This window comes from Nicotiana sylvestris, chromosome 1 (genome assembly GCF_000393655.2).
Source record: "Nicotiana sylvestris chromosome 1, ASM39365v2, whole genome shotgun sequence".
Classification (NCBI taxonomy): domain Eukaryota; kingdom Viridiplantae; phylum Streptophyta; class Magnoliopsida; order Solanales; family Solanaceae; genus Nicotiana; species Nicotiana sylvestris.
The window spans coordinates 90,987,390-91,059,478 of NC_091057.1; the positions used below are offsets into that span (position 1 = coordinate 90,987,390).

Here is a 72,089-nt window from a genome sequence, read left to right on the forward strand (position 1 = left end):
AATAAGAGGCACGAGCTTATAAACATATAACTAATTAGGACTTCTTATCTTTTATTTTAGAGACGAGCTTAATAGAAAAATGTAGTCACTTTAGGATTGTCCTTTTAAAATAAGCGAGATGAGCCTCGCCTAGTAAAATGCATAGATTGCGAGGCCCTCACAAATGTATGTATTAATTACTTAGAACTCGGGATCGACCGCTTAGCGAACTTCACGGCCTTTTTCCCAAAATAACCACACGTTAATATCTTTAGGCGTGTACTTTAAATAACATTACCTTCTCAAATTCGGGTGCACATTTATTTGACCCAAATCCAAATCCCAACGGAGTCGAAATGTGTCGACAACCACGGGTACAGTGATGTGACGTGGTTCGAGATACGTCTTCACAACGTTGCAATTCTTTGTTAAAATAATAATGATAATAATAAAAGCGGTAAAGAGTTAAAACTTGCATATAAGCTCATAATTGTTAAAGTCAGATAAATAAGCCGAATGTGACAGTTGAGCGACCGTGCTAGAACCACGGAACTCGGGAATGCCTAACACCTTCTCCCAGGTTAACAGAATTCCTTGTCCAGATTTCTGGTTCGTGGACTGTAATACAGAGTTAATCTTTTCCTCGATTCGGGATTCAACCGGTGACTTGGAACACCATAAATCTCCCAAGTGGCGACTCTGAATTAAATAATAAATCCCGTTTCGATTGTCCTTTAATTGGAAAAACTCCCTTTACGCCCCTTTGCGGGGTGTAGGTAAAAAGGAGGTGTGACAGCTCTGGCGACTCTGCTGGGGATGGAACCCAGAATCTCTGGTTCAGGGTTCAAGAATTCGAGCCTGGAATAATTGTTATTATTTGGCTTCATTTATTATCTGATCTTTATTACATGTTTTGGCATAACGTGCTAAATGTTGTCTTTTACCGCTTTGATATTATCTGAACTGTATATAAACTGTGCCGAAACCCTTCTCTTCTTACCTCCGGGGAGAAGCTCGCTGGTCGAGACTCCCTATTCTGTTAGTGTCAATACCTGAAATAAGAAAGAGGCCGGACAAGTTACAAAGCCGGACGATCTCGCGGGTCCCCGGTACGTAGCCCCCTCCTCGACTCGAGTTGTCCGCTCGGGTACACAGTCTAGAACAAATACCCAGGTTACGAACCTAGAATAACTCAGCTTCATGCCGGATCCCTAGTAGGAACGTTTGTTTGCATCATGTGCATTTGACTTTGGAGGCTCAACACAGGGGTTGGGTCTGTCTAGGACAGGTGTACCAAAACGACAAAAGACCATCCTGATGCATCCAACTTGCTACCTGTGCATTTGTTTGCTTCGGACTTGCATGGTGACCGACTTTTGAATACTTTGAGGAAAGAGAGATAGAGGTAGTTAATCGCCTGTTTTGAAAAAAAATCAATGTCCAAATAGCGTCGAAACTCTGTCGAATTTTGAGAATATGAAAAAAAAGGGTTTTGTTTATGAAAAATGGTTTTATTTGCCATTGAAAAGAGTCTTGTTTTCAAAAGAAGTTTGTTTTATCTACCCGAACTACGCCGGTTTGATTCTCATAGGGTGCGGGATACGTAGTCAACCCTCATCGGGTCCAACCTCCCCTTTACAAAAATGTCAAAATTTTAATTTTCGTTATAAATAAGTCGGGTGACGCCGTTTTTGTCAAAATAGCCGAATGTTCCCAAAAGGGACGCCGGAAGGCTGACTTTGCATAAACAACCACTTGTAGTCATTTTTTGGATTTTTGACTGGTTGACTCACCCAACCTCAAAATCTTCGTTCTCGAAGTGCTGAAAGGCCGTGTTCGGAACCAGATCTTTTTTTAATCTGTGAAAAATTAAAAATAGCCAATTGGTTGAGTCAAATAAATTTTATTTTTTGCTTAATCACCTTAATAAATGTGCAGGATGAGAACGATGCAAAATGAACCTTTTTCAATAATGACTAAAATCCCTTTCACGTTGTGGCTATGGTGGGATGATTTAGGTGGTGAAGGGCAATATAAGGTCAAGAAATATCTAAAAGGTCTTACGGGTTTATTGGAAATCCAGCCTCGGGGGGATATGATAAGAGCTTTGGTCACCTGCTGGGACCCGACACACAATGTCTTCCACTTCTCCGATTTTGAACTCACCCTGACTTTGGAGGAAATAGCCAGGTACATCGGAAATGCTGAAGTTCCGTTGAGGCAAAAATACCTGGTTTATCCAAGAGCTGTCACTGTGCATCGATTTTTAGATTCGTTAAAGATACCCAGGATGGTCCATAACCTAGATTTGGCCGCAGGTTTTTCTAATCTGCGCTTCATATATGACAGATACGGTCATGTCGGAGGATTCAACAACCCGGGTAAAAAGTTATGCAGGAAAAGTAACCGTTAAAAATGGGACGAGCATAGACGAGTGGCTTTTATGATAACCTTTTTGGGCCTTTTGGTATTTCCAAGGAAAGACAGAAACATTGATTTGAGAATAGTCGGGGTCGTCAGTACCTTGCTCACTCAAGATGAAAGCACTCTTGCGCCTATGATAGTATCTGATATCTTCCGAGCTCTCACAACCTGCAAAGCCAGAGGGAACTTTTTCGAGGGGTGTAACTTGTTGCTACAAATATGGATGACTGAGCATCTCTGCCACCGTTCCCAGCTCTTGAGTTATGGTTCCTCGAAGAAAACTTGCATAGAAGAGTTATACACAAGAATCAAGGGGGTCAGTCTACCCGAGGGAGTTACGGCATGGACATCATTCTTTCGGACCCTCACCGCTAGCCAAATATAGTGGACACTAGGATGGTTTCCCGTTGACGAGGTCATCCATATGCCGGCAGCTAGGACCCACTTTCTATTGATGGGGCTCAAGAGCATTCAGCCTTACGCGCCATATCGGATTTTGAGACAACTCGGGAGATGCCAAACAGTGCCACAGGAGGAAGATCTTAGTGCTCAAGTAATTGAGATTAGCCCTGACGGACAGTTCCCTGAAGCAAGAGTCCGTCAGATCTGGAGTGAATGCCAATATTTAAAAGTAGATACTTGCGTGCAGGATCAGGCTAAAGGCGAAGTGGCACCAGGATACCTTGCTTGGTACATGAGAGAACATGAGCACAAAAGGCCAGCTAAAAGACCCCATCTCCAGGAATTCATCAAGGCGTCGCAAGAACAGTGGGATTGGTTGGCTAAAGAGCACGAGTACAGGGTTACAATAGGCAAGTTGGAGAAGCAAGTTATAGATTTGAAATTTGAGAAAGATTTGCATATCGCTGCAGATGAGGGAGAAAAGAGAAAACTAGCTCAGGAAAACGAGGTCCTCAAAGCTCAAATCCAGGAAATGAAAATAGCTACCAGAAACCCGAAGAGAAGCCGGGTTGATGAAAGGCTCATAAACGGTCTAAAGAAGAAAGTCCTCGAGTATCAAGAAGACCTGGAAAAATCTAAAGCTGGTCTAGCGAGAATCCAGGTGAAATGGATAAAGAAGGCAGAAGAGCAAGCACGGTCTATGCAACAAATGAAGAGGGACTACGAAAGGAATATCGCTATATTGAGAGAAACAATATCCACTCTCAAAGAGCGGATCTTCAGACAAGCCCGAGATGCCAGAGAAGATAGGAAATGCTACTATGATCTAATGGCCCGAATGGAGAAACAGATAAATGAGTTTCAGGATCAACTCCTTTACAACGCTCAAATGCTGGGGACGCGGAATCAACAAATATAGCGATTGCTTATGGAAAGGGACAGAATCAAGGGAAGAATCGATGATATCGGGCACTACATCACCATAAAGTGCCTAGCTTGTGAGGATATGTCCCGTATCACCTTCTTTGCTTCAATAATGATTTATGTCCACCAAATCATGGAATATTTGAAAGATCTGCAAAGGGGCCTTGCACCAAAGCCCGCGGCGAGGCCGAGGCGCCAAAATTCAAAACTCTGAAACATTCATAGTTTGAGTCTGTATTTTCCTTGTCTTCAGAGTCTGTTGTCCGTCGGAGTTTGTATTTCCCTTTTTGGCATAAAGTCTGTAGTCTGTATCAAGTCTGTCAATTTTCTTTCAAAAATGTTTTGCCTTGTAATAAAACGTTTTGCTAGTAAAGGTTGAAAAATCCAAAAATGGTGTCTTTATTTTCCGCACTTGTGGCAGAACTACGCGCGGTCTGATTCATGCGGGGACATGATACGTAGCCAATCCACATAAGATTCGACCACCACTAAAAAGAAAAAGAGAAAAGGCAAAGTGAATAAAAGAAAGGAAAAGAAAGAAATAAAAAGAGATATAAAGAAAGTTTCAGAAACACTTAAACGAGGCACAAACAAAGTAAGCCGGAATGACGCATGCAGTCGAAGCAAAGACATGTTAGAAATGGTTAAACTACCTAGGAACATTGCATCCCCCAACGTGAAATTGCAATATGTGTTAAACTCTAACGCTAACAAGTTTGTTTTTTCTCCAGAGATTTCGAACCAGTTAGTTTGTTAGAACGTTCTGGCAGATTACCATTACCAAACAAGATCCAAAGGGCCCATACTAAAAAGCATGACTAGTTCAGACCAAAGTGTCTAAGATGAAAGGACAGAGAATCAAATGCTGAAGGAGGAAATGGATAAGATGAGACAGGAGATGAAAGAAATGCAGCTGGCCTTAGCTAGGGTACAAAAAGTGCCTGACCCTCCCGTTACTCCCACTCTCCCACCAGGACACACGCCAGAATACCCTCCCCCCGACCCTTCGACAAGCTTCCCTAGTCACCAATACTATCAGGGAAGAAATGCCTATGATCCCCAAGCTTCACAACCCAATCAGAACCCTCCTCCACCAAATGTTCCTGTTTTCGTGGCACCCCCACCAGCCACGCTGCAAAGATCATCCAGCGAGCCGTTGTTTCAGGCTCACGATAACCAATATTACCCCCTAAACCAACCTTCAAAGCACCCGAGCCTCATACTTATAATACTCACTTCGAGATCCCGGTAGAGACTGAAAAGGCGGCTAAGAGCCCAGAGCAAGACGAAGTGTTTCGAAAGTTTAAAAGCCTGGAGTAGTCCTTCAGGAATATCCATGGGTTAGGCAACCAAGTCAGTGTGGCCTACAAAGATCTGTGCCCTTTCCCCGACATTCAATTGCCGGCAGGGTTCAAGATGCCATAGTTTGATCTATACGAGGGGCACAGTGATCCAATGGCACATTTGCGAGGTTTTTGCAGTAAGATGAGAGGGGCCGGGGGAAAAGACGAGCTGTTGATAACTCATTTTGGTCAAAGTCTAAGCGGGTCTGCACTTAATGGTACACAAGACAGGATCCTAGCAGGTGGTACACCTGGGACAATCTGGCACAAGCCTTTGCAGGCCACTTCTAGTACAACCTTGAGATCGTCCCTGACCATCTCACATTGCTGAAACTTTAGAAGAAGCCCGGGGAAAGCTTCCGAGAATTTGGGTTCCGCTAGAGAGAGCAGGCGGCAAGAGTTGATCCTCCGATGAGAGAAGGGGAAATGGTGGACTACTTTCTGCAGACTCTGGACCCAACTTACTTCGGTCACCTGGTGACGTCAGTTGGCAAATCTTTCAATGATGTAGTAAAAATGGGCGGTATGATTGAAGAGGGACTTAAGTCCAACAAAATCCTGAGCTATTTGGCGATTAAAGCAACCACTCAGGCCATCCAGAGCGGCACGGGAGGTGCGCTCGGAAAGAAGAAAAGGGAAGATGTCACAACAGCCAAGGCAGGTACTTGGTCCAGATCCAGTGGTACCCCCCTCACTACCAACCTAGACCCCATCACTCAAATTACCCACACATTCCATACGGCCCTCCACAGCCCTACTACCCACTACAAGAGCCACATTTCTCTATCCATCATGCCCAAACTTACACCCAGCCTCCGGCTTGCCCGCAATGGCGTGCGCTGGCTCCCTAGAATACATATCCACCTCCACGAAACACATATCCACCACCAAGGGCCTAAAGGAATCCTTCTGGAATAGGTTTCCGTAGGAATCAGACTTTCAGGAATGAAAGGGTGCAGAGGCAGAGAACATTCACTCCGCTGGGAGAAACCTATACTACTCTGTTCCACAAATTGAGGCAGTTAGGCCTATTGAGTCCTATGGAGCCCAAATTGCCAAATCCCCTTCCCAAAAATCTGGACCACTCGGTAAGTTGTGAATATTGTTCGGGGGCTCCCGAGCATGATACTGAGAAGTGTTGGAAGTTGAAGACTGCCGTACAAGATTTTATTAACACAAATAGAATCGAGGTCCAGGAGCCAGAGGCACCTAACATCAATCATAACTCGTTGCCGGCACACCATGAAGCCCACATGATCGAACTAGTGCACGAAGGAGGGAAGCTCAAGAAGCCCTCACAAACGGTAATGATGATCCGTGCCAGTCCGAAAGAAAAGTCGATCAGTGGAAAAACGGTAGTACAGTCGGAAAGGGTAGAAGGCAAGCCAGTGGTGGTGATGGGGAAGAGTTCGTCTAGTGTTGCCAAGAATCTAGAGCCGGTCAAAGTAACGGTGCAAGGGATATCAAGCAAGCCAGTAGCCGTGAAGGGGGCATGCATAGGACCAGTTGTTATCAGGCCAGTAATGCAGTTGCCGATAATCAGCGAGAAAGCTGTGCCATGGAGCTACAGTCAAGTAATGGTAATGCATAAGGGGAAGGAAGTTGTGGAGGAAATATGTGAGGCATAGGGGTTAACTCGTTCGAGAAGGTGTTTTGCTCCCGCAGAGTTAAGAAGGGCCAATCCAGTAGCGACAAAGAATCCAGTTACCGAGGAAGAGGCGGAAGAATTTTTAAAGAAAATGAAGGTGCAAGATTACTCCATTGTGGAGCAGTTGAGGAAGACCCCGACACATATCTCATTGTTATCATTGATCCATTCAGACGAGCACCGCCGGGTATTGATGAAAATATTGAACGAAGCCCATGTTCCGGATAAGATGTCTGTGAACCATCTGGAGAAAATAGCAAACAAGATTTTCGAGGTCAACATGGTCACTTTTTCAGACGACGAGTTGCCCATGGAGGATACAGAACATAATAGATCCCTTTATTTGACCGTGAAGTGCAAAGACTCGGTAGTCACTCGAGTACTGATTGATAATGGGTCCAGTGCCAATATCTGTCCTTTGACCACATTGAACAAACTGAAGGTCGATGGTGACAGGATTCACAAGAACAACATCTATGTTCGAGGGTTTGATGGTGGTGGTACAGACACAGTGGGTGACATCATACTTGAATTAACAATTGGTCCAGTCGAGTTCACCATGGAGTTTCAAGTGTTAGATGTGGCAGTGTCATATAATCTTCTGTTGGGGCGACCCTGGATCCACGCCGCCAAAGCAGTGACTTCTACATTACATTAGATGGTCAAATTCGAGTGGGATAGGCAAGAGATCGTAGAACATGGGGAAGACAATGCAAGCGTCGTAAGTGATGCCATCGTACCATTCATAGAGACTGATGATGATAAGGGACCGTGGGTTTACCAGGTTTTCGATACGGTTTTAGTGGACAAAGTTCCCGAAGGTGAAAGCGTCCCACTCCCAAAATAGCAGCTGCAACTGTCATGGTAGCCTCGGAGATGTTGAAGAACGGGTTTGTGCCAGGCAAAGGTTTAGGGGCTGATCTTCAGGTTATTGTTCAGCCGGTTTCTTTGCCCAAAAATCTGGATACCTTTGGGTTGGGGTTCAAGCCTACAGCAGCGGATGTGAGACGGGCCTGCAAGTTGAAGAAAAGAGTCTGGGTCCTTCCCAAGCCAATCCCGCGCCTATCCAGATCATTTGTCAGAGCAGGTATCAGAAAGTTGTTGGTCCCGAAAGTTCTCGGACCACTGATTGGGCCAGATGGAGATTTGAATGAGGGCTTTGAAAGGTTGTTCGCCGATGTCAACATGATAAAAGCTGGAGAAGGGTCCAGTAGGTTAGATGTACAGTTTGTGGGGCCTGGGGCAAATATCAACAATAGGATGACTACTCCTCTTCCTACCCGGAGGGAGTCTTGGTAGTGGGCTCTAATTTTTCTTTCTTGTTTTTTTGGATTATTACAGGGTTGTAATCCAGTTTTGTTTTGTATTCGGCAAAGTGTGAAACTCTGTTATCCCGTATTTTAATAAAGCGAAAGCTTTTCTCTTCTTATTTTGTTTTTATTTTGTTTTCTTCTTTTCTCTTTCTGAACAGTTCTATTTATATTGGTTCTAATGACATGGAATGCACAACGGATCTTCAACCTAGTCTAAAAAATCAATCTGATTCCGAACTAATTGTACAAGAGGTCGATTATAATGATGAATCGGAATACGATGAGGATGAAGCCTTCGAAGAGATAAATAGAGAGTTAAGCCAGTTTGAAGAGAAATCCAAGCCCAACTTAAATGACACAGAAGCCATCAATTTAGGGGATGCAGATGATATCAGGGAAATTAAAATAAGCATCCACATTGCACCGAATATCAGAGAAGAACTAATCAAAGCACTTATTGAGTTCAAAGACATTTTTGCATGGTTGTATGATGACATGCCGGGGTTAAGCACGTATTTAGTGGTTCACAAATTGCCCATTAACCCGACATGCCCTCCCGTCAAACAAAAATTGAGGAAGTTCAAAACAGACATGAGTGTGAAGATTAAAGAAGAAGTAACCAAGCAGCTGCAAGCAAAGGTTATTCGGGTCACTTGATATCCTGATTGGTTGACTAATGTGGTGCTAGTGTCAAAGAAAGATGGGAAGATCAGGGTGTGTGTCGATTACTGCAATCTGAATAGGGCAAGCCCAAAGGATAACTTTCCATTACCCAACATCCATATCTTGATCGATAATTGTGTCGGACGTGAGATCGGGTCTTTTGTGGATTGCTATGCTGGGTATCATCAGATTCTGATGGATGAAGAAGATGTGGAAAAGACAGCTTTCATTACGCCGTGGGGGACTTATTGCTACCGGGTAATGCCATTTGGTTTGAAGAATGCTGGGGCAACATACATGAGAGCAATGACTACTGTGTTTCATGACATGATACACAAAGATATTGAGGTATACATGGACGATATGATCATAAATTCCAAGCATCAGGAAGACCACGTAGCAGACCTAAGGAAGTTTTTCCAAAGACTTCGAAGGTACAATATTAAGCTCAACCCGACCAAATGTGCATTTGGTGTTCCATCTGGAAAGCTGTTGGGATTCATCGTCAGTCGGCAAGGCATTGAGTTGGACCCATCAAAGATCAAATCCATCCAAGATTTGCCACCGCCGAAGAACAAGACAGAAGTAATGAGTCTGTTGGGAAGGTTGAATTATATCAGCAGGTTTATTGCTCAACTCACAGCAACTTGTGAACCCATTTTTCGGCTATTGAAGAAAGATGTTGCGGTAGAATGGACGGAAGAATGTCAGGAAGCATTTGACCAAATCAAAGAATATTTATCAAATTCACCTGTGTTGGTTCCACCTGAGCCGGGAAGACCGTTAATTCTTTATCTAACGATCTTGGAGAATTTGTTTGGCTGCGTACTGGGGCAACACGACATTACAGGAAGGAAGGAGCAAGCCATCTATTATCTCAGCAAGAAGTTTACAGGCTATGAGGTTAAGTACACTCAACTCGAGAAGACATGTTGCGCCCTAACTTGGGTGGCCCAGAAATTGAAGCATTATCTGTCATCATATACTACTTATCTCATTTCACGCTTGGATCCACTGAAGTATATTTTCCAGAAGCCTATGCCCACAGGGAGATTGGCGAAATGACAGATATTACTCACAAAATTCGACATCGTCTATGTGACGAGGACGGCCATGAAGGCCCAAGCATTGGCTAATCACTTGACTGAGAATCCTGTTGATGAAGAATACGAGCCCTTGAGGACGTATTTTCCTGATGAAGAAGTGATGCATATAGATGAGTTGGAAATGACCAAGGAACCAGGATGGAAGCTTTTTTCGATGGAGCCGCAAATGCAAAGGGAGTTGGAATAGGAGCGGTACTTATTTCTGAAACAGGGCATCATTATCCTGTTACGGCTCAACTGCATTTCTATTGTACCAATAACATGGATGAGTATGAGGCATGCATTTTGGGTCTACGGCTAGCTGTAGACATGGATGTCCAGGATGTCTTGGTCTTGGGAGACTCGGACCTCCTGGTGCATTAGATTCAGGGTAAATGGGAAATAAGGGATTTGAAGCTCATACCATATAGACAATGTTTGCACGATTTTAGCAAGCGATTTCGGTCAGTGGAGTTCAGACACATCCCAAGAGTTCATAATGAGATTGCCGATGCTTTGGCCACCTTAGCATCAATGTTGCACCACGCAGACAAAATTCATGTTGACCCATTGCATATTCAGGTTCGTGATCATCATGCTTATTGCAACATGTTAGAGGAAGAACTGGATGGCGAACCATGGTTCTATGATGTCAAGGAATACTTCAGGATGGGGATATACCCGGAGCAGGCCACCGGATATCAAAAGAGAGCCATTCAGCGACTGGCAAATGGATTTCCTCAGTGGAGAAGTGTTGTACAAAAAAACACCAGATTTGGGATTGCTGAGATGTATAGATGCTAGTCAAGCCATGACAGTTATGACAAAGGTACATGCTGGAGTTTGTGAGCCAAATATGAGCGGATATGTATTGGCGAAGAAGATTCTTCGAGCAGGGTACTATTGGCTCACTATAGAGCGTGATTGTATTCAGTTTCGTGCGGATATACCATCAGTGTCAAATACACGGAGATCTGATTCAATCTCCGCCGACAGAATTGCATACAATGTCAGCACCATGGCCATTTGTTGCCTGGGGAATGGATGTCATTGGACCTATTAAGCCGACAGCTACCAACGGTCATAGGTTCATTCTGGTGACCATCGATTATTTTACTAAGTGGGTTGAAGCTAAAACTTTCAAGTCGGTAACCAAGAAGGCAGTGGTAGATTTTGTTCATTCCCATATCATCTGTAGATTTAGGATCCCAAAAGTGATCATCACGGACAATGGTGCTAATCTTAACAGTGGTTTGATGAAAGAAGTATGTCAACAGTTCAAGATTACACACCGTAATTCCATACCATATCGTCCCAAGGCGAATGGAGCGGTCGAGGCGGCCAACAAGAACATAAAGAAGATACCGAGGAAGATGGTAGAAGGGTCCAGACAATGACATGAGAAGTTACCATTGGCATTGTTGGGTTATCGCACTACTGTTCGTATTTCAGTAGGTGAAACTCCTTATTTGTTGGTATACGGAACTGAAGTAGTGATACCGACAGAAGTTGAAATTCCATCCCTTCGGATTGTCGTTGAGGCTGAGATTGATGATGACGAGTGGGTCAAAACCCGTTTGGAGCTGTTGAACTTGATTGATGAAAAGAGATTGGCAGTTGTGTGTCATGGCCAGTTATATCAAAAGAGAATGGCAAGAGCATACAACAAAAAGGTGCGTCCCCGAAAGTTTGAAGTGGGCCAGCAAGTGCTGAAACGCATCCTCCCACATCAGGCTGAGGCAAAAGGCAAGTTCGCCCCGAATTGGCAAGGGCCATTCATTGTAACCAGAGTGTTGTCCAATGGCGCTTTATGTTTAACATATATCGAAGGGAAATGCATCGACATGGCTATCAATTCTGACGTAGTTAAGAGATATTATGTATGATTTCTTTTAATTGTAATTGTTATTTGTTTGCATTTGGCATGGTATCAGAGAATGAAATGACAGAGGCAATTTGTTCTTCCATCCAAACACTTCAACCTTTGCTTCCCCTTTTGAGCCTTATTTATTCTTTTATACCCCTTTTTTGGAATCAGTAATGAAAATGAAAGAAAAAGAGAAGATAAAAATAATGATAATAAAGACAAAAGAAAAGTCACAAGAAAAACAAAAGAATTGGGAACTACGTTTGACCTGATTCCTCAAAAAGGATACGTAGGCGCCTCACGGCTCGGTCATAGTGTAATAAAAATAAAAATCCCCAAGCAAGAAACTGGGGCAGAAGTTGTGTTTGTAATTTTGGGAAGGAAGTTTGATTTCAAGAGTTGTAATGTTTTACCCATCAAAATTATTTTGAACCTTTTGATACCACTTTTCTTTTAGCCATACACAAAAACCCATATTGATGTCCAAAAAGACCTCCCGATCAGTATCCGAGAAGTGGCAAGTCATGAAAATGGAAGTCGGGAATAACACTCTGATCCCCCGCAGAGAAGAGGATCATAAGCTGGAAATGAATTGATAGCCGAAAGAATCCCCAGCAGAGAGAGTAATATCGGTAACACTTCAATCCCCAGCTGAAAAAAATAAAATAAAATGAGAGAGTTTTATCGATGAAAACCTCCACAGGCACCATAAGACGACGAAAGTTAAGAGAAATAAAACGAGAGAGTCTTATCGGTGAAAACCTTCACAGGCACCATAAGGCGACGAAAGTTGAGGGAAATGAGAGAGTCTTATTAGTGAAAACCCCTCGAAGGGCACTATGAGGTGATAAAGGGTCAAAAGAGGCAAACAAGATAAGATTGACGGAAAGGATCCGTCGAGGCATCAAGCAGTGCAAAGATGTTGAGTTGACAAAAGAATTGGGCGCCTACATATCCCCAACAAAGTAAGGCCATCAGAAAGATTGATTGATATAAATAGACTAGGTTGGTTAATCCAAAATGCACGACATGATCATTGGGATCGGTTGTACCATTCAGACAAGTTCTTTTCCTTTTTTTTCCTTTTTTTTTCTTCTCCCCAACATTTTTCAGAAAACTATTCTTCTCTTATTTTCTTAAATTCATCATTTTTTATTTTTAAAGACTTTATCTCCCCAGTAGTTTGTTTTTGAAAAGGATTTTCAGAGCTTATTACCAGTTGCCAAGATGGTGCAAAAACACAATGTGGATAGGACGGGCCAAAGATAATGCAATGGAACGAGAAAGACGTTCGTTGCAAGACCAAATGATGGATTGGTCTAGGATTTCGGGGAGAGTACAGAGAAAAGTGGGAAGCAACAATTGGTGAATAAAGAATCGTCAAGAAACAAGAGCAACCCTGGCAGATTATCGACCAAGTTCCAAGAGGGTCGGACAACACGGAGCAGGGAAAGAAGAGAGGGAAAACCATCCCCAGTAGGAATATGATCGCCAGTAGGAATATCATCCCCAACAAATAATCTCATCCCCAACAAGATTTGGTAATGTAATGGAACACAAAGCTGGGAAAGGAGAAAGAGAAAATCATCCCCAGCAGGAGTGGCATGACCATTCACCACGTTTTAAACTAACAAAATTTTTTCTTTGATTTGAAGCAGGGACAGGAAATTTATAGATGATGAAAAGACATCATGATACAAGAAAGATTGTCAAACTGGGGCAGAAAATTTTCTTTCATTTTGAAAATTTTCTGGAAGTCCGGTACCCACTTGGGAAAGAAGCAAGATAACACAAGTTTGGGGAAAAATTGTATCCCCAGTAGTTTTCGGAAGAAGGCCAAACAAGTTTTAAAGGAAGCAATTTCGGAAGGAAGATAACACAAGTCTTAAGGGAAGTAGTTCCAGTGGAAGGAAAGCACCAGCTTTAAGGGAAGTAGTCTTTGAAGGAGGAAAATAACATATTTTTGAATAAAACACTGGTGTTATCCCCAACAGTTTTCAGAGGAATGAAACACCAGTTTTGAGGGAAGAAGTTCTAAAAGAAGATAATTTCAAGTTAGAAGGAAAATGGTTCAGGAGGCAGGAAGGAGCAACAACAATAAAACGCATTTCTTAGAAGTCATTGAAGGCAAGAGCCCGCCTGGAGAATGGAGGTGCTATATTATAAGAAGTAGTTGAAGTCAGGAGCCTGCCTAGAGAATGGAGGTATTACATTTTGAGTTGTAGCTGAAGTCAGGAGCTCGCCTGAAGAATGGAGGTTGTTGTCATTTCAAGTTGAAGTTGAAGTCAGGAGCCCGCCTGGAGAATGGAGGTTGTTGTCATTTCAAGTTGAAGTTGAAGTCAGGAACCCGCCTGGAGAATGGAGGTGTTATATTTTTGAGTTGTAGTCGAAGTCAGGAGCCCGCCTGAAAAATGGAGGTGTTATATTTTTTAAGTTGTAGTCGAAGTCAGGAGCCCGCCTGGAGAATAGAGGTGTTATATTTTTAAGGAGTTGTTGAAGTCAGGAGCCCGCCTGGAGAATAGAGGTGTTATGTTTTTAAGAAATTGTTGAGGTCAGGAACCCGCCTGGAGAATGGAGGTGTTATATTTTTTTAGTTGTAGTCGAAGTCAGGAGCCCGCCTGAAAAATGGAGGTGTTATATTTTTTGAGTTGTAGTCAAAGTCAGGAGCCCGCTTGGAGAATAGAGGTGTTATATTTTTAGGAAGTTGTTGAAGTTAGGAGCCCGTCTGGAGAATGAAGGTGTTTATTTTTAAGAAGTTGTTGAAGTCAGAAGCCCGCCTAGAGAATGGAGGTGTTATGTTTTTAAGAAATTTTTGAGGTCAGGAGCCCGCCCGGAGAATGAAAGTATTATATTCTGGAGAAATAGTTGCTGTTGAAGTCAGGAGCCCGCCTGGAGAATGGAGGCTGCATTATCTTTAAATTGCTGTTGAAGTCAGGAGCCCGCCTGGAGAATGGAGGCCGTATTATCTTTTAAAGTCAAGTTGGAGTCAGGAGCCCGCCTGTAGAACAGAGGAGTAAATTTCAAAACGAAGTCAGGAGCCCGCCTGTAGAACAAAGGAATAAATTTCAAGTTTGAAGTCAGGAGCCCGCCTGTAGCACAGAGGACTACACTCAATTTCAAGTCAAGAGTCAGTAAAGCGGAGGGTTACAACAAAATATCCCCAACATAAATTCCGCTGCAGAAATCAGAAGGAAGGCTACAAGAGCAAGTTTGAAGATAGATAAGATGTTGTAATCCCTAGTTTAGTCTAGCTTCTTGTCTTCTTTTAGCACGGTATAATAAGGAGGTCAGAAAGCAGTAGTAACAACATGCAGCAGTAGTAACAGCAAAATTACAGCTTCATGGTAGTCCCAGCTACCGAAACTTCCCGAACTACATTGACCTGATTCCCCTTTAGCGAGGGATATGTAGGAAACCTTTGAAGCAGAGGTTCGGTCAAATCTTTCAAAAATGTTTCACACGGAGTAGCCGAACGGGCAAAAATCGCTCGTATACGCTCACTTTATCTTTGCACGAAAACTCTTCGTGTTTCCGGACAAAGAGGGGCAGCTGTGAGCACGTGATTTTTGCCCTACGAGAACTACTCCCAAAAATTCAAAATAAAATAGTTTTGTGTTGTTTGTGATTTATTTGTATTTTTGTCCGTGCGTGTTTATTTCTACTTTAATTAAGAAAGATACAAAAATAGGTGTTGCATGTGCATTTAGGATTTAATTTTACAATCAGGAATTAATGAAAATCACAAAAATGTGTATTTTTTTGCATTTTTAGCATTTAATGTCCGATTATGTGATTGTGTTTTAATTAGTGTTTGATTTTAGATTTTACTTATTATTAAGAGTCAATTAGTATTTTTTTTAGCTAATTTTGGTTTTTGATTTAATCTAGGATTTTGTTTGTAAAATAGAAATTAAAAAGGAAAATAAAAGAAAATTAAGAAATGAAGAATAAAGAATAAATTCGGAACTGGGCCGACTTTTTAAAATCAAAATCAGGCCCAAACAGATGCCCAGACCGGTCCAAATCTCACCGACGTTCGAACGATGTCGTTTCAACGACAATCAATCACAGCCGTTGATCCTTCATGATCCAACGGCTCAAAAGCCGTCTCCCTTACCCATTCCTTGGCCCGACCCATTACCCGATTCAAACCGACCCCTACTTAAACCAAACGACGTCGTATTGGTTAATCTCCTTGATCCTAGCCGTTGATCTTAATTGATCTAACGGCCGGGATTAAATTCCCCACATGGTATATATTTCTAAATCCTACCCTGCCCCCTAAACCAAACCCCCCCTCGCCCCATCGTCTCTCTTAGACCTCTCAGAGACGACCCCTCGAAACCCTAGAGCAGCCACCCCGCCCCTTCGCCGTAAACCCGGCGGCTCCGGCTCCGATGGCCATGTAAATAACACCCCTTGACCACCTGACCCTCCCCTCCACAAATCCACACTCGGCTTGCTTCGAATCATCCCCGAGCTTCTCAAATCTTCAATCGGAGAATCAGCCTAAAACCTCACCTCCTCCGATGACTACCAAATTCACACCCCTGAACCTTCTAACCACCCTCACACAAATCCCTACCCCTTTAACCTCGAATCATCCCGGTTCGTTTCGAATCTTCAGTTGAAGATTCGAGAAAAACCCTAAACTACCCAACCAACCCCAAGTTCACACCCCAGCTCTACCTGACCTCTTTCGTTCCCAAACAACCCCTACCGTGGCTCGAATCTTACTAGAACTGGTCGGATTTTAAATCGATTAAAGACCCCTAGGAGGATCAAACCTAGAGCCGGTCCGAGTGAAGGGGAAATTTGAGGTTCCTAATCTACTTCAGTCGAGTGTTTTCAGTCGTGAACACTACGGACCTCAAAAATTCGAGTCAAAGTGAAAGGGGAACTGTTTGGAGTTTCAGCCTGTAATTTTGAGGTATTTGTCTTCTTTTTCTTTTCCATTTTTGTTGTTTATCCGTTTGAGCCTCGTTGTATTTCATCATCCCTTTAATTTATTTCTCTCCTCTTTCAGACCTTTTTTTTTCGGTCCAATTTTCTTCTGATTGATTAACATACGTTATAAATAGTTTCGTTGATTAATCCGTTCATGTTTGTAGTTTAGTAGTTCTCGTCAATTTGTTTTGGTTTGGTAATTGGTGTTGACTCGTTAATTTCAGTCACTTGTTGAAGTTAGTCAGGTTGTCGATTTGTTTTTAAACATTTCTGATTTTCGCATTCATTAAAATTAAGTTTGTCCGGTCGCTAAAATTAAGGATTAGTTCATCACAATGTTTGAATCACTTAGTCGTTCGTCACATTGTTTTTAATTGCTTGGTCATTTGAAATGTTTTGAATTGCTTGGTCAGTTGAACTGCTTCGTCACAACTGTTGTTTTGGTTGTCACCTGAACCTACTGTGTCATGCCCTGTAAGGGTGTTCTGATTCATTAAAAGCCTTGGCCTTTATTTTGTTGCTATTTGATTCAAGCCTAAGCAATTGATGAATCGAATCATACTGTTTAGGGTCTAAAATGAATCTGACATTGGTTTGAATTCAGTATTGGTATGATAATGTCAACTAGATAGTAGTGAGTCATAAGGTTGCATTCAGAACTTATGAGAATTGGTTATAGCTGCAATTTCAGGGACTCTAGGAGGGTATTTTGGGATTTAAAAGGTTTGAGAATGGCCTAAATTTAGTGGTCTGACAGTAGGGTACTAAAGTACCAATAAACTAATGAATTGTTTAGTAATAGTGAGGAACAAGGCTTAATGGCATGAGATGTTGATTAAATAAGTTAAGTCACCCATAACCTTGGATTAAAAAAAGAGAAAAACATGTAGTAGTGGCTGTCAGGGAATATCATGGGCAGAAACACTCTCTTAATTAGCTGAATGCTCCTAAGAGCTAAAGGGTTAAAAAAGTTTGGCTATAAAGGAGAGGAGCTGGACACAATTAAAAAAGGAGAGAGAACATTCTGGAAATCTTAAGGGTGTTGAACATTCTGAAAAACTAGAAGAGAGTTTTAAGAGTTAGTCTAGTTAAACTAGTGCTATCCCATTGAAACTGAAAAGAGCTTCAGCTTTAACTGTGGAGTTGTATTTTCGAGTTTTTCTTGATTACTGAATTCTAGGGGTGTTTCTGCTTGTGTTTTGATTGATATTTGGTTGCTATCAAGCTGTTTTGGGGTCAGTTACTGGGTGTTTGTGTTGCTGTTGGTATTGCTGGGAATTTTAACTGGTTTCCTGAGTCGCTGCTGGTTATCTTTTGTTGCATTGCTGTTGCAACTGATGTTTGCTACTGCTGCTGCTGACCTTCCTCTCTTCTTCTTCCCCATTGTATTCCTTCCAGGTACACATTTGTACACTCTTGGCTTGAAGCGAAATGAAGTGTTGACCAGGCTTTGTTCCTGTTGAATTCCTCCTGTTTAGATTTGTGCTCGAATAGAGTTTTCCTTTCTTTGTCTAAATATGTAGTTGACTGATTAATGAGTCATAGGGTTGCATATGTATAATGTTTAGTTTTCTGTAATAAGACTGGTTCGTGTAAATGTACCTAACTGGACTGTATCTAGACCATGTGAGCTACCGTTTTTCCAAGTTTTTTTTGGATTCAAATGAATTGAAGGTATCATCATATAGGTTCAAAGCTAACGAAATGGTTACTTGAATAATGTTAGCCTAACGTCAATTTTCAAATACTGAGGTATTTTCGACAGTTGTAAAAAGAGTTCAAAAATGGCTTGGTATTACATTTGGTTCTTCTAATAACCCATTCATCTAATAATGTTAGTTTAAATTAATCAAAGAATAGTTAGTTTGTTTTGATATTACTGTGTGTCAATCTCGTGTTCAATTCATAATCTCAACTTTAGTATTATTAACTAATAGAACAAGGAACGATACAATCTCCCTTTGAGCAAGCTCGGTTGCAATTTTTCGTTTGCATTTGTCTTAATCTAATAACTAATAAGAGGCACGAGCTTATAAAACATGTAACTAATTAGGACTTCTTCTCTTTTATTTTAGAGACGAACTTAATAGAAAAATGTAGTCACTTTAGGATTGTCCTTTTAAAATAAACGAGATGAGCCTCGCCTAGTAAAACGCATAGATTGCGGGGCCCTCACAAATGTATGTATTAATTACTTAGAACTCGGGATCGGCCGCTTAGCGAACTTCACGGCCTTTTCCCCAAAATAACCACGCGTTAATCTCTTTAGGCGCGTACTTTAAATAACATTACCTTCTCAAATTCGGGTGCACATTTATGTGACCCAAATCCAAATCCCAACGGAGTCGAAATGTGTTGACAACCACGGGTACATTGATGTGACGTGGTTCGAGATACGTCTTCACAACGTTGCAATTCTCCGTTAAAATAATAATGATAATAATAAAAGCGATAAAGAGTTAAAACTTGCATATAAGCTCATAATTGTTAAAGTCAGATAAATAAGCCGAATGTGATAGTTGAGCGACCGTGCTAGAACCACGGAACTCGGGAATGTCTAACACCTTCTCTCGGGTTAACAGAATTCCTTGTCCGGATTTCTGGTTCACGGACTGTAATACAAAGTTAATTTTTCCTCGATTCGGGATTCAACCGGTGACTTGGGACACCATAAATCTCCCAAGTGGCGACTATGAATTAAATAATAAATACCGTTTCGATTGTCCTTTAATTGGAAAAACTCCCTTTACGCCCCTTTGCGGGGTGTAGGTAAAAAGGAGGTGTGACAGGATGTTTCCAGCAGATGTGTACTTCTCTACCTCCTTCTTTAGCAGCTCCACTGAATCTTTTGAGGCCTGAGTCTTCTTCATCTTCTTCACTTGCTTGCCCAGATCCTTAATAACCTTTCCATGTGTATCCAAAGTTACCAGGATCTTCTTCTGGTTGTCCAAATGATCCTTCAATAAATCCTCCATTGATGGAGGTACCTGAAACTGTATTGGGGCTGACTGTTCTGCTACTGTACTGGATAAGACAAACAACTTTGATGTAGCTGCCTACATCCAGTTGTTGATGCTGAATAATGTCTAAGAGACCTGTAGTGTAGTCTGAGGATAAGTGGAAGACGAGGGCACAGATAATGGTACAATGATGGATGCCCTGGATGAAGGAGGAGGCATGGCAGCTGAAGATCCTGCTGCTGTGGAAGGCTATGAATCGGTGATCACTACCCTTGGCTCTTCAGACTGGCCAGTGGAGGTAATGGCTTTACCCTTTTCTTTAGGGTCATCTGTTCCTTAGAGGCTATACCAGGAAAAAGGCTTTTTAGGCTTTACCTTTGTGTCATAGTGCTTCTTCTCAACCCCTTGGTCCTCGAAATACATAGTGAGGAAGTTGAGGTAGGGATAAGATCTTTCCTCTTTTCCAACTGCCTTGGATATATGGTAGTACATGAGGTTCCCCACATTGATTGGATACCCCGCCATGATGGAAGCTATCAAGATTTCCTGGGTGAGTAGGAGGACATTATCATGCTGACACGGGTCCAGATGGTTGCATACAAATGTGGACCACCCTTTGGCTTCAAAGCTGAGGGTGTTTCTGGCTATTGGGACTCCAGCTGTGAGCCATGCCGATGTCGTCCCTGGAATAGCTAATATCTTGGCTAGCAATGGATGGGATGCTTCATCTAGGGCTAGCTTCTCCAAGTATTGCACGCTTCCACATCCTCAAAACTGGCATATTCGTTCAAAGTACGGCCATCAAACCGGATCCTCAAGTTCTTGACCTTTGTCACAGTGGTGCCCTTTTTTATGTGGGCAACACTGGCGTATGACTCTTTGACAAGGTACTCATTCGCATCCGACACTTTACTGGTGAAGAACTTCCACCCTTTTCTCTCCTTAAACTACCTATCGACATTTAGATTATGGGGAAGTAGGTCTCTCTCTATGAACTGTCACTCAAGGGTGAGCGACCTTTGGGACCAACATTCCTGGAACTTCAGATATGCTTTCTCGCTCACAAATCTATCAGCCCACACCTCGGGCTTTTTGGACCTGTCCAACCCTCCCACATTGGTATCACCCCCTCTCCCGTCATCCTTATCAACATTAATAGGGGCAGCTGGTGAGGCTGATGTTGTAGTAGGTGGGGAAGATGGTGCCGAAGCCTCACTACCTCCCTCTGAGCCATCAGACGACTCAGAAGAGGAGGTAGGTTCATCAACTAAATGAAGTCTCTCCGGGAATTATGTGGGGACATGTGTTGGCACGGAGTCTCCTTTTGAAGCTTCCCGGGAAGGGACATACTCACTGGTGTCTGAATGGTCCGTGACTTTATCTGCAGCTTTGATGGAGGCTCTTAACTTGCCGATAGTTTTTTGCACTGATAGGGGTAACTTAGTCTTGCCTTAACCCCTGCCTCGGGAGGGTTCTGCCCTCCCTTTGGATGTATCACCTCTACCTCTGGAACGAACCATTGTCTGCAACACACAAGCAGTGAAATATATTCAGAAAAAAGGCTTCAAGCATGTGTTAAAACAATACAAATGAAATGCAATACTGCTTCTCAGCATAGGGCCCCGTGGACCGCGTAAAAGTGAGTGAGGCGGCGAAATGCCCATCGCGGACCGCATAAAAGTGAACGCGGCCGCGAAGAGGTCAGGCTCAAACTACTGACTCTCTGTATTTGCTCAACCACGGACCGCAAAAAATGGAACACAGCTGTAAATGACCCATTGCAGATTGCGTAAAAGTAAACGCGGCTGCAGAGGCAAATTATAAGCTCTCTGATGTTTAGAAGTGCAGACTACAAAAACATGGATGCAGCCGTGAAGGACTAACCATGCACCGCAGAAAATTGATCATGACAGCGAAGGCTAAACAACCCCCAATGCTTCTATGGTAGGGTATCGTGGACCGCGAAGTTTTGGATGCGGCTGCATACCCTATCGCGGACCGCGAAAAAAGGACCGCGGCCACGAATTTTAAGTGAGATTGGCACTGAAGAACACTGATAACTAGGGTTTCACTAATTGTGAAAAAATTAGAGCAATTATACATGCAATGTTACTAACCCCATCCTCCATTAGTCATACAAACACTACCCACATGTATTTAGGCAACATTGAGGCATTAATTAGACATTATGGCATGAATTTAACCCTAACTAAAAAGAAAAATTGAAATAAAGAGAAAAGAAAAAGAAAAAGATAAAATCAAATCATTGAAATGAGCATACCAGTTGTATAATGTGGTAGGAAATCTACACTTTATGAGAATAAGATGAGAATGAGAGCAAGGAGAGATGAACAATTGTTTTAGGTGAGTTTGAACAGTCAGAGTTTATAAAGTGTAAAATAAGGTAAGAAGTCCTATTTATACTTAGGCCCAGGGGATCCACCGCCTTACCTGAGTGAGGCCACGAAATTTTATCGCGGTCCGCACTCGTTACCTTTTTGAAGAGCTGCTTCAAACACAATGACGCGGTCCGCGAAATATTGACTGCGGCCGCCAAATTTCTGCGGTCCGTGCAAATGTGAACGCGGCCGCAACAAATAAAGGGATTTTGATAGGCCAACTTTAGAGAGTTAGCATTTTGCTCAATTCAACTACGCCACCGCATTCAGAATAGTGCGACCGCAAAGTGTTCACGCGGTCCGCGAAATTTTGGGCGCGGTCTGCGAAATTTTGGGCGCGGTCTGCGAACTCTTGTCACTTAGCCAACTTTCTCCATTGTCAATTTTCCACACTACACAACCAATTCCTACACACACTTCACAACCAGTTAGTCCAAAACAATGCGTAATCTAAGAAGAAAAGAAAAACACATGGGTTGCCTCCCAAGAAGCGCCTAATTTAACATCGCGACATGACGCATGTTACCATTTTTCACTTGAACTGGATCAATGCCACAACGTGGCCATTATCAACCTTACCAGGGTAGTGCTTCACTCGGTGCCCATTGACTCTAAAGATTATTTTTTAAATCTAGAGCACCAAAAGGAGTTACATGCACCACTTCAAAGGGACCACTCCACTTTGACTTCAGCTTTTCCGTAAACATCCGTAACCGAGAGTTGAATAAGATAACAAGGTAACCTTTTTTGAATTCTTTGTTCCAGATATACTTATCATGTAAGTATTTCATCTTGTCCTTATATAAGGACGAACTGGAGTAAGCATGGAACCATAACTCATCAAGTCCATTCAATTGCTCCACCCGAAGATTGGGAGCCACATCCCACTCTAGGTTCAACTTCTTCAACACCAACATGGCCTAATGCTCTAATTCCACTGGGAGGTGACATGCTTTCCCAAATGCCAACCGATACGGAGACATACCAATTGGAGTCTTGTAAGCTGTTCTATAGGCCCATAAACCATCGTCAACTTTCCTTGACCAATCAGTTCGGTTTGCATTGACAATCTTAGATAGAATACTCTTGATCTCCCTGTTGGAGACCTCAACCTGTCCACTTGCCTGGGTGTGATAGGGAGTTGACACCTTGTGAGTGACACCATACTTGGAGAGTAAAGTGTCAAAGGCTTTGTTACAAAAATGAGAACCCCCATCACTAATAATGGCCCTTGGGGTACCGAACCTTGTGAATATATTTTTCTTCAAGAAAGCCACCACACTCTGTGCTTTATTATTGGGCAAAGCCACAGATTCAACCCTTTTGGAAACGTATACCACGATAACAAGAATATAGGTGTTCCCATATGAACTCACAAATGGACCCATAAATTCGATGCCTCATACATCAAAAATATCAATCTCAAGGATGGTGGTGAGAGGCATCTCATTCTTCTTGGAAATTCCACCAGCTCTTTGGCAATCATTACACCTCTTAACAAGCTTGCTAGCATCTTTGTACAAGGTAGGCCAATAGAATCAACAGCTTAGGACCTTTGTAGAAGTTCTCGCCCCACGATGGTGACCACCATAAGGTGAGGAATGACAAGCCTCAAGACTACCTCATTGCTCTTTTTCTGGAACACATCTCTAGATTACACCATGGGTGCAAATTTTGAAAAGATATGGCTCATCCCAATAATAATCCAAGCAGTCCCGTTTGAGCTTCTTCCTTTGGTTTGAAGAGAACTCATTCGGGATAATTCCGCTCACAATATAGTTAGCCACATCGGCAAACAAAGGCATCACGGTCAAAGACATGGAACAGAGTTGTTCATCCAGAAACAAATCATTAATTTCAAGGCCATCATGGGGCCTCCCCTCCTCTTTCAAATGGGACAAGTGGTCCGCCACTTGATTCTCACTCCCTTTTCGGTCTATGATTTCAAGATCAAACTCTTGTAGAGAAGTACCCACCTCATCAATCTAGCCTTTGAGTCCTTCTTACTCATCAAATAACGAAGCGCCGCATGATCAGTGTGAACAATCACTTTGGTACCCATGAGGTACGGGAAAAACTTTTCCATAGCAAAGACAATGGATAAGAGTTCTTTCTCGGTCACCGTATAGTTTACTTGGGCATCGTTCATGGTCTTACTACCATAGTAGACCGGATGGAATATCTTATTGATTCTTTGCCCCAACACCGCTGCTACCGCTACATCACTAGCATCACACATGAGCTCAAATGGTAAGCTCCAAGTTGGTACGGTAATGATGGGAGTGGTAGTCAACCTATACTTGAGTAGCTCAAAAGCTTTCATAAAATCATCATTGAACACAAATGTTTCGTCTTTTTCCAACAACTTGCACAAGGATTTCACCCCCGTTGAGAATTGATGAACTGACGGTAAAACCCCGCATGGCCTAGAAAGCTCCTCACTCCTTTGATGGAAGTAGGAAGAGGGAATTTTGATATCACTTCAATTTTTGCTTTATCCACTTCAATACTATTTTTTGAGATCTTATGTCTGAGGACAATGCCCTCCTCAACCATAAAGTGACACTTCTCCCAATTAAGCACCAAGTTGGTCTATTCACAACGTGCCAAAACTTTGTCGAGGTTATTCAAACACTCATCAAAAGAATCCCCCACAATAGAGAAATCATCCATGAAAACCTCGAGGAATTCCTCCACCATATCCGTGAATATTGCCATCATATACCTCTAAAAAGTAGTCGGTGCATTACATAGACCAAGCGACATCCTTGCGAATGCAAATGTGCCGTATGGACAAGTGAAGATGGTCTTCTCTTGGTCTTCAGGTGCAATAAGAATCTGGTTATACGCGGAATACCCATCCAAGAAGCAATAATAAGCACGTCCGGCTAACCTATCCAACATTTGATCAAGAAATGGAAGCGGAAAATGGTCTTTCCGAGTCACTTTGTTAAGCTTCCTATAATACATGCATACCCTCCAACCGGTGACAGTTCTTGTGGGAATTAACTCATTGTTATCATTTGTAATCACAATCATGCCCCCTTCTTTGGGACACATTGTACTGGTGAAGTCCATGAACTATCGGAAATGGGGTAGACAACCCAAGTATCCAACCATTTGATGACCTCTTTCTTGACAACCTCTTGCATAGACTCATTCAACCTTCTCTGATGTTCCATGGAGGGTTTGGAATCCTCTTCCAATATGATTTTGTGCATGCAAAAGGTGGGGCTTATACCCCGAATATCCGCCAATGTCCAACCTATTGCTTTCTTCCTCCTTTGGAGCACCACAAGTGTGGCATCTACCTACACGTTAGTTAAGCACGAGGAAAGAATAACATGTAAAGTGGAACAAAGGCCTAAGAACTCATACCCGAGGAAGGCAAAGGCTTCAACTCCAATATGGCAGGCTCCTCAATTGAGGGCTTTGTTGGTGGAGTCTTCTGGTTCTCAAGGTCCAAGGAAAGTTTCTGGGGCTCATATGTATATAAACCTATTCCTTGCAAAGCATTGACATATTCAACCAGGACTTCCTTATCATCCACATCATGATTTAACAACACAACTTCCAATGGGTCTTCCACATTAATTACACCACTTGTGTCTTTAACAATCACTTCGGTCACAAGATCCACAAACGAACACACTTTGTTGCTATTAGGCTGCCTCATTAACTTGCAAACATGGAGCAAACTTTTTCATCGCCCACCCGGAAGGTGAGCTCCCCTGCTTCCATCTCAACTAAGGCCTTTCCTATAGCTAGGAAAGGTATCTCCAATATGATTGACACCTCGTAGTCAACCTCACAGTAAAGCATCACAAAATTTGCGGGAAGTATGAACTTGTCGGCCCGAACTAGCACATCATCAATTATCCCCAATGGCCTCTTCATTGTCCTATCCGCCATTTGCAACCTCATGTATGTGGGCCTTGGTTGCACAATCCCCAATGTCTTGAACACAAAATATGGCATCAAGTTAATGCTTGCTCCCAAATCACACAAAACTTTGGTGAAATCGGCATTACTAATAGTGCATGAGAGTGTAAAGGCACCAGGGTCTTCTAACTTTGGAGCTATGGAGTGCACAATAGCACTCACTTGATGTGTCATTTTGATCATTTCACAGTTCATTGATCTCTTCTTTGCTACCAAGTAATTCATTAACTTGGCATATCCCGGTATTTGTTCTAGAGCTTCAACCAAAGGCACATTTATGGACAAACTGTTCATCATATCAATAAATTTCTTAAACTGGTTCTCATTGTTTAGTTTTGCTAGCCTTTGAGGATATGGCGAAGGAGGCCTTGGAAAAGGAGCCTTGGATTTGGGAACTACCATTTCTGGTATGTCTATCACATGTTCCCTAGACGGGTTCACATCATTTTATATCTCCTCCACGTTGTCATCAATGTCTATCCTCACTTCATTATTCACATTCTCATCACTCACTTGCACATCATTGCTTGGATCATCATCATCTTTCACCAACACATCATCACTCACAACCTTTCTTGGATTAGAGGTACTAGCAACTCAACCTCTACCACTTCTTGTAGTCACCGCCATAGCATGGCCCGTATTGTTCCCACCTTTCGGGTTTACTACCGTGTCACTTGGTAGTGCCCCCTTAGGGAGAGTATTCAAAGCTTGAGAAATTTGGCCAAGTTGGACTTCCAAGTTGCGGATAGAAGTGTTGTGGGAAGCTAATTGGGCATCATAGTCAGCATTTTTTTTCACCATTTGCTCAAACATTGTCTCAATCCGCCCCATCTCATTGTTGGAAGAGCTAGGACCTTGTGATGGATATGGAGGCGGGATGTTTGGTTGTTGATACATTGGAGGCCTTTGAAATCCCAACCCCCGGTTCCCTTGATTATTGTTATTCCAACCCGTTTGATTATTATGCCTCCTCAATTGCTATTATTATTGCCACCCCAATTGCCTTGGTTTCCTTGGTTACCCCAATTTTGATTATTGTTGTTCCCCCAATTGCTTTGGTTGTTGTTGTAACCACTATTCCAAAAATGGAAGGAAAGAAAAACAAAACACACAAATACTCAGATATATAGCTAAAACTGTCAAACTCCCCGTCAACGGTGCCAAAAAATTGATCGAGTCCAAGCCTACACTACTATTGAGTAGCAAGGATGGTCGATTCAATTTTACCCAACTAGGTCGGCATCGAATCCACATGGAGTTAATTTGTTTGGAATTAAGTTTATATCAAAGTCTAGATGTGGGTTTTGCTCTTAATTACACTTCCACAAATGTTTGGTTTCTTTTCTACTTCTACTTCTATTCTATAACATGCAATATTTGAAACTAAGTATAATGTTTTTGTTGTTGATTTTCAAGGATTTAAAGGGACTAGAGTAGTGACTTCCACCTAGGTGAGTATCTAACAGGTAGCAAGAATCTAGGGCAATCATGCGATTAATTGTGGTCGTAATATAGCTATCACACCCTGGTACTCACTTTATACCTCTCGGTAGTTTGAGCGATTTTGCCCAATTTGGCTTTCTCAAGTCCAAGTGGGTATTCATGTAATTCAAGTGAATTTAGCTCAAGTCGGGTATTACTATTCTAGGTTTAACCCTTTAATTGAGGCTATCAATTTCTTTAGTTCAACCCAATTCCTTGTTAGCCTAGTTTTCCTAGACTTAGTCCCTCTCTATCAAGTAGAGACTAAGTCATAAAGACATAAATCAGTATTTGCAACCACTAATTTAATAGTTCTAGCAAGAATTAGGCTAAATACTACCAAGCCATACACATTCAAGCCCTAAAATTCAAGACCCATCAAATACCCACACTAGGGTTGGGTCACAACCCTAGCTATGGATTTAGCTACTCATGGAAATAAAAGAAATCAAAGATGAAATAAAGATAAAATTCATAATACTAGATTAAAAGATGAAAATCTAATGTTGAGAGATAATTCTAGTACAAAATTGCCCAAATTGGAATTCCCAGTCGTCTCACGTGCTCAGCAAAAAACAAAACTTAACCTAAAAATGTCAAAAAGATCTATTTATACTAAGTTAAAATTTCCGAACAAAAATACCCCTGCGGAGGATTCGCGGCTGCGTAATTCTTACTGCGGCCGCACTCTTGCTTTCACGGACGCGTAATACTAACCGCGGTCCGCATTTTTAACTTCTAGATCTAGGTTGAGGTTTGTTTGTGGGCCGCATAATTCCAAATACTTGACACATAGTGGATTTTTGCGTCCGCGTAATTATATCGCGGACCGCACTCCTTATCTTTGCTTGAAATGTGAACTCTCTGAATCTCAGCCACTGCGGTCCACATAATTCCTATTGCGGCCGCGGTGAGACTTCGCGGCCGCACATTTATGGTGTAGACCTCGCTCAACATTTGGCCTTAAAACGCACTCTCTAATTCTTCACTTCGCGGCCGTGTTGTGGCTTTCGCGACCGTACAATATTTGTGCGGTCTGCGTTTCATGTCTTCTGGCCCAGTCTTGGTTTTTTTATAGATTTGACTCCTTTATGAGTTGATTAGGCCTATTTTGGATCATTTAGATAAATTCCTTTAAGCAAGCATATTACATTAGTTTTCGGGGAATACCTTCACGCATTTTCGGCCCAAAACGCAAGTAAAAGAGAGCAAATAATAGGTTAAAATCCCCACCGATCAGGTAGCAAAAATTCTGAACCCTCTTCCTCATATGCCCCGGCTGCACCAATCAATGTAGATGATGATGATGATGTCCAGGATGATGGTAGAGGGGGCGACACTATAGTGGGAGGTCTAGAGAGGTCTAAGAAGAAGGAGTTATGGGAGGATCGATTTGTGAGCTTGACTGCCTTTACCAAATTCAGAGAGTGGTAACCCTAAAGATCGCTCACACTTGAGCGACAGTTCTTAGTGAAGGATTTGGACATTCACAACCAAAATGTCCTTAGACAGCTCCGGGAGCGAAAGGTGTAAGCACGTGATTTTTGCCCTGTATGAGAATTACTCCAAAAAATTCAAAAATAAAGTAATTTTTTCTTGGTGTGCAATTTTGTGATATTTTGAATAATTATTTGTATTTGTCTGTGCATGTTTATTTGTTAAATTAATAAAAATACAAAAAAATGTTGCATTTTGCATGTAGGATTTAATTCTACAATTTTTAGTAATTGAATTTGTTTTACAAAAAATAAAATTACAAAAATAGGCATCATTTGCATTTTTAGCATTTAATATCCAAATATACAATTTTATGCTTAATTATTACTTAATTGCGCGTTAATTGTTATTGGGAGTTAATATGCGCTTTTATAACTTAATTTAGTTCTTGAATAATAGTTGAAGTATTTTTATAATTTAGTTTTAGAAAAATAAAAGAAGAAAAGAGAGCAAAAATATAAAGAAAGTCGGAATTGGGCCTCTTCTTCGATTTCAAGCCACAGGCCCAAAAAATGGCCCAATCTTCCCTACGACCCAGTCCATTTCGAACTGGGTCGACCCAGTCCATAACCCAACATCCTTTGTCTTTCATTTTTTACAAAAAAACAAAAACAAAATCAAGAAAACCCTAACCTAAACACTAAACTACCGCCCCCCCCCTTTTCTATCTTTCTTCTTCTTCTTCCTCAAGAAAGACAAGCTCCATCAATGGCTACTTCACCATCTCCACCACAACCACCCCTTCACCACATAACCATGGCTGCCCTCAAGCTTCACCATTGTCGTTTTTTTTGCGCCATGGTTGCCCGCGTTTGCTTTCATCTTCTTCGTCGAGCTCAAGCTTGAGCTCGACATCCATGGACGACCAATGCTTCCCTAGCAGCCATGGCTGCGTTCCTCGTTGTCGACCAGCGTAGCCACTCCAACCCTCAACCCCAGTCACGCCGGAAAAACCCTCGACCAACGAAGGAGGAACCCCATCGCTGCGGCTTCCCTTCCTCCTTCCAGCTGCCGCGACGCTGCTTCTTCCCCTCCATCTTCACGTCGAAGCTCCAGCTGCTTTCCCCTACTGCTGCGTCATCCCAATAGCTACTGCCCGAGCTTTTATCTTCCAGTTCCTCCGCCCGTCGCCACTGCTACGTCGTCGCTGCTGGCTGCTCACGTTTCCGCCATGGACGAGCAAGCTTTGATGCTGCCATGGCCAGCTGCGGGCTGCTGCCTCCTTTCCCTCCGTCTTCTTCGTTTTGTCGAAGGTCTTCCGTTGAGTCGAAGCCTGGGCAGATTTGTTTACAATCGAGTTCGTCGTTGATTCACCTCCGGTTAGTTGTTTTTGAGTTTTATTTTTGTCCGTATTTTGTTTTGATATTTTCGAATCTAAAATCGGCAAATGTTTGTTTTGTTCATGTATGTCGTTTGAATTAATTTTTTTAGTTTGTTCATGTGCTTTGTTAAATTAATTTTCAGATTTCAAAATAGAAGTTTAATTAGTTGTTTTCATATTCATTTCATGTTTGCATTATTGTTTAAGTGAATAGTTGTTAGTTTGATGTTTGTTAGATTCAAATTGAAATTTAATTAACTATTTCTTCAATTTGTTTCATGTGTTTATGTATTGTTAGAAATTGTTAATATTGTTAAGTTCAAGCTTAAGTTCATAATTGTTTATTCGTCGATCTTGTTATTTGTCTAAAAAGAATTTAGTTGTGTTAAAGGAAATATATTGATTTAATCGTTTTAATCCGTCATGTTTGTTGTGTTAAAATAGATTCATTCATGTTCATACTTTGTTTGGATGATCTTGAATCCGAATTTTGTATAGTTTGATTTCTTGTTTATCATTTATGATTATTTCTTGAATTTGTCTCATAATCTTGTTTAAGTTTAATATAGGAATTGTTTGTTGTAATGTTGTTAGAGTAGTTGATTTTAAGTTCAATATATTATTGAATTTAGAAATCTAAATATACTTGTTTGTTGTTGTTGTTGAATCCGAAAATAGGATTGTTTGTTGCTAGAATATTGTTCAATCAAATTTTAGTTGTTCTTTGTTGTTCAATTTGTGTTCATGTGATTTGTTGTTGAAATGTTGAAGAAATCATGTTCATGTGATTTGTTGTTGAAATGTTGAAGAAATCATGTTCATGAAATTTGTTGTTTGAACATTGTTAGAAATTAATCATATTGTCTATATTTTGGTTAAGTTTGATTAATTGATGTGTTATAGCTGATGCGTAGTTTGGTAATTTATAGTACTTTCGGGGGTAAAATAGTAATTTGTAATAGGGTCGGAGGGGTAGTTTAGGAATTGTACATTTTGTAATTGTTTATATGAAGCATGGAGGACAAAATGAAATGGGGTGGGTTGTGATATAGTTGTTTAATATAAAGGGGGACAAGACAAAATTTAGTGGAGGGAATCTTGTATTATTTTATGTTAGGCATGGGGGACAAAATATAATGGGGTGGTGTGATATGTTTATTTAATGTAATGGGGATGAGTGGGAAGATAATGGGTTGGGTAGAGAAAAGTATTGATTTTAATTAATGGAAAGATTTATGGGATGGGTTATAAGAAGTCTTGAAATCAAAGAGAAGAGGAAGAGAAAAACACACACAGATAAGAAGAAAACACATACAGACAGAAAAACACACACAGATAAGAAAAAACACATACGAGAGAAAAAACACAGATAAGAGAAACGAATCTGAGAAGAAAAATAGAAGAGAGAAAAAAGGGCTGAACATTTAAGAGAAAGAAAAATTCCGAAAAATATTTAAGCTTTCAAAATAAAAATAAAAACTAAAAAATCTTCTGCTTTCTTTCTTTGTTTGAAATTAGTATTAATGGTTGTTGTTTCATTCAAAGCTTGAAGTTTTTGTTTTTGGGATTACTGTTCTACTAGTTTGCAAACTCTGTTCCTGGGTTGTTACTGCTGCTGGACTGTTGTTGCTGTATTGTTATTACTGTCGCTGATTCTCGTCATCATTTTCTTTTGCTTCCAATATCAGGTACATATCTGTAAATTCATGTCATGAAAAGCTTCAACATGACATATTAATGAAGTTCGGGAATTATAATTCTGTTTTCCATTCGTTCAAGTTCATTAGTTTAAAATTTGGTTTTGTTTCAGTTGATTAATATAGTAGTATGTTTGTCGTGATGAATATAAGATAATTGTTACCTCTTAAAGTTCGTATAAGTGTTGTAATAATATCACCTATTTCGGAATTTTCATTAAGTGAAGTCATGATTGAATTATCAAGGTAGGGAACATGGCATAAAATGGGCCATTAATTACATCCCGTAATATTGTTAGCTAAATGTAAAGTAGAATGGAAGTATCAAGAAATTACATTATTAGTATATCTTGTAAAAAATCTGATTTTGGTTTAGATTGATATAAGTTGTATGTTCATATATGGCATGATGATGAGTATATATATAATCATATGTGGAAGGTGAGTTGATATAGCTCGTTACGATGTTAGAATGTTATGAACGGTTCAGACGTACAACTATGTTGCATGTAATGCAATTTTATTGAATCGATTTGTATAATAATTTTTTTATCAACTTGATGCCCATCTACCATTGTAAACAAATTAACCAAACGATTACAACTTTGGATTAAAAACAAGTAATGTAGAAGGTGATCAGATTTATAGATTATAACATTTTAAAAAATATAAAAAATAGTATTCGCCTCAAATAGAATAATGAAAATTCTTGGAAAATATCATTTCCTTTCTTACATCAATTCTTTCCCAATGTTTATACGTAATTCGCACGTTGTTTATTTGGGTAGGCAAATAATGCATTCACTACAAATGGTAGTAATCACACGTTGTTCATTTTTACTCCTTAAATTCGAATGGCTTGGAGGAATGTAATTCATACGCGAAAAATATAATCAGCGGTCAACATTTAATAAATTGTGAATTCTTTTCAAAGAATTTAAGGGCATCTCAAAAATGGGAATTTATCATGATTTTCACATAAAAATGTACGGATATAATAAACAATTTGTGGAAAATCCATAATACCATTACGAATATTTTGCGCGATTAGGGATGCGTTCGCGTAACCTGATTATATTTTTAAAAGCAAATTCGGATTATGCGTTCGCGCAACTTCGAGCGAATATTTAATAAAAGGGATTTCTCCAAGGATGTTAAAATAATTTCATATAACCCGAGATGTGCAGTTCACTGTTTAATCATACAAGAGAGACAGATGTTCTTAATTTTATTTTAAGCACAATTTCGAATTTAAGTCTATTTTTATAATAAAAACAATTTCGAAAAAAATAATTATTATATTATCAATATCATTGTGTATATGTACGCGTGACACGATTTTTCACGTTAAAAAATATATAATATATAAGACGGATACACGTATGCGTGATTCGATTCGAAGAAGGGTCTTTAATTATAAACAATCTAAACAGAAGCGATAACAAAATCATGCAATAAAAAATGTAAAATCGAGATAATTAAGCCAAGAATAAAAACAGTTGAGCGACCGTGCTAGAACCACGGAATTCGGAAATGCCTAACACCTTCTTCCGGATTAACAGAATTCCTTACTCAGGATTTCTGGTTCGCAGAATAACAAACAGAGTCATATTCTCCTCGATTCAGGGATTAAAATCGGTGACTTGGGACGCCTTAAAATTCCCAGGTGGCGACTCTGAAACAAATGAACAAATCCCGTTTCGACTGTCCTTCAATTGGAGAAAACTCCCTTGCACCCTCGGGGGGCGGAAAAAGGAGGTGTGACAGCTCTGGCGACTCTGCTGGGGACTTGACCTAGAACCACTGGTTCAGGGTTCAAGAATTCGAGCTTAAAATAACTGTTATAGTTGGCTTTATTTATTATCTGATTTTTACATGATATATGCTTAATGTGCTAAATGATGCTTTTACCGCTTTAATATTATCTGAATTGTGTATATAAAACTGCTACGAAACCCTTCTTCTTTCTGAGTCTTCTAAATTTATGGTGTACACGTGCGCGTGGCCCACCTTTCTGTTAGAAGTCATACCAAATAAGACGAAGTTGGGACAAGTAACTAGGCCGGGCAGACTTTCGTGCTCCCGGTACGTTGCCCCCACTTCGGCTCAAGCTGTCCACTTGAGTGAGCCAGGGCTAGAACAATATGCCTGAATTTTTTTCCACTTAGAATAACTCAGCTTCATGCCGGATCCCTAGTAGGAACGTTTGTTTGCATCACGTGCATTTGACTTTGGAGGCTCAACACAGGGGTTGGGTCTGTCTAGGACAGGTGTACCAAAAAATGAAAATGACCATCCTGATGCATCTTACTTGCTGCTACTTGCGCATTTATTTGATCCGGATTTGTGTGTTGACTGAATTTTGAATATCAGGAATAATATTTTGAAATTGAAAAAAAAGAAATAGCGGTTAGGGAATTGATTGTTTATTTTTGAAAAAAAAATGCCCAAATATTGTCAAAACTCTGCCGAAATTTCGAGAAAATAAAAAAAAAAATTTTATGAGTTTGTTTTACTAAAAAAGCAAAGGAAAAAAAAAGTCGTTGTTCTGTCTTATTTTTAAAAAAAATAAAAATAAATAAAAATATAAAAAGGAAAATAGTTTGTCTTCCCCTAATAATGACAATGAAAAAGAGTCTTACTTTTAAAATAGTTTTATTTATTTATTTCTGAAAAATACAAAATAATAAAATAAAAAGAGTTGGGTGTTGAAAGTGGTTTTCTTATTTGTTGCAAATATATATATATATAAAAATCCAAAAAGTTTTTCTTTATTTCCAAAAAATGTATATATATATCTTTATTTATTGCAAAAATATTTGTCCTGCCAAAAAGTCTAGAAAAGTTTTTTTTTTAGACTCCCAACTTTCAAAAACAAAAAATCCAAAAATATTTTCCATTATTGACTTCTTTAGAAAGTCTTTTTTAATTATAAAAAAAATATATATAATAAAATAAAACAAATCCGAAAATATTTTCCTTATTTTTTTAAAAAATTGAAAAGAAAATTCAAAATTAAAAAAAAAATTTAGAAAGCATTTCTTTTATTAGAGGTAAAATTCCAAAAAAATATTTTCTTTCTTCTTTAGAATAAGAGAAAACAAATAAAAATTCAAACAAAAAAAATATCTTCCTTTTACTTTTGAAATTCTCAAAGTTCAAATCAAAAGAAAAGGAATTCTTAGAAGTCTTTCTTTCAAAAAGAAAATCAATCAAAAATCCAAAATATATATATATATATATATATATATATATATATATATATATATATATATATATACTTCCCTTCTTCTTTTAAAGCAGTTCTTTTACAAATTCAAAAAAAATAATTTAATAGTTTATTTACTTTATTCATGACCTGCCCGAACTATGCGGGTTTGATTCTCACCGGATGTGAGATACGTAGGCAACCCTCACTGGGTCCAACCCCCCTTTTTGCTAAAATAGCCAAAAGTATAAATAAAAAAAAACGTGTCAAAATTTTAATTTTGTCATAAATAAGTCGGGCAGTGTCCAGCTTCCCCTTTTGCTAAAAAATAGCCAAAAAATAATTAAATAAATAAAAAAAATATGTCAAATTTTAATTTTGTCATAAAGAAGTCGGGTGACGCTGTTTTGTCAAGACATAGCCGAATGTTCCCGAAAAGGACGCCGGAAGGCTGACTTTGCATAAACAGCCACCTTTTGGGTCATGTTTAGGATTTTGGTCCAGTTGACCCACACAGCCTTAAAAATCTTCGTCCCCGAGGCGCTGAAGGGCCGTGTTTGCAACACCTGGTTTTTATTGTAATTTGAAAAAAAAAAACAAAGAGTCGGCGGTCAGGTGAATACCGTTTGAATTTTGTCATATTAAACCGTTCTTGCCGAAATAGCCTCAGAGTATCTTTCAGTTGTCGAAAGGCTATTTTTGTAAAAGAACGGACAAGTGTGTAAAGTGTCATAAAATAATCCTCTCCGGCCTCAAAATTTGGACGGGGCCACATTTGCAAAAATAACCGTTTGGTTGCATTTGTCAAACGGAGAAAGGAAGCTGGCCGTTTGTTTTGGAGTTTGTAAAACTTTTGATTATAATATGTGGGTCGTTTGATTTTCAAGTTTGTAGGTCATTTTTAAACCTTTGAAACCCAATATGAAAATTGAAAAAAAAATGATTAGTATTGCTTATCTTTTATTGGTCCGAACTACGCAAGGTCTGATTCATGCGGGGTCATGATACGTAGGCAATCTCCATAAGATTCGACAACCACTGAAAAAAAAGAGGAAGAAAGAAAAATAAAGGAAAGCGCAAGTGCATCGCATCTCTGATAGAACGGTTTAACTGCTTAGGTGCATTGCATCTCTAATATATGATTATCTGTCAAATGCCCTGACACTAACGTGATGGCTTCCCTTTGCTGTGTTCATATATAGAAAAGTGGTTGGTTGTGGTAACTCCTCCCTGCAAAGCAAATGACACAGAACCTCAGAACAGGATGGGTCGGTACTGATGACCGACAACAATTGGTCGAACAGAACAACGGGTTGGTAGAAGAAGTGAAAATGCTTAGACAACATGTGGCAGACATGTATCAGGCATGGATAACTGGGAAAGCACCACCCCCACCACCGCCAAGCTTTTCAAACTCTGGCATTACCCATCCCCCATACTCTCCATCCCAACCCACTTATGACAGCTTTCCTAGCTACCCGAGTAGCTCCATCACTCGTCCACGCTACTCCCCTCCCCAATGCTACTTCTCTCCACGAGATTCCCAAAGACGGGCTTCACTTTCCAAATACCCAGCTCCACAGAAGGCCTATCCACCCTCACAAGCCTACCGGAAGCCCCCTGGATCAGGTTTCCGGCCCAATCAAGCATTTAGGAACGAAAGGTTGCTGAAACGAGGAAAGGCTCTCACCCCTATCGGAGTATCTTATGCAAGTCTGTTTGAAAGGCTAAAGCATGCTGGCTTGATTGAGCCGCTCCCCGCATATACTCCAGATCCACATGCAAGAAACTTTGATCCGGCAGCGCGATGCGCGTACCACTCCAATGTCATAGGGCACAACATTGAGAGTTGTCGTAATTTGAAAATGGAAGTAGAGAAAATGATCCAAGAAGGGCGGATTGTGATCGATAACAGTGACATGGAGCACTCGAACCCTATCGAGAACTTGTTGACATGAGGTTGATGATATGGAAGCTGATAATGGTCTTGGCAATACTAATGCAAAGCTTAGTGGCTAAGATGCCAATTTTGATAAAATGGGAGGACGCTCTGTTCCTTGGTTAGCAAGAGAGAAGCTGTTGGTGGTTTATTTTGTTGTCATTTCTGTTGTCCGGATTATTCTTAGGGTTGTAATCCGAATATTGTCTTGTGCCAAACCTTCTTATCTTTCCAGTTTGTCATATCAATTTGTTTAAGTTTTTTCAAGGCTGTGTTAGGATTTTATTCTGGTTGTTTTGTTTGTTTTATTATTCAAACCATTTCGCCGTTAGTCTAATACAAAAGCCGGTCTTTTATTGTTTCCAGTCATTTTTTTAGTACTTTTATCATTTTTATTCAACGCCGATTCTAGTGACATGACATGTGCACACAGTTTGGGCCTGGTCTTTAATGTTAATCATAAAACCCTGGAGAGGTGATCAAAGCATTTAAGGGAAATAAGAATAGTTTGAGATTATTTGAAGCCCGAGCCATGTGGAACTGAGGCAAGTAAAACTTAAAGAAAACCGTTAAATGCAAGATTCACCAAATTGGCATGAGGGTCATTCATGAGAGTGAGAGTGTCGCCCAGCAATGCTTTAGAAATGACAAATGAAAAGCAAGTGTTTAACATAATTGTCAAGACCAGCACCGTCGGAAGAGACTATAAATCTATGTTCAATTGTGTTGTTTGCACTTGGCATGTTTTAAAGACTGGAATGACGAAGGCATTTTGTTCTGCTACCTAAACACTTTATCCTTCGTTACCCCTTTTGAGCCTTATTTATTTTCTTTCATACCCCTCGTTCGGAATCAATAGCAACGACTAGGAAATACGAGCCTGGAAGGTAAAGAAAAAATCAAAAAAAAAACCAAAACAAAAAGAAGAGAAAAATGATAACAAAAAAAACAAAAGAAAGTCAGAAGAAAACAGAGGAATTGGGAACTACGTTTGACCTGATTCCTCAAAGAGGATACGTAGGCGCTTCACGGCTCGGTCATAGGGTGCATAGTGTGCATAATGTGCATGGTATGCATGGTGTAATAAATAAAAAAAATTAAATAAATAAATAATCCCCAAGCAAGAAACTGGGGCAAGAGTTGCGCTTGTGGTAAGCAAAATTGGTTCCGAAGGTTGTAATTTTAAAACCCCAAATTTATTTTGTTTTTGAGCCTTTAATACCCTTTATTTCTAGCCTATCCAAAACCCACATTACGGTCCAAAGAAAGACCTTCTGATCAGTCTGCAAAAGATGCCAAGTCAGACAAATGAGAGTCTTACCGGCGAACATAACATTCTGTTCCACAGCAGAAAGGACTCTAATCTCCAGCAGAGAGAGTCATACCGGCAACACTCCAAATCCCCAGCTGGAAAGTGATACAAATGAGAGAGTCTTATCGGTGAAAATCTTCACGGACACCATAAGGCGATGAAAGCTGAGAGAAAAACCCAAAATGAGAGAGGCTTGATAGTGAAAACCCTTCGGGCACTACAAGTCGAATAAGATTGGGAAATCAGATGGGGGATAGGCCACATATGCATGTCATGGCCATTAGAGTCGGTGTCTGCGTTTGATAGATTTTTATTTATAGTTTCTTTTGTTAAAGATTCATCTTTTTCCTTTGTCTTTTATTCTGTTCCTTTTTATCTTTCTCCTTTCATAGAAAATTCCCCAGTAGAGTCTGTTTGGTCAGAACCAGTGGGAAATGACTTCAAAATAGGCCATCAGCTTTCCAATTATGCAAGATGAGATCTGGCTAGTACATCCAAGCGGTATAGTCAGCAAGGAACAAGCGCAAGGCCAATGTCAAGAAAGATATCCCCAGCAAAAGGGAATTGACAAAAGGATTGACGAGTGTCAAGAGGGATACCCTTGCCGAAATCAAAGGTTATAAACCTCAAGGCCAAGGCCTGTGGACAAATTAAGGAGAGCAATGAGCATGATTTGGGAAATTCATGCAAGACTAAAGGGTCGGGGAAATGCCAGTTTCCGAGCTATGCCACAAAAGAGGAGGGATATCCCCAGCAGAAAGGGATTATCCCCAGCAAATAAAATCATCCCCAACAAGTTGTGGAACGCAGAGCAAGGAAGGAGAAAGGGAAATTCATACCCAGTAGGAGTATCACAACCAACCACCGCATTTTAAACTAACAAACTTTGTTTAATTTGAAACAGGTAAAGGAAATGACATTGATGACAGAAATGCATGCCATAAGGGAGACTTTCAAACTGGGGTAGAAAATTTTCCTTTCATTTGGAAAATTTTCTGGAAGTCAGGTACCCATTCGAGGAAGAATAAAGATAACACCAGTCTCAAGGGAAGTGGTGTTTAAACCAGTGTTGCCCCAACATAATAAATTTCAATGGAGGAAGTATTCCCCAGCAGATAGAATAAAGGGATGACACTTGTGCTCAGAAAAGCAAAAAGCCATTATCATCACCAGCAGCTTCCAGAAGAATGAAGCATCGATTTGAAGGGATAAAATTCCCTAGCAGCGTTATCCTCAACAACGTTATCCCGAGAAGATAACACTTTTATCCCCGGAAGTGTTGAGAGAATTTAAAGTAAAAAAAAAAAACCGGGAGATTTGAAGGAAGGGAAGAAAGGAGACTCCCACAATGGTATTATCCCCAGCAAGCAAGAACAAAGCAGCGCGAAGGAAGGAGAAAAGAAAAGAAGAAATCAGGCGTCCACCTGGAGAATGAGGATGAAGAATTTAAGAAGAAATCAGGCGTCCACCTGGAGAATGAGGATGAAAAAATTAAGAAGAAATCAGGAGCCCCCCTGAAGAATAGAATGGTGATGTATTGGTTGAAGTCAGGATCCCCCCTGAAGAATAGAATGGCGATTTATCGGTTGAAGTCAGGAGCCCGCCTGAAGAGAGGAATGGCGATTATTTTCAAAGTTGTTGTTGAAGTCAGGAGCCCGCCTGAAGAGAGGAAAGGCGTTTTTAAAAGTTGTTGAAATCTTGCCAACCTAAAGAAAGGAATGGCGATGTATTGGTTGAAGTCAGGAGCCCGCCTGAAGAGAGGAATGACGATTATTTTCAAAGTTGTTGTTGAAGTCAGGAGCCCGCCTGAAGAGAGCAAAGGCGTTTTTAAAAGTTGTTGAAATCTTGCCAACCTAAAGAAAGGAATGGCGATGTATGGGTTGAAGTCAGGAGCCCTCCTGAAGAGAGGAATGGCGATTATTTTCAAAGTTGTTGTTGAAGTCAGGAGCCCGCCTGAAGAGAGGAAAGGCGTTTTTTAAAAGTTGTTGAAATCTTGCCAACCTAAAGAAAGGAATGGCGATGTATTGGTTGAAGTCAGGAGCCCGCCTGAAGAGAGGAATGACGATTATTTTCAAAGTTGTTGTTGAAGTCAGGAGCCCGCCTGAAGAGAGGAAAGGCGTTTTTAAAAGTTGTTGAAATCTTGCCAACCTAAAGAAAGGAATGGCGATGTATTGGTTGAAGTCAGGAGCCCGCCTGAAGAGAGGAATGGCGATTATTTTCAAAGTTGTTGTTGAAGTCAGGAGCCCGCCTGAAGAGAGGAAAGGCGTTTTTAAAAGTTGTTGAAATCTTGCCAACCTAAAGAAAGGAATGACGATGTATTGGTTGAAGTCAGGAGCCCGCCTGAAGAGAGGAATGGCGATTATTTTCAAAGTTGTTGTTGAAGTCAGGAGCCCGCCTGAAGAGAGGAAAGGCGCTTTTAAAAGTTGTTGAAATCGTGCCAACCTAAAGAAAGGAATGGCGATGTATTGGTTGAAGTCAGGAGCCCGCTTGAAGAGAGGAATGGCGAATTATTTTCAAAGTTGTTGTTGAAGTCAGGAGCCCGCCTGAAGAGAGGAAAGGCGTTTTTAAAAGTTGTTGAAATCTTGCCAACCTAAAGAAAGGAATGACGATGTATTGGTTGAAGTTAGGAGCCCGCCTGAAGAGAGGAATGGCGATTATTTTCAAAGTTGTTGTTGAAGTCAGGAGCCCGCCTGAAGAGAGGAAAGGCGTTTTTAAAAGTTGTTGAAATCGTGCCAACCTAAAGAAAGGAATGGCAATGTATTGGTTGAAGTAAGGAGACCGCCTAAAGAGAGGAATGGCGAATTATTTTCAAAGTTGTTGTTGAAGTCAGGAGCCCGCCTGAAGAGAGGAAAGACGTTTTTAAAAGTTGTTGAAATCGTGCCAACCTAAAGAAAGGAATGGCGATGTATTGGTTGAAGTCAGGAGCCCGCCTGAAGAGAGGAATGGCGATTATTTTCAAAATTGTTGTTGAAGTCAGGAGCCCACCTGAAGAGAGGAAAGGCGTTTTTAAAAGTTGTTGAAATCTTGCCAACCTAAAGAAAGGAATGGCGATGTATTGGTTGAAGTCAGGAGCCCGCCTGAAGAGAGGAATGGCGATTATTTTCAAAGTTGTTGTTGAAGTCAGGAGCCCGCCTGAAGAGAGGAAAGGCGTTTTTAAAAGTTGTTGAAATCTTGCCAACCTAAAGAAAGGAATGGCGATGTATTGGTTGAAGTCAGGAGCCCGCCTGAAGAGAGGAATGGCGATTATTTTCAAAGTTGTTGTTGAAGTCAGGAGCCCGCCTGAAGAGAGGAAAGACGTTTTTAAAAGTTGTTGAAATCTTGCCAACCTAAAGAAAGGAATGGCGATGTATTGGTTGAAGTCAGGAGCCCGCCTGAAGAGAGGAATGGCGATTATTTTCAAAATTGTTGTTGAAGTCAGGAGCCCGCCTGAAGAGAGGAAAGGCGTTTTTAAAAGTTGTTGAAATCTTGCCAACCTAAAGAAAGGAATGGCGATGTATTGGTTAAAGTCAGGAGCCCGCCTGAAGAGAGGAATGTCGATTATTTTCAAAGTTGTTGTTGAAGTCAGGAACCCGCCTGAAGAGAGGAAAGACGTTTTAAAAAGTTGTTGAAATCTTTCCAACCTAAAGAAAGGAATGGCGATGTATTGGTTGAAGTCAGGAGCCCACCTGAAGAGAGGAATGGCGATTATTTTCAAAGTTGTTGTTGAAGTCAGGAGCCCGCCTGAAGAGAGGAATGGCGCTTATTTTTAAAAGTTGTTGTTGATGTTGGGAGCCCGCCCAGATAACAGAGGCATACATTTCAGTCTTTACATTTCAGTTGTTGAAGTTGGGAGTCCGCCCATAGAACAGAGGCACACATTCAGTCTTTATATTTCAAGCATTGAAGTTGGGAGCCCGCCCAGATAACAGAGGCATACATTTCAGTCTTTATATTTCAAGCGTCGAAGTTGGGAGCCCGCCCAGACAACAGAGGCATACACATTCAGTCTTTACATTTCAAGCATTGAAGTTGGGAGCCCGCCCAGATAACAGAGACATACATTTCAAGTCTTTAATTTTCAAGTATTGAAGTTGGGAGCCCGCCCAGATAACAGAGGCATACATTTCAAGATCAAGTCAGAGGACAATAAAACAGAGGGTTACAATAGGAATCCCCAGCAGGAAACAATAAAATTCCCCGGCACCGGGAAACAGAAGGTTGCAACAAGAGGTCACAGTACAAACTCAAGTACATGTGTCAAAAGAAGAAAAGCACCGGAAGAAATGCAAGCAGACAAGGAAGCAAGGCAACAAAAACAAATTGTACTCTAGCCTAGCTTCTTGTTTTCTTTTAAGCATGGTGTAACAAGGAGATCGGTAAGCAGTGGTAATAGCATGCAACAACAGTAACAATGCAGTCCCACGGTAGTCCCAGCTACCAAAATTTCCCGAACTACATTGACCTGATTCCTGTTTAGCCCAGGATATGTAGGAAACCTTTGAAGCAAAGGTTCGGTCAAATCTTTTTCAAAAAATTCTTCACACGGAGTACTCGGATGGGCAAAAATCGCTCGCTTTATCTTTGCACGAAAACCCTTCGTGTCTTCGGGCAAAGAGGGGCAGCTGTAAGCACGTGATTTTTGCCCTGTATGAGAATTACTCCAAAAAATTCAAAAATAAAGTAATTTTTTCTTGGTGTGCAATTTTGTGATTTTGTGATATTTTGAATAATTATTTGTATTTGTCTGTGCATGTTTATTTGTTAAATTAATAAAAATACAAAAAAATGTCGCATTTTGCATGTAGGATTTAATTCTACAATTTTTAGTAATTGAATTTGTTTTACAAAAAATAAAATTACAAAAATAGGCATCATTTGCATTTTTAGCATTTAATATCCAAATATACAATTTTATGCTTAATTGTTACTTAATTGCGCGTTAATTGTTATTGGGAGTTAATATGCGCTTTTATAACTTAATTTAGTTCTTGAATAATAGTTGAAGTATTTTTATAATTTAGTTTTAGAAAAATAAAAGAAGAAAAGAGAGAAAAAATATAAAGAAAGTCAGAATTGGGCATCTTCTTCGATTTCAAGCCACAGGCCCAAAAAATGGCCCAATCTTCCCTACGACCCAGTCCATTTCGAACTGGGTCGACCCAGTCCATAACCCAACATCCTTTGTCTTTCATTTTTTACAAAAAAACAAAAACAAAATCAAGAAAACCCTAACCTAAACACTAAACTACCGCCCCCCCCCCTTTTCTATCTTACTTCTTCTTCTTCCTCAAGAAAGACAAGCTCCATCAATGACTACTTCACCATCTCCACCACAACCACCCCTTCACCACATAACCATGGCTGCCCTCAAGCTTCACCATTGTCGTTTTTTTTTGCGCCATGGTTGCCCGCGTTTGCTTTCATCTTCTTCGTCGAGCTCAAGCTTGAGCTCGACATCCATGGACGACCACTGCTTCCCTAGCAGCCATGGCTACGTTCCTCGTCGTCGACCAGCATAGCCACTCCAACCCTCAACCCCAGTCACGTCGGAAAAACCCTCGACCAACGAAGGAGGAACCCCATCGTTGCGGCTTCCCTTCCTCCTTCCAGCTGCCGCGACGCTGCTTCTTCCCCTCCATCTTCACGTCGAAGCTCCAGCTGCTTTCCCCTACTGCTGCGTCATCCCAACAGCTGCTGCCCGAGCTTTTATCTTCCATTTCCTCCGCCCGTCGCCACTGCTGGCTGCTCACGTTTCCTCCAGGGACGAGCAAGTTTTGATGCTGCCATGGCCAGCTGCGGGCTGCTGCCTCCTTTCCCTCCGTCTTCTTCGTTTTGTCGAAGGTCTTCCGTTGAGTCGAAGCCCGGGCAGATTTGTTTACAATCGAGTTCGTCGTTGATTCACCTCCGGTTAGTTATTTTTGAGTTTTATTTTTGTCCGTATTTTGTTTTGATATTTTCGAATCTAAAATCGGCAAATGTTTGTTTTGTTCATGTATGTCGTTTGAATTAATTTTTTTTAGTTTGTTCATGTGCTTTGTTAAATTAATTTTCAGATTTCAAAATAGAAGTTTAATTAGTTGTTTTCATATTCATTTCATGTTTGTATTATTGTTTAAGTGAATAGTTGTTAGTTTGATGTTTGTTAGATTCAAATTGAAATTTAATTAACTATTTCTTCAATTTGTTTCTTGTGTTTATGTATTGTTAGAAATTGTTAATATTGTTAAGTTCAAGCTTAAGTTCATAATTGTTTATTCGTCGATCTTGTTATTTGTCTAAAAAGAATTTAGTTGTGTTAAAGGAAATATATTGATTTAATCGTTTTAATCCGTCATGTTTGTTGTGTTAAAATAGATTCATTCATGTTCATACTTTGTTTGGATGATCTTGAATCCGAATTTTGTATAGTTTGATTTCTTGTTTATCATTTATGATTATTTCTTGAATTTGTCTCATAATCTTGTTTAAGTTTAATATAGGAATTGTTTGTTGTAATGTTGTTAGAGTAGTTGATTTTAAGTTCAATATATTATTGAATTTAGAAATCTAAATATACTTGTTTGTTGTTGTTGTTGAATCCGAAAATAGGATTGTTTGTTGCTAGAATATTGTTCAATCAAATTTTAGTTGTTCTTTGTTGTTCAATTTGTGTTCATGTGATTTGTTGTTGAAATGTTGAAGAAATCATGTTCATGTGATTTGTTGTTGAAATGTTGAAGAAATCATGTTCATGAAATTTGTTGTTTGAACATTGTTAGAAATTAATCATATTGTCTATATTTTGGTTAAGTTTGATTAATTGATGTGTTATAGCTGATGGGTAGTTTGGTAATTTATAGTACTTTCGGGGGTAAAATAGTAATTTGCAATAGGGTCGGAGGGGTAGTTTAGGAATTGTACATTTTGTAATTGTTTATATGAAGCATGGGGGACAAAATGAAATGGGGTGGGTTGTGATATAGTTGTTTAATATAAAGGGGGGACAAGACAAAATTTAGTGGAGGGAATCTTGTATTATTTTATGTTAGGCATGGGGGACAAAATATAATGGGGTGGTGTGATATGTTTATTTAATGTAATGGGGATGAGTGGGAAGATAATGGGTTGGGTAGAGAAAAGTATTGATTTTAATTAATGGAAAGATTTATGGGATGGGTTATAAGAAGTCTTGAAATCAAAGAGAAGAGGAAGAGAAAAACACACACAGATAAGAAGAAAACACATACAGACAGAAAAACACACACAGATAAGAAGAAAACACATACAGACAGAGAAAAAACACAGATAAGAGAAACGAATCTGAGAAGAAAAATAGAAGAGAGAAAAAAGGGCTGAACATTTAAGAGAAAGAAAAATTCCGAAAAATATTTAAGCTTTCAAAATAAAAATAAAAACTAAAAAATCTTCTGCTTTCTTTCTTTGTTTGAAATTAGTATTAATGGTTGTTGTTTCATTCAAAGCTTGAAGCTTTTGTTTTTGGGATTACTGTTCTACTGGTTTGCAAACTCTGTTCCTGGGTTGTTACTGCTGCTGGACTGTTGTTGCTGTATTGTTATTACTGTCGCTGATTCTCATCATAATTTTCTTTTGCTTCTAATATCAGGTACATATCTGTAAATTCATGTCATGAAAAGCTTCAACATGACATATTAATGAAGTTCGGGAATTATAATTCTGTTTTCCATTCGTTCAAGTTCATTAGTTTAAAATTTGGTTTTGTTTCAGTTGATTAATATAGTAGTATGTTTGTCGTGATGAATATAAGATAATTGTTACCTCTTAAAGTTCGTATAAGTGTTGTAATAATATCACCTATTTCGGAATTTTCATTAAGTGAAGTCATGATTGAATTATCAAGGTAGGGAACATGGCATAAAATGGGCCATTAATTACATCCCGTAATATTGTTAGCTAAATGTAAAGTAGAATGGAAGTATCAAGAAATTACATTATTAGTATATCTTGTAAAAAATCTGATTTTGGTTTAGATTGATATAAGTTGTATGTTCATATATGGCATGATGATGAGTATATATATAATCATATGTGGAAGGTGAGTTGATATAGCTCGTTACGATGTTAGAATATTATGAACGGTTCAGACGTACAACTATGTTGCATGTAATGCAATTTTATTGAATCGATTTGTATAATAATTTTTTTTATCAACTTGATGCATATCTACCATCGTAAACAAATTAACCAAACGATTACAACTTTGGATTAAAAACAAGTAATGTAGAAGGTGATTAGGTTTATAGATTATAACATTTTAAAAAATATAAAAAATAGTATTCGCCTCAAATAGAATAATGAAAATTCTTGGAAAATATCATTTCCTTTCTTACATCAATTCTTTCCCAATGTTTATACGTAATTCGCACGTTGTTTATTTGGGTAGGCAAATAATGCATTCACTACAAATGGTAGTAATCACACGTTGTTCATTTTTACTCCTTAAATTCGAATGGCTTGGAGGAATGTACTTCATACGCGAAAAATATAATCAGCGGTCAACATTTAATAAATTGTGAATTCTTTTCAAAGAATTTAAGGGCATCTCAAAAATGGGAATTTATCATGATTTTCACATAAAAATGTACGGATATAATAAACAATTTGTGGAAAATCCATAATACCATTACGAATATTTTGCGCGATTAGGGATGCGTTCGCGTAACCTGATTATATTTTTAAAAGCAAATTCGGATTATGCGTTCGCGCAACTTCGAGCGAATATTTAATAAAAGGGATTTCTCCGAGGATGTTAAAATAATTTCATATAACCCGAGATGTGCAATTCACTATTTAATCATACAAGAGCGACAGATGTTCTTAATTTTATTTTAAGCACAATTTCGAATTTAAGTCTATTTTTATAATAAAAAAATTTTGAAAAAAATAATTATTATATTATCAATATCATTGTGTATACGTACGCGTGACACGATTTTTCACGTTAAAAAATATATAATATATAAAACGGATACACGTATGCGTGATTCGATTCGAAGAAGGGTCTTTAATTATAAACAATCTAAACAGAAGCGATAACAAAATCATGCAATAAAAAATGTAAAATCGAGATAATTAAGCCAAGAATAAAAACAGTTAAGCGACCGTGCTAGAACCACGGAATTCGGAAATGCCTAACACCTTCTTCCGGATTAACAGAATTCCTTACTCAGGATTTCTGGTTCGCAGAATAACAAACAGAGTCATATTCTCCTCGATTCAGGGATTAAAACCGGTGACTTGGGACGCCTTAAAATTCCTAGGTGGCGACTCTGAAACAAATGAACAAATCCCGTTTCGACTGTCCTTCAATTGGAGAAAACTCCCTTGTATCCTCGCGGGGGCGGAAAAAGGAGGTGTGACAAAAGGGATGAAAATGGTTCACCCACAACATCATTGACGCAAATGAGCTCTTGGTTAAAGAATTTTATGCCAATGTAGCTGACATTAAGAAGGGAACCAAGATAACGAAAGTGAGAAACCTGAAAGTCAAATTCGACTCATGTGCTCTGAACATTTATGTGGGCTTTGAAGAAGTCGAGGCGGTCCAGTATTTGGAAAAGCTTGCTATGGGTGATGTAGCTCGCCCGTGGCTAGCTGAGATTTTGGCTGCTCGAGGACCACCACCCCCGTGGCTCACAGAAGGGGTTCCTATAGTCCAGGCCACCCTAAAGTTTGAAGCCAAAAGGTGGCAGACCTTTGTGTGCAGCCGTATTGATCCGTGCTTAAATGAGAACAACCTTCTACTTCACCAAGCAGTCCTAGTGGCTTCGATTATGGCTGGGTACCCGATCAATGTGGGTGCCATCATGTCCACCAACATCACATTAGTTGTCCAAATAGGTGAAAGATCATACCTGTACCTGAACTTTCTCATAGAGTACTTCAATGATCAAAAGGTGGAGCCGAGGTAGTATGATACAAAAGTAAAGGCCAAGAAGCCTTTCTCATGGTACCACCTGTAGGGTGCTGACAACCCAAAGTTCAAGGGTAAGGCAAATACCTCCGCTGACAAGTCTGAGGAGCCAATGATAGTAGTTACTGATTCAGATACTGAGCCTTCCATAGAGGCCATGCCTTCCACAGCAGCCGGTTCTTCCATCGGAACAACAGACATGCCACCACCCTTTTCTTCTAGACCATCAGCTTCATTATCAATGCCAGCCTTATCCACTTATCTACAAATTGCGTCACGAGTCTCCTAGATATTGGCGAGTCTCAACAACTAGATGCAGTCAGCTACTTCAAAGTTGTCTGACATATCCAGTGCTGTTGCAGCACAGTCTTCTGCCGAGCAGTACCACAGGTACCTCCGTCAGTGGAGAAAACATTTAAGAATATTCTGGAAAACCAGAAGACTATCATGGCTACAGTGGTGGCATACAGGAAAGTTATTGAGGATTTGGGCAAATAGTTTAAGAAGATGAGGAAATCTCAAGCATCAAAGACATCAATGGACAAATTGAGCAAACAGGTAGCCAAGCTTGCATCAGTTGAAGATATCCCTCTTGACATTCTTATGGAGACAACACCCGCAGTCCCAGCAGCACCAGCAGTATCCAAGGCATCAGAGGCAGCAGCCGTCCAGTTTGAAGAGCCGGACCATGTTGCCCACACCGCTGAGGAGATGATCCAGATGCTCACAAACCCTGTTGTCTCTCAGCCAGGTGATGATGAGATATAGTTAGAGGAGACCGAGTGTGCTGAGGATGCCATGCATACTGAGACCACATAGGGAGTTCACTTAACTCTCTACCCTTCCTTGTTCTTATTTTTATTAAGCATTGGGGACAATGCTTATTTTTATTCGGGGGTGGTCTATTTTGATTGATTTGACATTGACATTTGGCCTGTAATAACTCTTATACTATATTTATTTTATCTTTATTTCTCTTTTGTTATGTATATATTCTTCCCTTTCATTTGATGTATATATTCATTTCCCTTTGGTTTGTATATTCATTTGTCATACATTCCGCAATTTATTTCATAGCTTCTTTAGTTGTTTTTCTTAGTAGTATAACTTTTTATTTGCTTTAGTAGCTTCTTTTTGATTTGTTAGCTTCTTTTTACGTTTGAGTGAACAATAAGCCTTTGGTTTTCTTAATGTCACGGTTCTTTCCAAAGGTGGATTCTGTGTGAACCGGGTGGCTCTTCCCAATGATGGATGGCATGACAACTTTCTTAAGGGATTGAGTCCGTTTTCTTTTATATTTAGGCAAAAATAGTAGTAATGAATAAAAAGGTCTCAAGCATGCTTCACTTGGTACCAACACATTTACCTGCGGACTTATGGTTAAAAATAAGTTGTGGGCAGAAAATAGCTCTAGTTGTGACCTTTTGACTCTTGTGTTGACTTAAGCAGTCATCAAGTGGTCCAGTCAAGCCATTTGTGATTCTCAATATTAATTAGGGTTGTTGTGGGCCCTCGAATCCGTTCTCTTTAGCAATCCAACAGTGTGAGAGGTGAGATATTGAATTGCAAGTCCAAGTACCCATGTTAATAGTCTAGAACTTGCCCTGAATATTTTTCTAGGTGAAATTCTAAGTGTGGCTTGGCTTGAAAAATGATTGTAGGCTCTCCTTGATCCAATTTGGAATCTTCTATAGCCTTCTAATGTGATATCCCTAGTCAACCCATTTGAGCCTAAGCCCTTTTTCTTTCAATAACCACATTACAAGCCTTTATCCGTTTTGTAATGACCTTCTCTTGGCACCCGATCTTTCCTCAGCATTCTTGAGAAATAATTGGTAAAAACATAAGTTTGGGGGAGAGACGAGGAGTTTGAAAGTGATATAATGATACAAACAAGAGAAAGAAATGAAGAAAAAGGGAAGGCAAAGAAAAGAGAGAAAGAACAAAAAGAAAAATATCTAAAAGAAAGTGAATAAAGTGAAGAATTGACGGGATTCAAAGAAAAACAAGAATGAAGGGCATGGAACAAATAGAAAAGGAGCAATATGATTTATCATGACCAAGAAAGAGTGATGTTACATCTCTCTAGTTCTCCCGAGGAAAAAGAAAATGACTCAAAGAGTCCATAAAGTATGAGCAAAATGAGAAAATGGAGTGCTTAAGGAAAGATAAACCGATTCTATGTCAATAAATCATACCTTAGTCCGAAAGTCTTCATTACATCCCGAAAAAATCCTACATGATTTCAAGTTGAGTGAGCTTACACTAGTGGTGATTTACATGAGGGGCAAGCATATGGTACTTAAAGCTATACTTATGACATTCTTTTGAGAGAGATGAACGAACTTTTCACAGTTCTTGATTTGAATGTTACATTCTTAAGTGAGTTATGCTAACAGAGAGTAGAGGATGAGGAGTTTGGGATCCACAATGACCTACGTGAAAGAGCAAGCTTCATTGATGAATAAGTCAACTCTTGATGCTCTAGTGTCACATTAGAACTATTATACTCAAAAAGTCAAATCATAGCATTGTTGATAATTTATACGTATTGAGGATAATTGTTAGTCCCAATTGACGTGTGATTGATTTACCTAAGGCCAGCTGAAATATTTCTTGTCTTGTGGAGGTGGGAATTACCTTATTTGCTTGAGGACAAGCAAAAGCTTAATTTTGGGGGAGTTGATACGTAGGGATTTTGACAACTTATTTGCACTCTTTTATTTTTGTTTTAGCTCAAAATTGCTTAAAGGTATTCATGAAAACTAATGAAATGTGCTTTCTTGCAGGAGTGTTGGAATATGAGCCAAAGAAATGAAAATCAACTCAGGAAGGAGTAATTTTGGATTAGGACAAAAACAAGGATAAAAGGGCACTGTGCGGATCATATAATATTAAGTGCGGCTGCAGATCATGAAGAAAACCTCTAACAAGAAAAGCTCTGCAAAGTGCGAACCACACAATTTTGGTATGGCCGCAGAAGATAAAGTGAAGAGAGATGGGATTTTAAGGTCAAGAAGAAATGTGAACCGAACCATTTTTGTGCGGCCGCATAATCAAGAGCGCGACCGCACTCAGAAATGTGCGGTCCGTAAAAGTCCTACAATGCCAAAGCCCAAGTTCAAGAAGTACGGACCGCACTATAATTGTGCAGCCGCAGAAGCAAGAGTGCGGCCACACTCATAAATGTGCGGTCCGCAGAAGTTGAGGGAGTGCGACCGCAACCCAGAATTGTGTGGCCGCAGAACTGGAACCTGTCAAGCCAAGTCTCAATGTGCAGAAAACACACATAATTTTGCGGCTGCATAACTTCTGCAGGGGTAATTTTGTTACATATTTTAGCTCAGTATAAATAGAACTTTTTTTCATTTTTAGGTTAAGTTTTGTAAGTTGGGAGCACCTGAACCATTTTTATTTACTGTATTTGGTAACACTGTGCTAGATTAGCTTTTAAACATTAGATTTTCTTTGACCGATCAAACGGAACGGATGACCTGTGCTCCATTAGTACTCCGACACTGTCGAATGTAACCTCACCTTAATGCAACCAAGCAACTTACTGTTCTATGCACCATACACTCTTTACTCATTGTGAGCACGTGATTTTTGCTCTATATGTATTACTCCAACAAGTTCAAAACAAAATAATTTCTGTCAGTGTTTGCAATTTTGGGGATTTTCGTGGCATTTTCTGGTAATTGTTTGCATTTGTCTGTGCATTTTTATTTTATTTAATTAATGAAAATTCCAAAAAATATGTTGCATTTGCATTTAGGATTTAATTTTACATTTTAGGATTAATTGACAAATTAGTTATTTTATAAAAATGGGAAAAATCATAAAAATAGTTTATTTTGCACTTTTAATTTTGAATTTTGGTAATTTTTCCTTTAATTTGGTTTTTAATTATATGTAGTAACAATTATTTGGTTTAATTAAGTTAATATGGCAGGATAATTTGGTTTAGGGTTTAATTAAGGTTTTAATTCGAATTTTGGAAAAAGAAAAAGAATTTTTAAAAGAAAAATGAAAAGGAAAAAAAGAAGAAGGAAATAATGAAAAGGAAAATCTGGGCTAAAACCCATTTATTAGTCCCCAGCCCAAACGAATCGCCCCAATACCCGGCCCAAACCCGCCTCTACTCGGTCCACCCCCCAACTAAGTGAAACGACGTCGTTTCATGGGCATCAGATCAGGACCGTCGAGGTTTTTTGATCGGACGGTCCTGAAGCCCAGGTCCCTTAGTATTTAATTGTCCAAAGCCCTGTTCCCCCCGGTATTGTTTCTCAATCCCTCATCTCTCAGAGAACCCAAGCTTAACCCTAACGTAGCCGCCCCAATTTCCACCACCGTCCACCGGCGGCACCACCCCAACCACTCCCAAAATAACACCGCATGACCATCAAGAGCCCCTCATTCCAAATTCCCACTCCGTTTGCCTCTAATCAACCCAGAACTTCTCGAATCTTGATCTGAAGAGAAAACCCCTAAAATCCCAAAGTCCAAATCAACGGGTGTGTTGAAGATTTTATACTGTAATGGACTTTATTCGCATATTTTCACATGGAAACACACGATTAAGGGCTATTCCGGTCAGTAATTTGTAAAGCCCTTCAAAGTTTGTCGAATCGGCTCCTGGCTGGTGTTAGGTATCTTCTTTGTTCGTTTTGTTTATTTATTTATCTTTTCTTTTGTGTTTCTGCTTCATCTCCTCTTGGGTTTTGTTTAGTTGTTCCGGAGTTTTGTTATTCATGCATGATTGGTTCGGGATCCTTTCTTAATTAGTTAATCGTCTAGCAGTTCAGTTAATTCCCTCTATTTGTGTCGGTTAGTAGTAATTTAGTTTAGGGTCTTAGTTTTGAAAATTGTTCCAATGCTTGGACGGTTCTGTCTCTCAGAAGCTCATAGAATTTAGGGATGTTAATGTACGAATTGGGCTTTAGTCTGTTGTTGACCCATGTCGCAAATGTAGCCCGTTTAATTTGGTCTATATCCTTGGGTCAATTTGACCCGTTTGGATTTCTGAAGTAATTTTCAAAGGGTTAAGGGGTAAATTAGGTAACTGGTTTAGGGAATCTAGGGTGTAACTATTTGGGAAGCTTCTGGGAAGCTGGGGAGGGGACTACTTTGCAAAAATAGAATTTAAACTAGGGGTGTTTAAGCTAAAATGAAAATTAAAAAGGGACCAAAGGGCAAAAATAAACTCTTAAGGCCTGCCCTAATGCCTTGCCTATAAAGGCGTCTCTATCTTGCCTTTCAAGGCAAGGGATTCAAGAACTAAAATACAGACCCAAGAAACTGGGAAGGGCTAAAAATCTCTGAAAATTCTAGACAAAAATTCAGAAAAGGTACTGTTCCATTGAGTTCTTTGGCTAATTTCTGAAGTTTTTCTGATGATACAACAAATCCTGACTAGTCGACCTTAGAAATGGATTAAAATCAGCTTGGGTTGAAGTTTTCCTAGTCCATTGTTTGGATCGAATTGGTTTCTGGTTGTTTATTTCAACTTCTAGGTTTGAAATTCGATTTTTGGAGCTGATGGTCGATTCTATTGATCTCCTTTGCTGCTGACCCTTGCTTTTTGTTATTGCGTTGCTGATCTTCTTACCCTCTCTTATTTGTGATCTCAGGTACTTATTTAACTCTTCTCAATGTAAAAACCTTGTGATATGGAAATCTGGAAGACTTGAAGCATGTTGGCCATTTGTTCTTATTGTAGGAGCTTAATTTTGTCTTTATTTGGAAACTTTAGTTTGTATATATTCATGTTTGTGTGTTGGTCAGTGACAATGCTCCTTGAGGGTGAGTCTGATTTGAAATAGACATGAGGTTCAATTTTGGTCGAATACTCGGTAACTTGAAAACCAATGATGTATAAATAGACTTTGTCATGACATTTAGTTTCGAATCTGCCTGAAAGCTTAAACATCATGTTCGTTTAGTTGAATCAAAGATGAAGTTCTGCATATAACTTTAAGTAGGAACCAACTTAATTAGATGATTGAATGACTAAAATCAGTAGATATGGTAGCCTCTGTACAAGAGCAATATGATTAACTGTGTTGTTATGAGACTGAAGTTGTTAAATTCCATCGCCTATTGTTAGTAATTGGAATTGGAGCTCATGAGTGCTTCCATGATCAGATCATTATTGGCTGTTATCTAACTGGTTAATGATGAGGTAAAACGACTCCCAAGCTTGCTTGTACAGGTACCAGTCCCTTCCTTGGCTCATGTTGAATTCACTGAAAGCCTCAAACGGGGTAGGGATTCGATGATTGGTTCTTGACTCAAGAGCTGCAAGGCTCAGAATTTGGGCTCACTTTGAGGCCCAGTTCGGAAAGTGTTTTCTTGTATCAAATTGGGTTTTCCCAAGCCCTTTATGTGATGAATTAAGTTTCCCTCACATAAGCCTTCCTAGTTAGTTTGAATGGAATCTTTAACTACATCTAGTGTTAATTAATTAAGCCCATCAAATAGATTGGAGGCGAGTCATAATTAGATAACTCATAACTCATGGCCCTTCAAGCTATAGTTTGAATATCCTCTTAAAAATGGAATCGAGGCGCGCCGCGCCAAGTAAAATGACAAATTGCGTGTCCCTCTTTAATTATGTCTTTAAAATTATTTAGAATTTGAGGCATGCCATTTGGTAAATTTCCATGGCCCTAGCAAAGTTAAAAATGCGTAGTTGCTTTAGGTGCGATATTTTAATAAAGTTACTTTCCTAAATTCGGGTGCGCATTTATGTGATCCAAATCCAAATCTCAACGATGTTAAAGTATGTCAAGGACCACGGGTGCATTTATGTGACGTGGTTCGAGACGTGTTTTAATAACGTTGCAATCTTCTTTAAATAATTAAATGAAGCGGTTAAAAAGTCAAAATTCACACATAGGTTTAAAACTTGTTTAAAATCAAATAATTAAGCTGAATGTAACAATTGAGCGACCGTGATAGAACCACGAAACTCGGGAATGGCTAACACCTTCTCCCAGGTTAACAAAATTCCTTACCCGGATTTCTGGTTCGCGGACTGTTAAACAGAGTCAAGCTTTTCCTCGATTCGGGATTCAACCGGTGACTTGGGACACTATAAATCTCCCAAGTGGCGACTCTGAATCTTTAAACAAATAAATCCCTTTTCGATTGTCCTTTAATTGGAAAAACTCCCTTATATACCCCTTCTCAGGGGTGTAGTAAAAAAGGAGGTGTGACAGTTTTGGCGACTCTGCTGGGGATCGAACCTAGAATCTCTGGTTCAGGGTTCAAGAATTCGAGCTTAGATGAATCGTTGTATTTGGCTTTATTTATTATCTGATTTTATTCACATGTTTGGGCCTAATGTGTTAAATGTTGCTTTTTATCGCTTTGATATTATCTAAACTGAATATATAAACTGCTACGAAACCCCTCTCTTCTCTCTCCTGAGGAGTGCACGCTGGTCGTGACTTCTTTCTGTTAGTGTCAAATCCCAAATAGAACGAGGCTCGGACAAGTTGCAAAGCCGGATGATCCTTTGGTTACCGGTACACATCCCCCTCATCGGCTCGAGTTGTCCGCTCGGGTAAGCCAGGTCTAGAACAAATAAACCCAGGGTTTTAAACCTAGTATAACAATACCTCATGCCAGATCCCTAATAGGAGCGTTTGTTTGCATCATGTGCATATTTGACTTTGGAGACTCAACACAGGGGTTGGGTCTGTCTAGGACAGGTGCACCCGAAACAAAAGACCATCCTGATGCATCTTACTTGCTACTTGTGCATTTATTTGCTTCGGATTTGCATGCTGACCGGCTTTATAAAAGCAGAGCATTTGGAAAGAAATGGCAGTACGAGGGATAAAGAGAGTTAATCGCCTGTTTTGAAAAAAAAAACAATGTCCAAATAGTGTCAAAACTTTGCCGAATTTTTGAGAAATTAGTTTGTTTTATTTGCCAATGGAATGAAAAATGGAGTTTTATTTTCAAAAAAAAAATAGTTTGTTTTATTTGCCCGAACTACGCCAGTTTGATTCTCACAGGGTGTGAGATACGTAGGCAACCCCCATCGGGTCCAACTTTCTTTTTGCAAAAATAATCCAAAAGAACAAAAAATTTACTTTTATTTGAAAATAGTTAGGGTGATGCCATTCTTGTCAGAAATAGCCGAATGTCCCTAAAAGGGCGCCGGAAGGCTATTTTTGTAAGAACAACTGCCTGTGGTCATTTTTCAAGGTTTCACCGGTTAGCCAACTCAGCCTTAAAATCTTCGTCTTCGAGGTGCTGAAAGGCTGTATTTGCAAAACCGGATTTTATTTTTTGAAAAAAAGGGAAAATAAAAAGTGTGTCAATTTTGTCTTTGAGTCAAATGAGTCTTGATTTTTGCTTAATCACCCTAATAAATGTGCAGAATGAGCACGAGTCCAAGTTTGCCGATAGCAGTCATGAACAAGATCCCTTTGGAGTTGCACATGTGGTGGGAAGGTCTGGGAAAATCAGAGCAAGATAAGGTCAATATACATTTAGGAGGTCTCACCGGGTTATTAAAAATCAGGCCCAGAGGAGATGTCATAAAGGCTTTGGTTACGTTTTGGGACCCGACCATAACGTGTTTCACTTTTCGGATTTTGAACTCACCCCAACCTTGGAAGAGATAGCAGGTTATATGGGAAGTACTGAAGGGCTAAGGCATAAGTATCTGATCGCTCCAAGAGCCGTTAACTCTCACAAGTTCATGGATTTGCTAAAGATAAGCAAGGGAGTATCGTATTCCGAATTGGAGGATGGTTTTGCTACTCTACATTTTATATACCAGAGGTGCGGGCATGTAGGAGGGTTCAATGATCCGACAAGCGGGGTTTGTAGAAAAGAAAACCGAACAAAATGGGATGAGCATAGGCGTTTCGCCTTCATGGTAGCTTTTTTAGGCCTTGTGGTATTTCCCCGCAAAGACGGGAATATTGATTTGCGGGTGGCCGGAGTCGTTAAGGTCCTGATTACCAATGACAAGAGCATTCTCGCCCCTATGATAGTGTCTGAGATATACCGAGCTCTCACAGCCTGTAAAGCTGGGGCAGATTTCTTCGAGGGGTGCAATTTTCTATTACAGATGTGGATGATCGAGCACCTGTGCCATCGCCCTCAGTATATGAGTTACGGATCCATAGAAAAAATTTGTATTGAAGAGTTTGACACAAGAATTGCAGGGTTTAAGCGGCCAGAGGGTTTTGAAGATTGGGTATCCTGCCTTCGCTCCATTACTGCAGGGCAAATAGAATGGACATTGGGTTGGCTTCCTGTTGAAGAAATTGTGTATATGCCCACCACTGGTCCTTATTTCCTCCTGATGGGTCTGCGAGGTATTCATCCTTACGCTCCTTACCAGGCAATGAGACAGTTGGGAAGGTGTCAGGTGATGCATCCAGATGAAGATCTTAGTACGCATGCGGCCGAGGTTAGTTCTGACGGTCAATTTCATGAAGAGACAAGTCGTTCTATTTAGAATGAATGCCAGTACTTGACAGTAAACACTCGAGTGCGTGATTTATCTAGAGGCGAAGTCTCACCCGCCTATCTTGCTTGGTATAGAAAGAAGAACACTGCAAGGGCTGAACCAGAAAGACCAGCCAAAAAGCCTCACGTTCAGGAATTCGTTGAAGTGTCATAAGAATAGTGGGCTTGGGTGGCTAAGGAGAATGAGTACAGGGCCACAATAGGAAAATTGGGAAAAGCAAATTAGGGAGCTTCAATTCGAGAGTAGCTTGCAGATTGTGGCGGATGAAGGGGAAAAGAAAAGGCTAGCCAAAGAAAATGAAGCCCTTCGAGCTCAAATTCAGAAGATGAAAGGAGCGGCACAAAATCCAGCCCGAAGCGACAGGGATGAAAAACTCATAGCTAACCTAAGGCAGAAAGTGAGTGACTATAGTTTCGATTTGAACAAAGCAGAAAGTGAACTAGCCAAGGCTCAAAAACAATTGGCTAAAAACGCAGATGAACGGGTACGCCTGGTTAAGCAGTTGAGAGAAAGGTATGACGATGAGGTCGCAGGGTTAAAGAAAAAGGTCATCGCTATGGAAAACAAAATGATCAAATAGGCAAAAGACTTCAAAGTTGAAAGGGAACATTGTTATATGGCATTGGCGCAGTTAGAAATAGATTTGCAACAACTTCAGGAATAAAATTATGCTGTTGAGCAAACTTTGGAGGCCAGGGCCCAGCAGATTGGGCGTTTGTTACAAGAAAAGGGCATCATAAGGGAGAGAATTAGAAACATAGCTGACTACATCGTTATGAAGTGCCACGTCTTTGAGGGTATGACTCGCACTACATTCTTTGCAGCGGTGATGACCTTTGTTAAACAAATAATGAACGATTTGAACCGATTTCAAAGGGATCTTGCACATAGGCCCGTGGCGAGACTGAATGATGTCCCACGAGCACCAGGAGCATTGATGTACTCATGATTTTCCGTTGAGTCTGTATTTCCTTTTCTGTCAGAGTCTATATGTCATGTTGGGTTTGTATTTTTTTCTGTTTTTGAGTCTGTATTTATTTGGAGTATGATAGCTTAATTTCGGAGTCGGCATTTTGCCTTTGCATCAGAGTCTGTTCGTCTTTTGAAATTTGTTAGTATTGAGCCTTTGTAATCGAAGCATCTGTGTTTATAAAACTGAAAATCCCAAAAAATGTTTTATTTTACTTTCACACTTATCTCCCAGAACTACGCCCTATTTGATTCATGCGGGGTCATGATACGTAGGCAATCTCCATAGGATTCGACCATAACCAGAAGAGAGAAAAAAGGAAAAAAAAAGAAAAAGAGAGGAAAAACAAAGAAAAAGAAAAGAAAAAAGAAGAAATAAGAAGAAAGAAATGATGGTGACGAGAGGATAAAGGAAAGAAAAGAAAGACAAAGAAAAGAAAAGAAAAGAAAAAGAAAGAAAGTTGCAAAATGGTGAAGCCGGGATGACGCAAGCAGCCGAATAAATGCATGATAGAAACGGTTAACTGCTTAGGTGCATTATTCCCCAAATGTGTGATTACCAAATTGTTAAAAACCTAACCACTAACAATGTTGTTGTTGATGAATTGAGTTCAGGTAGGTGGTTAGTTGGTTGGCATTCTGGCAACTCACTCCTACAACACCCGATCGAAAGACAGGCTGAATATGGTCAATTAGGAAACAGAAACAAGTATTGTCGACCCATCAAAAGAAGTGGAAGAAATGGAGGTTAATGCAATGAGGGAAGAAATGTATAAGCTGAAGCAACCGATGGCTGAAATGTATCAAGCCTGGGCGAAGGGGCATCCACCGTCAGTCTATCCCGCTAACCCCGCTTATATCCCACCATTGGCTCAACCTCATAAACCCCCCACTGTGAACTCATCTCCAGCCTTTCCCCTCTACCAACAATGCCAAGGCACCATTTCTTATACGTCGCAAGCTCCTCCACCTAAACAAGTCCCACACCCTCCTCTGCCAGTCACTCCTGTTTTTGTGGCACCTTCATCTACTCCCTTACACCGATCTTCCAGTAAAACTCTATTCCAAACCCACGATAACTAGTATTATCCCCCTAAACCTACCTTCAAAGTTCCAGAACCCTATCCTTACACCCCTCATATTGATCTCACGGCGGAAACTGAGAAGCCAACCAAAAATCCTGAGCATGAGGAGATGATCAGAACGGTCAAAAGTTTAGAACTATCATTCCGATACATGAGGGGGTTAGGGGGCCAAGTAAGTGTGGCCTACAAAGATTTATGTTTGTTCCCAGATGTTCAGTTACCAGCTGGGTTCCAGATGCCCAAGTTTTACATGTACGACGGGCACGGTGACCTAGTAGCACATTTAAGGGGATTTTGTAGCAAGATGAGGGGAGCAGGCGAAAGAGATGAATTGCTGATGGCGTATTTCAGCCAAAGTTTGAGTGGGTCGATGCTAGAATGGTACACTAGACAAGATCATAGCAGGTGGTACACATGGGACGATTTGGCTCAAGATTTAGCCTATCATTTTCAGTATAATCTCGAAATCATCCCAGACTGTCTGTCATTGACGAAGATCGAGAAGAAGCCCGGTAAGAGTTTTCGAGAATATGGGTTCCATTGGAGAGAGCAAGCAGCGAGGGTTGACCCCCCGATGAAAGAGAGTGAGATGGTTGATTATTTCTTGCAGGCTTAGGAGCCTACTTATTTTGGTCATTTGGTGTCAGCAGTGGGCAAGTCCTTTAATGAAGTTGTGAAAATGGGACGCATGGTTGAGGAGGGACTCAAGTCCAATAAGATCATGAGTTATTCAGCAATCAAAGCAACCACCCAGGCCATTCAAAATGGTACTGGGGGTGTACTCGGAAAGAAGAAGAAAGAGGATGTTGCCACGATCGAGTCGGTAACTTGGGGTGAATCCAGGAACCTTCCACAGTTCTACAACCAACCTCGACCCTATCCCCAAACCTACCCCCACACTCCATATAGCCCACCACAACACTACTACCCACTGCCAGATCCCCATTTTTCTGTCCATCACGCACAAACCTATACCCAACCTCCCGCTCACGCACAATGGCGTGCGCCAGCTCCACAAAATCCATACCAAGCTCCACAAAATAACTATCCACCCCCAAAAGCCTACAAAAATCCTCCTGGAACAGATTTTCGACCCAATCAAGCCTTTAAGAATCAGAGGTTGCAGAAGCAAAAGACTTTTACTCCATTGGGAAAATCCTATACTAGTCTATTCCACAGGCTGAGACAGTTGGGCATGTTGAATTCGATCGAAGCCAAACTGTCGAATCCCCTTCCCAGAAATCTTGATCGCTCGGTGAGTTGTGAGTATTGTTCAGGGGCCCGGGCCATGACACAGAAAAATGCTGGAAACTAAAAACAGCTATACAAGAGATCATTTATACTCATCGGATCGAGGTTCAGGCCCCAAAAGCACCAAATATCAACCAGAATCCGCTGCCAGCTCACCATGAGACCCATATGATTGAGTTGATACACAAGGGAGGGGAGGCTAAGAAACCCTCGCAGACGGTGATGATGATCCGCTCCAGTGAAACCAGTCCAAAAGAAAAGGTAACCAGTGGGAAATCAGTGGTCCAGTTGAAAGGGGTAGACAATAAGCCATCTGTGGTAGCCGAGAAAGGGTCGTCAAGCACTGTCATAGTGAAACCAGAGAAAGCTAAAGTGGTGGTACCAGGGGTTACAAGTAAACCTATTGTGGCCGTGAAGGGTGCTCGCACAGAGCCTGTTATTATAAAACCAGTAACTCAGCTTCCAGTGATCAACAACAAGCCGGTCCCGTGGAATTATGAATGAGTGACAGTAACTTACCAGGGGAAAGAGGTTAAAGAAGAAGTGTGTGAGACCCATGGTTTAACTCAATCGGGGAGATGATTTGCCCCCGAAGAGTTGAGGAAAGCTAAGACTTCAAAAGATAACCCAGTATTGGTGAAGAAAGCCGTGACCAAGGAAGAAGCAGAGGAGTTCTTGAGAAAGATGAAAGTGCCGGATTATTCCATTGTGGAGTAGTTAAGGAAAACACCGGCTCATATTTCATTATTGTCGTTATTGATCCATTCCGACGAGCACCGTCGGTCCTTGATGAAGATCTTGAACGAGGCTCACGTCCTTGACAAAATCTCAGTAAACCACTTGGAAAAGATAGCTAACAAGATATTTGAGGTGAATAGAGTCACGTTTTGTGATGATGAGCTACCCATGGAGGGCACTGAGCACAATAGAGCCCTCTATCTGACGGTGAAATGCGAAGATTCCGTGGTTACTCTGGTACTGATTGACAATGGGTCTAGTGCGAACATTTGTCCTCTCTGCACGTTGAACAAGCTAAAAGTGGAAGATGAAAGAATTCACAAGAATAGTATTTGCGTTCGGGGATTCGATGGTAGAGGGAAAGATTCAGTTGGGGACATAGTGCTTGAGCTCACCATAGGTCCAGTTGAATTTACTATAGAGTTCCAGGTGCTCGATGTGGCTATTTCATACAATCTGTTGTTGGGACGACCTTGGATTCATGCTGCCAAGGCAGTCCCATCTACTCTGCATCAAATGGTCAAGTTTGAATGGGATCGACAGGAAATTGTTGTACACGACGAAGATAATTTGTGTGTGCCCAATGATGCCATTGTTCCGTTCATAGAGGTTGATGATGACAAGGGACCGTGGGTTTATCAGGTTTTCGACACAGTATCGGTAGAGAAAATTCCGGAAGGAAAGTGCGTTCCAACTCCAAAGATGGTTGCGGCATCAGTCATGGTAGCCGTTGAAATGTTGAAAAATGGTTTTGTACCGGGCAAGGGTTTGGGTTCATCACTGCAAGGTATTGTGCAGCCAGTTTCTCTTCCAAAGAATCTGGATACTTTTGGTCTGGGGTTCAAGCCCACAGTTGCAGATGTGAGACGAGCCCGAAAAATGAAACAGAAAGCATGGGCACTGCCAAAGCCAATCCCGCGTCTGTCCAGATCATCCGTTAGGCCGGGTGTCAGAAAGGTTGTTCGTTGAGGCTGATGGAGACTTGGAGAAGGGACTCGAAAGGTTGTTCGTTGAGTTTTACATGGTTGAGGCTGGGGAAGGGTCAAGCAAGGCAGATGTGCAATTCGTGGGACCACGTGCAAAAGTCAACAACTGGGAAGCCACTCCTCTTCCTATCCGGAGGAAGTCTCGGTAGTGGGTTTTGATTTTCTTTTAGTTGTTTGGATTATTCCAGGGTCTGTAATTCAGATATTATGTTTCGTCTAGTTGGATGTGTTAAAACCCTGTTATCTTTAAATTCAATGAAATGCAATTGTCCCTTTTCCTTCATTCCTTCTAATTTTATTTTTGTTTCTTCTTCTTTTGTACAGTTCTTTTTATGCTGATATCAATGATATGACATGCATGAGGAATCTTTGGCCCAATTTTAAAATCCAATCTAAATCTGAAATAATAATACAAGAAATTGAGTGTGATGACGAGTTGGAATTTGATGATGATGAGGCCTATGAAGAAATTAGTAAGGAACTAAGTCATTTTGAGAAAAAGCCCAAACCTAACTTGAACGATATAGAAGCAGTTAATCTAGGGGACCAAGATAATGTCCGTGAAACTAAAATAAGTATCCATCTGGAACCTCAACTTAGGGAGGAGATAATTAAAGCACTATTCGAATACAAAGATGTTTTTGCATGGTCCTATGATGACATGCCGGGTCTAAGCACTGATTTAGTGGTTCGCAAATTTCCCTTCCCCCTGTCAAACAGAAGCTGAGAAAGTTCAAAACGGATATGAGTGTAAAGATCAAAGAAGAGGTCACCAAGAAGTTCGATGCCAAAGTCATTCGGGTCACCCGGTATCCTACCTGGTTAGCCAATGTTGAGCCTATGCCGAAAAAGGATGACAAGATCAGGGTGTGTGTTGACTATCGGGATGTCAACAAAGCGAGTCCAAAAGACAATTTACCATTGCCGAACATCCATATCTTGATTGATAATTGTGCCAAACATGAGATTGGTTCTTTTGTGGATTGTTACGCGGGTTATCATCAGATCTTAATGGACGATGAAGATGCAAAAAAGACGGCATTCATCACGCCGTGGGGAACGTATTGCTATCGGGTCATGCCATTTGGTTTGAAAAATGCTGGGGCAACCTACATGAGGGCAATGACAACAATATTCCACGATATGATACACCGGGAAATTGAGGTGTACGTGGATGATGTGATCGTGAAGTCTAGAAAGCCGTCTGACCATGTCAGGGATCAGAGAAAGTTCTTCTAAAGGCTTCGCAGGTACAATCTCAAGCTTAATACTGCAAAATGCGCATTCGGGGTTCCGTATGGAAAGTTGTTGGGGTTCGTAGTCAGCCGCCGGGGTATTGAAGTGGATCCATCGAAAGTCAAGGACATTCAGGAATTGCCACCTCCGAGGAACTAGACCGAGATGATGAGTTTGTTGGGGAGATTGAATTATACCAGCAGGTTCATCGCTCAGCTCACAACAACTTGTGAGCCTATCTTCAAACTGTTAAAAAAATATGTTGCGGTCAAGTGGACGGATGAATGTTAGGAGGCATTTGATAAGATAAAGGGGTATTTGTCAAACGCACCCGTGTTGGTCCCTCCAGAACCAGGGCGACCTTTGATTCTATATTTGACGGTTTTGTACAATTCATTCGGCTGTGTATTGGGTCAACATGATATCACTAGCAGGAAGGGGCAGGCCATCTATTACCTCAGTAAGAAGTTCACATCCTACGAGGTTAAGTATACTCATCTTGAGAGGACATGTTGCGCCCTAACTTGGGTGGCACAGAAGCTGAAACACTATTTGTCATCTTATACGACTTACCTTATATCTCGCTTGGATCCATTGAAGTATCTCTTTCAGAAGCCTATGCCCACAGGGAGGCTTGCAAAGTGGCAGATTCTGCTCACAGAGTTTGATATTGTCTAGGTAACTCGGACTGCAATGAAACCACAGGCCTTGGCAGACCATTTGGCCGAGAATCCGGTTGATGAAGATTATGAACCTTTGAAAACTTTTTTCCCTGACGAAGAGGTGATGCATGTTGATGAGTTGGAACAAGTTGAGAAGCCGGGATGGAAACTTTTCTTTGATGGGGCTGCAAACATGAAAGGTGTGGGAATAGGAGCAGTACTTATTTCTGAAACAGGGCAACACTACCCTGTTACGGCTCAACTTCGTTTTTACTGTACCAACAACATGGCCGAATATGAGGCATGCATCGTGGGTTTGAGGTTAGCTGTGGATATGGGTGTCCAGGAAGTCTTGGTCTTGGGCGACTCGGACCTCCTGGTGCACCAAATTCAAGGAGAATGGGAAACACGGGATCTAAAACTCATATCGTATAGACAGTGTTTGCATGATCTTTGTCAACGGTTTTAGTTGATAGAATTCAAGCATATCCCAAGGATCCATAATGAAGTCGCCAATACTTTGGCTACTCTGGCGTCAATGTTACATCATCCAGATAAGGCTTATGTGGACCCTTTGCAGATTCAGGTCCGTGATCAACATGCTTACTGTAATACCTGCAGAAATTGAAATCCCATCCCTTCGGATTGTTGCTAAGGCAGAAATTGATGACGTTGAATGGGTCAAAACCTGCTTGGAGCAATTAAGTCTAATTGATGAAAAGAGATTGGCGGCAGTATGTCATGGCCAATTGTACCAACAAAGAATGGCGAGAGCATATAACAAGAAGGTACGTCCACGGAAGTTCAAAGTGGGTCAACTAGTGTTGAGACTTATCTTGCCTTATCAGGCTGAAGCAAAAGGAAAATTTGTCCCAAACTGGCAGGGGCCATTTGTTGTATCCAGAGTATTGTCCAATGGTGCATTGTATTTGACAGATGTAGAAGGCAAATGTGTAGAAATGGCTATCAATTCCGATGCAGTCAAAAGATACTATGTATGATTTCCTTGTTTGATTGTACTTGTTTGTATTTGGCATATTTTGAAGATTGAAATGACGAAGGCATTTTGTTCTGCTATCTAAACACTTTATCCCTTGTCACCTCTTTTTGAGCCTTATTTATTTTCTTTCATACCCCTCTTTCGGGATCAACGACACAATTCAGAAACGCAAATACGAAGGATAAATAAGTGAAAGGGAAAAGAAAGAGTGAACAAGAAAGGAAAAGGAGAAGAAAAATGAAAAGAGAGAAGAAAGAGAAAAAAAGAAAAGAAAAGAGAAAATCAAAAAGGAAAAAAGAGAGAAAAGAAAAAAAAGAAGAAAAGAAGAATAACAGAAGAAAAAGAGAGAAAGAAAAGAAAATGAGAAAAGAAAAATCACAACAATGAAGTAATTTCTATGACATGAACTACGTTCAACCTGATTCCTTTTAAGAATACGTAGGCAGCCTCACGGTTCGGTCCCATCAAAACAAAAATCCAAAAGTCCCCAAGAAAGAATTTGGGGCAGAAGTTGTGGATGTTGTAAGAAATTCGATTCCAAAAGTTGTAATTTTAACCCATTTGAATTGTTTTGAACCTTTTTATACCCTTTCTTTCTAACCCTGTCCAAAAGCCCACATTACGGTCCAAAGAAAGACCTTCTGATTAGTCTTCGAGAAAGGCCAAGTCGAGCAGGTAAAGGTAATTCATATCAGGGGCAACACTCCGGTTCAAGCAGGAAAAATAAAAATGAGAGAGTCTTATTGGTGAAAACCTTCACAGGCACCATAAGGCGACGAGAGTTGAGAGAAATAAAAATGAGAGAGTCTTATTGGTGAAAACCCTAATGGGCACTATAAGGCGAAAGTGAGTCGAGAGATGAACGTATGAAAGAGGACTTCTAGTGAAAACCTTTCAAGGCACCGCAGGATGAACAAGGTCAAGGTTTGGGTAAAGTAATCAAGTCATGGAAGTTCTGAGGCAACGAAGTACGACAATTAAAAGTTGATTGGTCGGACAGATTGGGCCGATTAATCCGAAATGCATGTCATGTCATTGGTACCAGCTGTTCCACTCAGATAAGTTTCCTTTTCTTTTTCCTTTGGTAGCAGTCATCTGGTTTTGGATTCTTCTTATCCTTAACCCGCAAAGTCATTGCATTTCATTTTTCTTTTGGGTTTATTTGTCTAAGATGTTTCAATGTCAGTCTTGTTCAAAGCAAGTCAAAGCTCACTACCAACTTCCAAAATTGCAAAGAACATCGTGGTCGGAGCATACTAAGGATAACATGAAGTAAGAGGGGGGTACAAGGAATCATCGGAAGTTTCATCGGTGGAATGGTTTGGTAATGTCATGGGAGACGCAAAGGTTCGGATAAAGGGGTTAGAGGAAAAACAACAGCATGGATATAGGACACTCGGTTCATCAAAGGTCATGGGGTTTGAAAGTCAGTCAGAAAGTCAAAGCGGTTCAGGACCAGTTCGGGGAAGCCAGTCAGAACAAAACAATGCAGCGGAAAGATCTTCAGCAAGAATGCCATCAGCTAACCACCATTTTAAACTGACAAGATTTTCTTTGATTGAAACAGGGGCAGAAAATTTTGGTTGTTTCGGAGAAACCCTCCATAAAGAAAGGCAGTCACCAAACATGTTTGATTTTTAATTTTTAGGACCCTCCTAGAAAATGGGACCTAGTTTAAAGTTCAGAAATAGCATAATTTAGCATAAATATATCCCAAAGGAATATAAGTTGGTTTAGAAGTTTGCATGTTCGAGATAGGACGCAATTAGGAGTTTCCAGGACCCTCCTGAATTATGGGACTTAGCTTAAGATTTCAATTAGATACAACATCTAGCGTAAACTCTACTGTAGGGTAGTATAATTCAGACATGAAAGTTGTCACCCTTAAGATAAAATTTGACCTTTGATTTTCAGGACCCTCCTGGATAATGGGGAGTAGTTTAAAGGTTCTCTTAGATAACAAGATTTAGTAGAAGTCATACCCATAGAAGATATGACTTAGATTTAAAATTGTCGTTTAGTTAAGAGTTGTCAGGACCCCCTGCATAATGGGACCTAGCTTTCAAATTCTCAGTGATATTTGGTAATATGATTCAGTTTAACACTCACATATGTGCCTAGTTACCAAAATGGGGCAGAAAATTTTCTTTGTTTTTGTCTATTTTGTTGAAATCAGGTACCCGCTTGGAGAACAGGGAGAAGACATTCATGTTCAACAGTCAGGAGCCCGCCTGGAGAGCAGGGAATACTTTCAAGCGCAGCAGTCAGGAGCCCGCCTGGAGAACAAGGGAGTACCATTTAAGTTTAGCTGTCAAATTCTTTGCTTTATTTATTTTGAGTTAGGAGCCCGCCTGGAGAGCAGAGAATACATTTCAAATTAAAGTCAGGAGCCCGCCTGGAGAGCAGGGAATACATTTAAGTCAGAAGTTAGGAGTCAACCTAGAGAGCAGGGAATACATTTCAAATTGAAGTCAGGAGCGCACCTGGAGAGAAAGGAATACTTTCAAGCGCAGCAGTCAGGAGCCCGCCTAGAGAACAAGGGAGTACCATTTAAGTTTAGCTGTCAAATTCTTTGCTTTGTTTATTTTGAAGTCAGGAGCCCGCCTGGAGAGTAGGGAGTACATTTCAAGACGAGGCCAAGAGCCCACCTGGAGAGCAGGGAATACTTTCAAATGGAGCATTCAAGAGCCCAGCTGTAGAACAAGGGAGTACCATTTAAGTTTCAGCTTTCAAATTCTTCACTTTGTTTATTTTGAAGTCAGGTGCCCGCCTGAAGAGCAGGGAATACATTTCAAGTTAGTAGTCAGGAGCCCGCCTGAGTAGCGTGGGAATACATTCACATTTTGAAGTCAGGAGCCCGCCTGGATAGCATGGGAATACATATCAAGTTCAGTAGTCAGGCACCCACCTGAAGAAGGGGAAAACATCTCAGTTTACAATTCAAGGTGGCAACAAATGGATGTCTCCGAAAGAATGGAGAACAACAAGGCAACAAGAAGCACAATATCAAGTTTGAAGATATAGATAGGACTTTTGTAATCCATAGATCATAGTCTAGTCTAACTTCTTGTTTTATTTTGACATGGTGTAATAAGGAGGTTCAGCAAATAGTAGCAGCAGCAGCGGCAGTGAAATCCCAGCTTCATGGTAGTCCCAGCTACCAGACATTCCTGAACTACACTGACCTGATTCCTTTTCAGCCAAGGATATGTAGGCAACCTCAGAAGTAGGGTGCGGTCAAATCATTCAAAAATGCTTCCCACGGAGTATTCAAACGGGCAAAAATCGCTCGTATCCGCTCACTTTATCTTTGCACGAAAACTCTTCGTGTTTCCGAGTAAAGAGGGGCAGCTGTGAGCACGTGATTTTTGTCCTATATGTATTACTCCAACAAATTCAAAACATAATAATTTCTGTCAGTGTTTGCAATTTTGGGGATTTTCGTGGCATTTTCTGGTAATTGTTGCATTTGTCTGTGCATTTTTATTTTATTTAATTAATAAAAATTACAAAAATATGTTGCATTTGCATTTAGGATTTAATTTTATATTTTAGGATTAATTGACAAATTAGTTATTTTATAAAAATGGGAAAAATCATAAAAATAGTTTATTTTGCACTTTTAATTTTGAATTTTGGTAATTTTTCCTTTAATTTGGTTTTTAATTATCTGTAGTAACAATTATTTGGTTTAATTAAGTTAATATGGAAGGATAATTTAGTTTAGGGTTTAATTAAGGTTTTAATTCCAATTTTGGAAAAAGAAAAAGAATTTTTAAAATAAAAATGAAAAGGAAAAAAAGAAGAAGGAAATAATGAAAAGCAAAATCTGGGCTAAAACCCATTTATTTGTCCCCAGCCCAAATGAATCGCCCCAATACCCGGCCCAAACCCGCCTCTGCCCGGTCCATCCCCCAACTAAGTGAAACGACGTCGTTTGATGGGAATCGGATCAGGACCGTCGAGGTTTTTTGATCGGACGGTCCTGAAGCCCAGGTCCCTTAGTATTTAATTGTCCAAAAGCCCTGTCCCCCCCCCCCCCGATATCGTCTCTCAATCCCTCACCTCTCAGAGAACCCAAGCTTAACCCTAACGGAGCCGCCCCAATTTCCACCATCGTCCACCGGCGGCGCCACCCCCAACCACTCCCAAAATAACACCGCATGACCATCAAGAGCCCCTCATTCCAAATCCCCACTCCATTTGCCTCGAATCAACCTAGAACTTCTCGAATCTTGATCTGAAGAGAAGAACCCTAAAATCCTAAACTCCCAAAGTCCAAATCAACGGGTGTGTTGAAGATTTTAGACTGTAATGGACTTTATTCGCATATTTTCACATGGAAACACACGATTAAGGGCTATTCCGGTCAGGAATTTGTAAAGCCCTTCAAAGTTTGTCGAATCGGCTCCTGGCTGGTGTTAGGTATCTTCTTTGTTCGTTTTGTTTATTTATTTATCTTTTCTTTTGTGTTTCTGCTTCGTCTCCTCTTCTGGGTTTTGTTTAGTTGTTCCGGAGTTTTGTTATTCATGCATGATTAGTTCGGGATCCTTTCTTAATTAGTTAATCGTCTAGCATTTCAGTTAATTCCCTCTATTTGTGTCAGTTAGTAGTAATTTAGTTTAGGGTCTTAGTTTTGAAAATTGTTCCAGTACATGGATGGTTCTGTCTCTTAGAAGCTCATAGAATTTAGGGATGTTAATGTACGAATTGGGCTTTAGTCTGTTGTTGACCCATCTCGCAAATGTAACCGTTTAATTTGGTCTATATCATTGGGTCAATTTGACCCGTTTGGATTTCGGAAGTAATTTTCAAAGGGTTAAGGGGTAAATTAGGTAATTGGTTTAGGGAATCTAGGGTGTAACTATTTGGGAAGCTTCTGGGAAGCTGGGGAGGGGACTACTTTGCAAAAATAGAATTTAAACTAGGGGTGTTTAAGCTAAAATGAAAATTAAAAAGGGACCAAATGGCAAAAATGAACTCTTAAGGCCTGCCCTAATGCCTTGCCTATAAAGGCATCTCTATCTTGCCTTTCAAGGCAAGGGATTCAAGAACTAAAATATAGACCCAAGAAACTGGGAAGGACTAAAAATCTCTGAAAATTCTAGACAAAAATTTAGAAAAGGTACTGTTCCATTGAGTTCTTTGGCTAATTTCTGAAGTTTTCCTGATGATACAACAAATCCTGACTAGTCGACCTTAGAAATGGATTAAAATCAGCTTGGGTTGAAGTTTTCCTAGTCCATTATTTGGATCGAATTGGTTTCTGGTTGTTTATTTCAACTTCTAGGTTTGAAATTCGATTTTTGGAGCTGATGGTCGATTCTGTTGATCTGCTTTGCTGCTGACCCTTGCTTTTTGTTATTGCGTTGCTGATCTTCTTACCCTCTCTTATTTGTGATCTCAGGTACTTATTTAACTCTTCTCAATATAAAAACCTTGTGATATGGAAATCTAGAAGACTTGAAGCATGTTGGCCATTTGTTCTTATTGTAGGAGCTTAATTTTGTCTTTATTTGGAAACTTTAGTTTGTATATATTCATGTTTGTGTGTTGGTCAGTGACAATGCTCCTTGAAAGTGAGTCTGATTTGAAATAGACATGAGGTTCAATTTTGGTCGAATGCTCGGTAACTTGAAAACCAATGATGTATAAATAGACTTTGTCATGACATTTAGTTTCGAATCTGCCTGAAAGCTTAAACATCATGTTCATTTAGTTGAATCAAAGATGAAGTTCTGCATATAACTTTAAGTAGCAACCCGCTTAATTAGATTATTGAATGACTAAAATCAGTAGATATGGTAGCCTCTGTACAAGAGCAATATGATTAACTGTGTTGTTATGAGACTGAAGTTGTTAAATTCCATCGCCTATTGTTAGTAATTGGAATTGGAACTCATGAGTGCTTCCATGATCGGATCATTATTGGTTGTTATCTAACTAGTTAATGATGAGTTAAAACGACTCCCAAGCTTGCTTGTACAGGTACCAGTCCCTTCCTTGGCTCATGTTGAATTCACTGACAGCCTCAAACGGGGTAGGGATTCGATGATTGGTTCTTGACTCAACAGCTGCAAGGCTCAGAATTTGGGCTCTCTTTGAGGCCCAGTTCGGAAAGTGTTTTGTTGTATCAAATTGGGTTTGCCCAAGCCCTTTATGTGATGAATTAAGTTTCCCTCACATAAGCCTTCCTAGTTAGTTTGAATGGAATCTTTAACTACATCTAGTGTTAATTAATTAAGCCCATCAAATAGATTGGAGGCGAGTCATAATTAGATATTTCATAACTCATGGCCCTTCAAGCTATAGTTTGAATATCCTCTTAAAAATGGAATCGAGGCGCGCCGCGCCAAGTAAAATGACAAATCGCGCGGCCCTCTTTAATTATGTCTTTAAAA

General features: G+C 40.3%; 1 protein-coding gene across 1 annotated transcript; it reads right to left on the minus strand.

The window, feature by feature from the left end:
- Window positions 1–25,629: 25,629 nt before the first annotated feature.
- Window positions 25,630–26,298, minus strand: LOC104228197 (uncharacterized). Its single transcript, XM_009780626.2, has one exon. The coding sequence runs from the start codon at window positions 26,296–26,298 to the stop codon at window positions 25,630–25,632; it is 669 nt and encodes a 222-aa protein (XP_009778928.2).
- Between the last annotated feature and the right edge of the window lie 45,791 nt (window positions 26,299–72,089).

What these genes read in the sequence shown, in the direction of transcription:
- LOC104228197 (XM_009780626.2), bottom strand. Translation starts at nt 26,298, where the DNA reads ATGGTAGTTCCCAAATCCAAGGCTCCTTTTCCAAGGCCTCCTTCGCCA.